This window comes from Acipenser ruthenus, chromosome 3 (genome assembly GCF_902713425.1).
Source record: "Acipenser ruthenus chromosome 3, fAciRut3.2 maternal haplotype, whole genome shotgun sequence".
NCBI classification, from domain to species: Eukaryota; Metazoa; Chordata; class Actinopteri; order Acipenseriformes; family Acipenseridae; genus Acipenser; species Acipenser ruthenus.
The window spans coordinates 78,967,758-79,039,846 of NC_081191.1; the positions used below are offsets into that span (position 1 = coordinate 78,967,758).

Here is a 72,089-nt window from a genome sequence, read left to right on the forward strand (position 1 = left end):
ATCATAAAATATGTGTTAATTTTAAAAGGAAAGTTTTAGGAGAACTCTGAAGTCTACAGAATTGGAAACTGAGTTGTTTTTCTTAAAGGAGAATATATATATATATATATATATATATATATATATATATATATATATATATATATATATATATATATATATATATGTGCCAACTTTCATATACAGCCCTTATCATTGGTCGTTTGTTTGGTCCCCGTCCTCCCCTCCCTCCACCTCTCAGCGCGTCTTGTAAGTAGGGACGGTGGCCTCTAGTGCCACTTGGCCTGCCCACTGGCTTCGTTTTCATCTAATTCATATAGTTAGTTGATTATAGTTTTGCCAGCGTAGAGGCGGTTATCAAGCTCCAATGGACAAGGTCATGGGCAAATTCAAATAAAGAATCATTTACAGTTTATCTATCAATTCAATAAATAGTTCATTTCATTCTATTGGTGGTTGTCTCCTTTCTGAGTAGTAAAATGCTTTAATTCATTTCCTTTGGTTGGTTAGGGTTTACTTTATAGACATTACAATAATTTGTTTACCTGTCAAACCTTTTCACATATCAGATTTTGGCACTACCATATCTGGGATGCATTGAAGCCCATGTAACATTGAGAATTTAATACACTAATTTACATTTCTATGCTGTTTAAATTTAATGTCAACTAAAATTAACCAATGCATTCTGTGAATTTGGGTTACACTGATTTACCCATTATAAAGCAGCATGCAATTGTTTCTTGTGGAGTAGGACATCATTTGTAGCCTGAATTCATATACAATTTATTATAAAATATAAACAATGTTGATATTATTCCTGTAAAATTCTATATGAACAGGAATATATATATATATATATATATATATATATATATATATATATATATATATATATATATATAGTAACCCGGCCGGGACTCACGGTCGTTCGTTGCCCCTTTGAAAGCAGACCCAGGACACAGAAATTGGGTTTTTAAAGCGCGATTGCGCTATTTTTAATAAACAGAACACAAACAAAAATAAACAGCTAGCTCCGTTTGGAGCGCTAACTACACAGGTAAATCCCTGACTCACTCGCAGGACGGCTAAGCCATTTACCTGTCACACAAAACACACCGGTTTCACACAGCACTTAATTATATACGACTGCTCGGAGACAGAGCACACTATCTGCCTCCTTCTACTCAGCAGCCTCGTACAGACAAGCTGCACGTCTTAAATACCCTGCACCTGACATTAATTTACAATATAATCAGGTGTGGGTGATAATTAAACAATAAACAATTAGCAAAACTTATAAAACCATATATATATATATATATATACACTGCCTTGCATAAGTATTCACCCCCCTTGGACATTTCCACATTTTGTAGTGTTACAACCTGGAATTAAAATGGATTTAATTAGGATTTTTTGTCACTGATCTACACAAAATAGTCCATAATGTCGAAGTGGGGAAAAAATCTACATATTTTTCAAAATTATTTACAAATAAAAAACTGAAAAGTCTTGATTGCATAAGTATTCACCCCCTTTGCTGTGACACCCCTAAGTAAGCTCTGGTGCAACCAATTGCCTTCAGAAGTCACATAATTAGTTGAATGGAGTCCACCTGTGTGCAATTAAAGTGTCACATGACCTCAGATTAAATAAACCTGTTTCTGGAAGGCCCCAGAGTTTGTTAGAGAGCATATCTAAACAAACAGCATCATGAAGACCAAGGAGCTATCAAAACAAGTCCGGGATAAAGTTCTGGAGAAGCACCAATCAGGGTTGGGTTATAAAAAAATATCCCAAACTTTGAACATCCCCCGGAGCACCGTTAAATCCATTATTAAAAAATGGAAAGATATGGCACAACCGCGACTCTGCCTAGAGAAGGCCGTCCACCAAAACTCAGTGACCAGGTAAGGAGGGCATTAGTCAGAGAAGCAACCAAGAGGTCAATGGTAACTCTGAAGGAGCTGGAGAGATCCACAGCTGGGAGAAACCTTCCATGGGACAACTATAACCCGGACGCTCCACAAAGCTGGGCTTTATGGAAGAGTGGCGAGAAGAAAGCCATAGCTGAAAAAAACCCATATCAAATCCTGTTTGGATTTTGCCAAAAGGCATGTGGGAGACACAGCAAACATGTGGAAAAAGGTTCTCTGGTCTGATGAGACCAAAATTGAACTTTTTGGCCTTAGCGCAAAACGCTATGTGTGGCGCAAAGCCAACACTGCTCATCACCCTGAGAACACCATCCCCACGGTGAAGCATGGTGGTGGCAGCATCATGTTATGGGGATGCTTTTCATCGGCAGGGACTGGGACACTGGTCAGGATTGAGGGCAAGATGGATGGAGCCAAATACAGGGAAATTCTAGAGGAAAACCTGTTTCAGTCTGCAAGAGACCTGGGACTGGGGCGGAGGTTCACCTTCCAGCAGGACAATGACCCTAAACACACAGCCAAAGCTACACTGGAGTGGTTTAAAAACAAGAACCTGAATGTTTTAGAATGGCCCAGTCAAAGCCCAGACCTCAATCCGATTGAGAATCTGTGGCAAGACTTGAAAATTACTGTTCACCAACGGTCCCCATCCAACTTGACAGAGCTTGAGCAATTTTGCCAAGAAGAATGGGCAAAAATTGCAGGATCCAGATGTGCAAAGCTGGTAGAGACTTACCCAAAAAGACTCACAGCTGTAATTGCTGCCAAAGGTGCTTCTACCAAGTATTGACTCAGGGGGGTGAATACTTATGCAACAAACAAATGTCTTTTTTTTTTTGTTTAATGAACTTTTGTGTCACAATAAAAAAATATTTTGCACCTTCAAAATGTTAAGTATGTTGTGTAAACCAAATGGTAAAAATCCCAATTTAATCCATTCTAATTCCAGGTTGTAACACTGCAAAATGTAGAAAAGTCCAAGGGGGGTGAATACTTATGCAAGGCAGTGTATATATATATATATATATATATATATATATATATATATATATATATATATATATATATATATATATATATATATAGTGATGATGTATATATACCAAACGTTAATTTGGAGGCTTTAGGACCCTGGGGAGTAGAAGACATGCCATATTTGTGAAGCTGAAGTTACCAGGAGGCCATCTTGGTAAAGGTCTTCTAGATTGTTTAATTAATTGGTCAATTTAGAATAATGAGGAATCAGCTGCGTCTGATGAAGTTGGGGAATAAAAATGCCACGAGGGGGAATGTTCGGGGTTGGTTGGTTAGAGTGCAGAATAGAGCTGCGTAGTGGATGCGAGTGTTTGAAAAGAAGTATTTTCCTGGTAACGAAACAAAGATACGGGTTCTGACAACGGAACTATTGGATTGTGATTCGGTTTGGTTTAACGATTGTCTTACTTTAAACAGGGGAACAGGCTTAGCCTGCCCTGTGTTAGATAGGGATAACAGCCTCCTGTTTAGTTAGTGCCCAAAGAATGGCTACGTTTTGTTTTGTGTTTTGTTTGTTTTCTGTTTTCTTTTGTTAATAAACGTACGCCACGGCGTTTAAAGAGTACGTCCAGTGTATCGTGTCTAATTAAAGGGACAGGCACTAACCTGAAAAATAACACAGACGCCGCCTGTAAAGACCTGAATACTTTACTATATATATATATATATATATATATATATATATATATATATATATATATATATATATATATATATAAATGGTATTTGCAAGTAAATACTACTAAATATTGTGCTTAGTGACTGAGTTAGCATCAAACTTTAAAAAAGAATATCTAAAATAATTCATAATTATCTAAGATAATTATGATTATGATGCCTGTGCATGATAATGCTGACAATAAAGCGTTACAATTATTTTCAGCTACATTACCTCTATAGTGATACATTAAAAAAAAAAAAAAACACCATTCTATTTTTTTTGTGAATTCTTGACTTTTAGTGACATCTGCTGGTGCAAAATGATCTGTACTGTATGAAGGTGCTTGCAACATTGATCTGTTTTAGTTCCATGGTCTTTTCTCACCTGTATCGTTCCCTATTCTAATCAACACACTCTTTCCCTCCAGACCGATTCCTACTAGGAGAGGCGGTGCTGAGTTTGCTGTCCTGCAGTCAGTCTTTTCAGGAAAGCTTCTACTCAGCAGTGAGTCATGCAACATACTCAGCAAACGACCAAAGACGATAATAGTCTCTAACTAGCAAGCTTGCTCCCCCTCCCAGAAAACAAATGTGTGTAAGAAATGTTTTGCTTTTATCACAGAGCAGTTTAAACACCTTAAGACCACTGTATTTTGCTGAAATACTGTAATGCAATAAGTCATAGGATTACAGGTGATATAAAACAAAGGGGCTGCTAATATAAGTACAGTCACTACACCAGCATTTATAGCTAGTCCAAACTAACTTCCTATTATTTATAGAGTAACATTTCTCAAGAAATAACAGTGAAATTAATTATTAAGTTTGTCTTTTATTCATAAAAGACAAACTTAATAATTCCATCTTTCCCAAGGGACGATTTCAGGAGGCAGTTATGGCAGGTTACAAAGAAAAAAAAGGATAAAGTCTGGACTTGGTTGATTTTTGGCCAGGACTGCAGAAGTCATTTGGAAAGCGGAGAACATAGGTTAGGAGTCGTTGAATCATCATAGCAGAGGACAGACCAGAGATGATTCAACGAACAGATATGTCTATTAATTGCTTATCTGTATTTCTTGAACGTATGCTGTGGATGTACAGTACAGCAGTCATGCTCGCTCCACAGGGGACTTTGTATTAATGGGTGGCTGATCTAAGAGTTTGATTAACCATGTTTTTTTTTTTTTTAATGGGTTCAATTTTACTTTGAGATGTAGGTCAGTAGGTAGCACTTTTGGGGGATTTGTTAGAAAACACAGGCTCTGCAACTGCTGAACAGTCTAAAAGAAAAACTCTACTATGGGAAAACTTGGGGTTATGTTCACACTACTGAACTATACTGTGCAAGAAGAAAATGTTCTTATTTAAGAGCTATTCCCAAATGTAGTTGCTACTGTATTTCCATTTGGGTTCAGCAGCTTGCTAACTTTTCTTTGGAGCATACTTCTTTTGTAGTAAACAGACAGTTGGGTGTTTATAGGTAATGGGGTCTTGGTTGGGTTTCACATCCCTCTGTGCTTTAAGTATAATACCATGTACACATCCAAACACCTAGGGGGATATACAATGAAACTGTTGGACAGTTTCTCTATACTACATTTTTCATTATATATATATATATATATATATATATATATATATATATATATATATATATATATATATATATAGTACAATTACCATAGTTACATTAGAATAATGAAACGGTACCTCCAGTTTTACTGTGGCTTCAACTATCTGATACAAAGATCATTATGCCACAGGGGTCACTGAATGGTCCACTTGTTTCTTTGATTTAAAATATATTTTGTGGACTTTGAAGTATTTATTTTTGTCATGTTGGCACTTGTTTTTATTATTTGCACGTTTTATTTTGGTTAATTAACTTTATTTATTATTGTTTGCAGGGGTTTTTATTTTTTATATAATATTATTTACTTTGTGGTGGTGTGTTCTGTTGAACACAATTGTTTGGTTGCTTCCTGATTGGTGTCCGGAGAGGTAAATGTAATAACCAGTATAAACTGAATGTTTAGCATCACCTAACATGATTGTCAGCAGTCTTCCTATAGGGGAACCCATAGAAAGAGGTGTCCACCAAATAAAGAACTACTATCTTCACTGGCTGCAGTGTGTGCCTATATAGACCTAACTTTGCTCTAGATATCTGAAATACGTTTTTAAGACTTTTGTCCTCACCTATTATAATATTTTATAAAATGTTTACAGAGGTCAACACAATGTAATAGAGCCTCTAAAAACAGAAAAGCATGACGTTGCCCTCCAATTCTGATTGTTCCTGACACTTTAAGCACTCTATTTTTTTTAATGATTTAGGTTTTTTCTTTCTTTTTTTAAATGTTGTCATAAACTTATCCTCGCGTTTCCTTTTATTATGGGTAACTTAAATCTCAGTGCCCTGACGCATTATGTTAACTGAGTAAACACTTAAAGCCTTGGTGTTCAATAAGTCTAGCTTCAAGACTGAAAGCAGGATAATTGATATTAGAAAGTTATGTGCAAGATGGGAATAATTCAATTAAGCTCATACAAATCTGCAAAAAAGACCAACAAATACCTTTGTGTAGAGAAGAGAAGTTACATACCGAGAATAAATGAATTATTATGACTGACAACAATGTTCACAGTAATTGATTTTTGTTGAAACAAAGGTTCTCTGTAGAGTAAACTGGAGAACAAAATGCTTAGTTAGGCTAGTGCTGCTTAACTGTTTTTTTTTCTTAATATATAATACATTACAAAAGAATATATAGTACTAAGGGAATGTGTGGAATTGATTCTCCCTATACTACTGATCAAATTAAAATTGTATTTAGATTTCAAGTACTTAAGTAGGCAACCAAAGCTTTATCTGTAGACTATGTAAAACAGTGAAACATGAAGAATATGAAAAGAGTAAACCACTTGCAAATGAGTCGGAAGTCTTGGGTGAAATGTACTAGATAAGCGCAATGCTATTTGAGACTTTTTAGGGAATGCTTTGTGGCAGCAGTTTCTGTTTGCTGTTCAAGTGTTGATGAATATGTAATTATGGGCGTTCCTGCATAAATTCTCAAAAAGGGGGCGGAGATAGTGTGCATGAGGGTTCTCAAATATTATACTTCCAATTGCATCAGTTTCTTAAGAACCTTTGAAAGCATGTTTTAAACAGTCGCAATTGTTGCTGGCATTTCCCAGTCCGCTTTTTCTCATGCGTTGCCAGTTGTGCTCAATGCATTTTTTGAGGTGAACACCCAATACCTATTTTTCCCTAAAAGCAGGGTGTACTTGCAACTTTAAAAATAAATTGCTGTGACATTTCTGGTATCCCCAACATGTTGGGAGCAATAGACTGCACATATGTGCTGCTAACCCCTCCCGCTTATTCTGAGCATCTGTATAGGAATAGGAAACATACCTATTCTAATAATGTACAGGTGTTTTGTAATTGTGCACCATTTAGCACCGCACCCCTGACTAAATTAAATAAAAACGGACAGTATACATTTGGCTTATAGGCTACTAATGATAATACAAATTAGTGGTAGAATGCAAAATTTGTTGCTGGTCCTTTTGAAATTCATATTAACGAGAATTGACTGTCCTCCTGTAAGTATCATAACTTGTCAATGCGGCACCATGATCTGTTTTATGTTAACTGTCTAGGTTGACAAGTTAATAATAATAATAATAATAATAATAATAATAATAATAATAATAATAATAATAATAATAATAATAATAAAAACCAAAAAACAATAAAATGAATACAATATTCTTTTATTCGCATTGTACACCAGTGTGCACAATGCAGCAACATGATTTATACCGGTAGCCTACAGGCTAAAGTAAAAAGAAAGTGTGCTAGGTGTTCATTTGATTTTACTACTGTACTGTATACTGGTTAGGTATACTGTGCAGATTTATATTTTTACATATTACAGATTTATCATTATCTTTAAATTGTGGGTGGAGAACTATATACAATAGATATGCCAATGAACTAACTCCATCAAATTCCAGGGGACTATATGCATTAAATGCCAGGGAACTATATAAAATAAATGCCAGGGAATATAACTATATTAATCAAATGCCAGGGTAGACAACTATATAAAAAATCCAGGGAAGTGAACACATTTCTTTATTTTTCTGTTACTGGCTAAAATACTAACACTCTGTTAGCTCCTCCTCATCTTCAGTTACATTCTCATTTTCATGGAGTTGGCCAGATATGTATTTTCCAGCTCCAAATGCAAATAGATTTGACTGTTGCTTCAGTTTCTTTGACATTTTATTAGGGTTAGTAAGAGATATTTTGAGATTTTATTTATTTTATTTTATTTTATTTTTTAATTTCCTGTACCGCCTAAGCTGATCATCTGAGCGAGTCAGGGAAACTCAATGGCCTGTAGCGCTGCAGCATTCCTGCAACACAGAGAATCTTTTTCAATCTGTGCAGTTATTTTAACCCCCCCTGCAACACCTTAGATTAGACCGACACGCAATACCCCACATATTCTAGGTCTTGCATGGTCAACAGAATGTGAATTGCTACAAATAATCTACTTGCCTGTCCAAAAGACATACAGCATACAGAAGAAAATAATATGCTTTAGATTACTCATGAGTTAAAGCTTTGTGAATGTGGCCTGATTTTAAAGTTATTACTATACTAAGACATTGGCAAAGTCTTTTACTTGTTATACCCATAATTAGAGGCTCATTTTGTGGATATAATTTAGATGCCATCAAAATGTATTGAAATTAAACAGATTTATTTAACATTGCCAGACATTCTGTTCTTATTTGGCATTCCTAGTGGCTAATTCGTATCTATTACAAAGATGTCTATACACCTGGAGATCCTTATCCAGTTGACTTGTTAAAATCTATCCCAGGCAGTATCACATAAACAAAACAGTTAATTGACCTCATTAGAATCCAAAGTATGTGACTACCCCTAACATGACATTTTGAATTGGTTCCTAGACATTACAAATTGAGATTATTTCACTGTTGGAGAACTCAACAGTCCAGTCAATGCCTGGAATGTGTTTTAGGCTGTGCCAGTCAGTCAGACAATCTACACAATTTAAGACTGAGAATGCGACGGGAACAACAATACAGTGTTTTCTTATGCAGTGTGTATACTGCATTAGTCATTATTCATTATTTTTTTGTGATATGATGTATGTTTCAGTATTTCTGAGAATGATCTGCAGATTATGTGTTTAAAAATCACTCAAACACACTACTTTACATTAGGTAACCAAATTAGGCATCCCATACATCCACCTCCTTATCTGTTATAAACTTTTTCATATGGCAACTGCATATTTCTAGTGCTATGGCAACTTCATTGGTGAAATGTAACTTTACCCTGCAACAGTGACCTAATATGATTGCCATATTGTATCCATGTTTACTTGACTTTCGGATGACTCTAACTCTTTGAAATACTGGTTTCATAAATTGTTTTAATTTCTGGTAATATTAATTTGTGTTCTGCATTTTTTTTTTTTAATTATACAGCTTTATTTATAACAGAAGGCAGTTTTTGTTGTTGTTGTTGTTGCCAATATGTTTTAACTTGCTACAATGAAACACACGGAAAGCAATTGCATTTTATGATTTACGTGTAACAGCAATTGTTAACTAATGTAATAATTCAAATCCTTTAATCAATTAAACCTGTCAGTGCTGTGCCAATTTCTTTGTTTACAAGTATCCCCGACCCCCAAATGGAATGTTTTATGGGCAATATTTGACAGTCAGCTAAGACAGTCGTTTCTCAAACAAGGAAATACACTTTGTGCTGTATTTGTAAGTAAAACACCAATAAATTGCTATTGAAGCAGACAGACAATTTTATTCTAAACTCATAGCAATACCTGGATTTAAAAATATGCTACCATGCAGAGCTAACAATAAGGTTAATTTACAGGATATATAATATTTACTTGCTGCAGCTACTTTGTAAAATAATCACTGATTGTGCCCCTGATTATTTTTTAGAATCTGGTACAGACATTGATACATCGAATGGCCACATGATGGTGCTATAAACCCTTGTTTAAACAGCAGTTAAACTGCTTTTTGTTGAAGAGAGTCTCTGAACTGTCCAACATTCTTGGTTCTAATAAACATTCCAAATGAAAAAAGAACTATATTTTATTTTGTGTAAGAAATGGTGTTCTTGAAATTGATGATTTTTACTCTGTTTATAGAAACCCAGTTTATTTAAGCTAGTTGGCAAACATTAGGCTCATATTGAAACTGAAACCCAGAAATAGGCAACTTGTTTAGTCCCTATCACCTGATTTATTTCTTGTAAAAGGTGTGTCAGTGCCAGTCAGTTATCTGTTAATATTTGATTTGAGTACATATGGGGCAGAGGTAGGGTTGTTGATCTGGAGTGATGACATTTACTGCAATACTGTTTGCTGTGTCAAGAAATAAGTAAATAACAAAGCAATGAATCCACATTTATAAATCATACAGAAATGAGTGCCAGGCCTTTTGTGTATTACTTTTTGTTAATTGGCACTAGTCTGTTTTGATAGATGTTGATTTCCTTGTGCAATAAGACAGATTTGTAGTGTTTTGTAGCTGAACATTTTTTAAAAGAGGAGTATATACAGTACAGTATATTACATGAGCCACATGCAAAATAAGCACATTGAAATCCAGAGCTGAAAGGTGTGAAACGGTTTCGTTTTGATAACAAACACTGGTAATTTAAATGTTTGTCTGTTCTTGCTTGTACATGCTTAGGTCTATAATTTTGGTTGTTGACTTGGTTTAATTGCCTTAGGGGAAAGATGGCATACGATCCAGAAAATGTAATTAAAATGGCAGTTATTTGTCCTGAATGTGACAGATGTAGAATTCTGTCTGGCCCTTATATACCACGGGTGGTGCAGCATTCGCACGTTTGAACATTATAAATGCAGAGTGCATATGTTTGTTTGTTTTTTTTTAAACAAAGTTGTCCTGCAAAGGACCAAACAATGACGTCTTTCCATTTAAAAAAAAAAAAAAAAACAGTTGCATGATTTTCTTTGTTTTTGAAGTACATTTTGAGTTTTCTGTTTTTACTGTATATCAATCAGTTTAAGAATGTCATTTGTCTTTTGCTGTGAATTAATTGGGTAATCCAACTGAGATTTATTTATATCCTTTTGTCATATTTAGAGCTTGCGGAATTCATATTTTTTGTATTTTGTATTACAAAAATGACTAAATAATAGAGAAGTAGGTTTACAATGTCAAATTGACTAAACCCGTGTACAATGATTTATATTACTCTTGACAGAATCTTGCAGTTACTTTAAGACAGAAATGTTATGTCTGCTTAACAATCTAATGTAAGTAAATAAGCAAGCAAGTAAATAAATATATAAATGAACAGTGAATGACATCTAAAGTCAATATTTTAACAGTGCATGTTTGATGTTGGTTTTAAAAGGTTTGCAGCCCCTTACTTAGATTTCAAAAAATTCTGTCATTTCAGTCAACAGTGTTGCGTCTCATACATTGTTCACAGCAGGAGATACCTCTGCTGGGGGAGCTAATGAGGCCAACATGGCAGAGTTTTCAGATTGGAACCACTTCAATACTTCATAATGAGTATTTTGAGATTCTGTTCCATTAATTCTCAGATTAGAGTAATAGGGATCTTAGACCTTTCCGGGAATGCATGCATTAATAAGCTTTGGCTACTATAAAAATAATTGAAATCTATAAAACTAGTAAGAAAAAAACTTGAAGATGAATGTAACTTTGCACCAGAGCCCTTTATATTAATTTTGGAAAATATACATTACAACATGCTTCATGTATATCTCATATAATGGAATCTAGATACATTACTATTATGTTTGTATTACTGGAAGAAAATCCAACACATTTGTGGTGGTTGCTTTTATTTTTGTAATACAAATACATTGGTGTTTCTTTTCCATCTTTAAAGCACATATGCAAAGTGTGACATTTGTTGAACCAGACAGTAACATGCCACAGCATAGTTGCTTGAAATGAATTAAACAGTTACCATTCTAATTTTCATACACACAAAGTAAGAATGTGTAATTCAAATACATTGTAATACAAAAATAATTCATATTTATTTTAAAAAAATCATTCAAGTACAATAAATTAATTATAATTTTCAATGTACAGTACACTCTATATACAAACGTATACCTTTATTTATTAAAATTATATAACAATATTAAAGCACCTATGATACAGCAGGTTTAACAGATTAATAATGAGGCAGTTGCATAACAAACAAGCAGGAAAAATGGCAGGACACTTTATATAATCCATAACTTTATTCTTTCAAAATACAGGTGAAACACAGTTCAACCTCACTGTGTTTCACCTGTATTTTTGATTGAAAACCTCAGCAGATTTTGTTTTTGTTTTTCTCTAATGATTTGATATGAAACTAGTTTCTATCAAAAGTTTACATCTAGTGTGTGTGTGTGTGTGTGTGTCTATATATATAATATATATATAATTCGTGATGGGACGAATACGACGGTTCCGAATAATATTCTTTTAAGGTCTCACTGAACCGACACATTTCCAATGAAAGCCGGTTAAACTTTTAAATCACACAATGTTGTGCTGTGTGTATAATCTCCAAAGTGCTTTCAATTAAAAACAAATTGTCGCCTTTTAATCTGTAGGCAGGTGAGTTTTGCGTGGCCGATGCAGGTCCACATTATAAACACATAAGCATGCCAATAGTATGTAACGTCTTCATGTAGCGTTTAATTTTTTTTTAAATGTTAACATTGTGATGCACTTAAATTATGTCATTAGGTTCTGCAGAGTGGTTTTGATTCAAAGAGAATTCTCATCTTTTAACTGGTCAGTTATCGTCATGTATGTTTTGCCTCATCTCAACTTAAAACTTTTAAACCTCAACATCAGTAGATTGAAGAATTGTAACAAGAGGGATTTTTTTAAAACCCTACCTGAAGACGTTACACTGTTATGCTTATGTGTTTATAATGTGGATCTGCATCAGCCACGTGGAACTCGCCTGTCTACAGATTAAAAGACAACAATTTGTTTTTAATTGAAAGCACTTTGGAGATTAATCACACAACCTAATTGTGTGATTTAAAAGTTTAACCGGCTTTCAATTGAAATGTGTCAGTTCAGTGAGACCTTAAAGGAAAATTATTCGGAACCACTGTATGTGTGTGTGTATATATATATATATATATATATATATATATATATATATATATAATTTTTTTTTTCTATGACCCTAAAAAATGCAATTCTGAAAAAATAAAAAGCCCCACATTTTCAGTTGACTTTATTTTTTCAATTTAGCTTTGTCATCACCAATGAAGACTGCTTCATATTAGTTTGAGTTTCTGTGCTTCTGGTTCCAAAGATAAGACTTTTTCAACTAAGGAAAATGTTCTGCTCACATTGCAGCAACTTGTATTTCTCAAAAATGTATTCGTACAATCTCAAGTCAGTGTAGCGGTTTCCACTAGGATCCAGCGGAAATGCCAATCAACAGAGGCAGCGTTGGCATGCAATGCAGTATGGTTGATATCAAGCAGAGAGGAGAAAGCAGAGCCCAATAGTAAAGAATTGCTTCTAAGAATTTTTTTTTTTTCGATTGTGAAATTTGCCATTTCCAATGTCTATGATTTCAATACTATAAATATATTTTCTATGTGATCTTACTGGCATAGAGGGGCTGTGAAAGAACCCCCCCCCCCCCCCTCCAGATGGAGTTCATGACCGCAAAGGCACCAATCTGAATGAAAAATGAATGTTTTATTTTTTAAATTTTATTACTACATGCCCCAGCTACTGAAAATGAACCCCCACCCCCACCCAACTTTTGAAACCAAAAAATTGAAAACCAATTAGTCTTATATTTTTATATAAAGTTCAATGAGTAGTAAATATGTACCAGTAATTTTAAATAAATACTTAGAACCATTAAGAAACAGTTCTTACACATTATTTAGGATGCTTCTAAAAAAAAAAAAAAAAAAAACATGACCCATGATTCTACGAACAGTCTGTCAGTATTCTCAGCCATCATGACAAACCCAATATGTGGTTCTGAAAAATTGTAAAATTGCATCTGAAAGCTATGCAGTCATAGAAGTAAAGTATCATGCTGTTTGGCAACATTTTAGTTTGAAGTCACTTTGTATTGTTCTGGTCCAGATCCTTGTGGAGGCGATGGTAATGGAGTTTCTGGAGTCGCTGGAATATGTAAAAAAAAGATATATAACAACTACAATAGTACTACTGCCCTTTGCCCCCATGCTTATTTCTTTAAACCTGAAGTGAGATGTATAAACTAATGCTATGTGTGTGTACTATGGGAGCTTGTCACCCAGCCTTAAAGATTTACTTGTTGGGATTTTGCTACCTTTCATTAGCTATAATATTACTTTTTCCACTCCTCCAGTCATTCATTATTTCATCTGCTTTGTTAGAGAAATGAAAATAATACCAAAGCAAATGAAAGGTGGAAAATATATTTTGAAATACTAACAAAGTGCTACTTTCTGATTCCAGTACAGTTAACATTCCCTGACAGCACTCGACCTATCTCAGAAATGACTGGTAAGTAGATTATACGCACAGAGAGACTTACAAATATGTTCCGTGAGCACTGGAGTTGGAATTGAGTTTACTAAAACAGTCTGACCAGTCAAAGGATCCTGGGCTAGATGTGGATGCACAGGGTGATGGGTGTGTATTGCGTCATTAACTGTTCCTGCAGAAACATGGAAAATATGGCATTTTGTATCATCCATCATGAAAGTATGCACAACACCTAGGCACCTATTAGACTGTATTTAATAGTGTTTTCTTTTTATGAGTAGAAGAAATAAGATACTTACCAAAAAAAAAAAACGCTATTAAATACAGTTTTGTTAAGTGCGATTAACGGGTTGTCAAAGTTTTGATTTGGTCCGGGCCCTAATTCTATAATACAGTTTAGACCGGACTATGTAAAGAATAGCATGATATCCAAATTTATCTTCCCTATCATTGCAAAATATGATACTTGCTAAATTGTAAACCAAAAACTGCATGTCAGCTAATAACTAGCACTACAAAACAGAATTAAAAAGGTAAAAGTCACCATAATTTACAGTAAAACCCCAATTATCCAAACTAATTAGCGGGAGGTCATAAAACCAAAATAATTTTTTTGATAATCTAATTATTACTCAAAATTGGGCAATACGTTGTTTTCAATCAAGAAACCTACAGTAATAATTGCATCAGTCTACTGTTTTATTGTACCAGCAATTTGTAGATGTGCTCCAGTAGTACATAAATACAAAAATTATAATTTAAGAAGTTTAGTGGGCAAAGGTTAGGCAGAAGAAAAGAAAGAAGCGTACCGCTCAGAAGCATTTCCTGAAGCAAGTTGTCAATTTTAGCCATTCCGAAGAGTTTGACAAACTGGATCTGCTCGATCATTTGCCAAGTGATGCTTTGCAGAGTTGGCAGGAGTAGAAGTAGCTCCCCGAACCTCCCTCGAGAATCATACTGCCTGTCATTGATGTAATCTTCCAAACTGATCTGCACCTGGTACCGCATGCTTTTAATCTTAGATGAATCATTCAGGCCTTTAGCTTCTGAGAAAATAAGTAATTCATCTCTAAATATGCAACATACTGTACACATGTTGTTTTATTAATGGGCTGCTGTTTTGTGCTCTCTTATCGCTTTGTTGAATTAACTTTATGCAGTGTTTTCTTTTTGAGAATTCCTTACCTGGGTCAAAGAAGACAATAGCCTTTAAAGAGGCATATTCGTTGTCGTCTATTTGATATTCCTGAAAAGGCACAACCAGTTCATCCAAAATCCTGTTTGCAACTCGGCTAATCTCAACTTCAGGACAGTTGCGCTGGATAATATAGTCATTGCCTTAAAGAAGGAAGATTAATCAGTACAATTGTATAATATACTTTTTTATGCAATTTAACTTAATCTGCAATCTTTAAGATTTAAGAAAAAAGCTATTAGCAAGTGGGAATGTCTCAAGAACACATAAGCATGGACTGTTTATTTTAGATTTCGTTATCTGGGATGAATTATAATTAGAGCCCTGTGAGATTTTTATATTATAATTTTGTATTGTATTTTTCACAAATTTTGTTTTATTTAGTTTTATCCGCTAAAAATGTTTTATTTTGTTTTATTACAGATACACATGAATAAAATAACTCAAATAAATGTATACAAATAAAAACAAAGTATACATCATGTTTTAACTATATACATATTTTTTATTAAACATTATCCACTTTTTAAAAAAAAAACTTTTTGACATAAACAGCACAGAAAAATAACTGAGTTATCATAATTTCTCATTAGCAGCAGTAACTGTAACATACGTGAAGTCCCCCACTCTTTAATTAACTGCCTATTACAGTAATACTGCCCATGCCCTCTAAAAAAAACTACAATAAGATAAAATAAAAAGATATATATTTCTACTGCTCTACTACTGTGGTGCTGTCATAATTGCACATACAGCAATCTACCCATTAAAAACACGATAGGAATTGCATGTCAATCCCATTGCATTAAAGCAGTGCTCTAGGATACAACAATCTTGGAGTTTCTCAGTATTTAAACAGCAAAGCAGATTCATTCATTCAAATCCATTCAAAACCAAAACATCATTTGCTCAAGTGCAAAGTGTGCACCACTTGAAATAAAACAAAGAATTAGTATACTAATACAAAATACGAGCAAACAAAACATATTTTCCACAAAAGGAATAAACAGGAATAAATTGCTGGTACATGTTTAATATTATGTATGTAGTTTTCAATTAATTAACCTGTGCTTGATATATGTATTTCAATTTTGTTCAGAGTCACACAAGTCTTAAAATAAAAACAGCACTAGCACTAGTTTTTACTGCAAGTTCAGATTCACACTTTAATAAAATAATTAACGAAAATGTGCAATTTCTTGCAAAATGCTACATGTAAAAGTTGTCACATTTTGCTATCAGGTTTTAATTTTGCCACCTCTACATAGAATGAAAACATACATGTATACTATTTTCTGCAATTATTATGTAAAAAAATTAAGAGGATGAGCATGTATTACCGAGAAGAAGGAGATCTTTGTAAGGGGTTGATCTCTTCACTACCCCAAGAAGTAAGTGCTCCCCAGCGTGTGCTCTCAACAGACTAACCTAAATGCAGAATACAAAAAAAATAAATAAATAAATAAATAAATAATATATCTATCTATCTATATATATATATATATATATATATATATATATATATATATATATATATATAATCTCAGGGGGAGACATACACACAACTATGTATATACTGTCTATGATATACTGTACACTTGCATTAAATGGGCCAACAAGAGGAATGACCATGGTAACAGGCTGGTTTTGAAATACATTTGAATACAAATAATAACATGAAGTCATTTCAAAACAGGTCTAGAAATATGATGTAACATTGAAGTATGAAAGCAATGTGTCTCTCTACATTAATTATAGCAGTAAAAATACATTTAAAAATATAATTTTACAAATAAGTCTAAATGTGAATTTTACAAACTTGCAAAATTGGTTTTCTTTAAAAAATGTGTTTTTAGTTTACCTACGATAGTCTGGAAAACCACACTTAATAATACAAAGACTCAATGACGGGCAATTTTGTGTTTTAGAATCAGTGACAGTTCTTTTCCCACCGCATTGTACCCTTGTTCATTATATAATGAATCAGTCAGAGTGATTCTGAAGGTGCATCATTGTCTAAAAACCACAAGGTTTGGAAATATGCAGAAAGTTACTTAGAAATTGGATGTACTGGCTAATGATAGACTGTTTATAAAAAACAAAAGTGCAGCCAGAGAAATGTATGTTTTTAAAAGTTTGTAGCGATTTCAGTAATAATTTCTTAGAAAGAGAGCAGGTAATAGGATGACCTATTTTACAAAAGGTACTGGGCATGTGTGTGTTTTCTTTGTTTTTTACTATGTTACTACCATTAGGACTTTTACTGGCACTAAGGCAGCTTATTGATGGACATGAGATCAGTTCCACTTCATTGGTTACCAGTCTTGGTGTGAGATTTGACCCTATGTTATCATTTGAGGATCATATTAAGAATGTCTGCAAAGTGTCTTTCTTCCACCTTAGGAACATTGCTAGACTTAGATCCTCATTATCTATGACTGATGCAAAAAAGCTTACACATGCCTTTATTTCATCAAGATTGGATTACTGTAATGCTCTTTTTGCAGGTATCTCCTCTAAGGTTATCAACAGGTTACAATATGTTCAAAATAGTGCTGCCCGTATTCTCACTAAGACCAAGAAACATGCGCCTATATCTCCTGTCCTTGCTTCTCTCCACTGGCTGCCAGTCAAATATAGGATTGATTTTAAGGTTTCATTACAAACTTATAAATCCTTACATTCTCAAGGCCCTGCCTGTCTTAGGGATCTCCTTCACTACCACACACCTAAACGGAAATTGAGATCTGGTAACAATGTTCTTGTGTCTGTGCCTAGGACTCGTCTGTGCCCTGTGGGTGATCGGGCTTTCTGCTCTTTAGCCCCACGCCTATGGAACACCCAGCCGGGCTATTTGAAAAATTGTGACTCAGATGATGTTTTTAAAACTAATCTTAAAACTTACTTCTTTCGATTGGCTTTCTCTAAATGATTTGTTGTTTTTACTGTTTGTCTATTGAATGTCTGTTTTTATGCTGCTTTGTGAAGTGCTTTGTAATTTTTAAATGAAAAGTGCTATATAAATAAAAAGTATTATTATTATTATTATTATTATTATTATTATTATTATTATTATTATTATTATTATTATTATTATTATTCCACTGCTGCCAGTAGCTGTACAAAAGTATTTCTTAATATAACTACTCTTCACTTTCTTTAAACTTCAAGCGAGCAAAGAAAAAAAAATTGCTAAGGTGGGGCATGATTCAAAGAAGCTTGCTAACCCCTGTTTTTACCAATTTACAAATGTATATATTTTCTTGTATATCAATAGGAGGCCTACAGTATAACATCATTGCACTGGTAATTGCCTGCTCCAGTATACTGTATACAAAACAGTCTGACAATATTTGCATAATCACAAAATAATTACTGTGTCTGTATGCTAAAAGGCACACTGTATAATAGCAATAAGAATATGCTCTTTTCTTGAATGGAGGTGTTATTTTTTTCATATTAAATAATTACCTGATCATCTAGTGGTAATTCACAAAATGCTGGAATGTATTTTGCCCATTCTACCACAACCAATAGCTGCTGCTTCATAGATTCACATACATCGCTAATACTGGCAATTTTCTTTGCTGATACATCTGTAGGTGCTCCAGGGCTGGGTACACTGATCTAAAGAGAAATGGATATTAAGTTTAAGTGAAGTTACTACTCTAAGGGCACACAAGTTAGTCCACAAGATGTTGATGTTCCCAAAGTAAAATCACAAATCAGTCATGTGGATAATTGCAACTCAAAATTACATTATTGATGCATCGGTAACGACTAATGTGCATGCAAATTAGCAACCGTCATTCTATAGAAGAGTCATTAATAACACTGTGTGTACTTTTTAAGATGCAAGTTTGCAAAATATCTGTATACAGACATTCATTATTAGTTTGGCCTTCAGTACATCTCATTTCATTTTTCTATCTTGTTTTCAAGTAAAAAATAATCTGAAATGTATAAACATAGCCATATTTTTAGTTGGCAGAGTTGTGTTAATGAAACAATTTGTCTGGTATCTAGATGGTGGCCATTTTTTTTATTTTAAAAGACCAATACACAATTAGATTTTATTCTGTCCATAACGGGTGTACATACCTGCCGAGAGAGACTTTCAGCTTGTGCCAGTGCAGTTATAGATGGTAAACTGCTGCTCTGGTATGTATTTCTTCTAGAGCTTATCCGGTCTCTTTCATTCTGTACAGCTGGACAATAAGCAAACCATTTAACTCATCAGAGCTAATCATAGCCATGAATCATTGCTTGGAAATTAAAATGTCTGTGTCTCTTTAATGCATATTCAATGAAGCGTATATTCCCTGGTGGATGAATGGTCATAACATGATGTGGTCTTAACACTAAACTAATCACAAACATTATGTGCTCCATTGAGTGTGAACTGTTTGTATTGTATTCTTTTTGACAGGAAGTCATACACTAGCATTTATAGAGGTATGTTCTCTGAAAAAACAAAAACAAAAAACAGTTGCTACCGTACTAGAAATAAACCAGTTAAAATGTAGATGCTTAAGTTGTTTCTTGTTCATTTTGCTGCATTAACAGGTATTTTACTTTTACATTATACAATTTACACTTTGAGTGAAATAGCAGTCGATATGTAACATTGTATTTGTTATATTTGTATTATTGTATTATTTGTACGTAGAAAGACAGGATAGTGAGCACACGGTCTGTACCTATAACCACCAAGCTATGGTTATGCCTCCTATAAATTCGAAATTGCATGTATAGCATAGATTATTATATGGCTTAAGAAATTCTATATAAACATATCTTACATTTGACTAATTTCACAACAGTCTAGAATAGAGACCAGTGTTTCTATACATGAAATTAACACGTATTGAACTATGTCTGAAAGTGCCAGAGCTAATGAAGAAGTGTTTTGCATTGTGTAAAAGGCAAATTGAATGGATCTGTTTTTCTCCCCAATGCATATACCAGAAACAGTGCATGTTCAGTAATTACCTTCTTTTTTCATTCCTGCATGAAAACATTTGTTAAGTCTGCAAAATCTGCATTGATTCCTCTTGTCTTTGTCAATAACACATTGTCGATTAAACCTGTTGGTTAAAGCATTATTAAGTTATTACAGTAATTGAAGCAAACATTTAGAACTTGAATAAGGACCATTTGTACCGTTTTTCAATAATATAATTGTGTTCAACTCATCATTATATTTTTGTGGATTTTCTTAAAATGAAAAAAATGTACTGACATGTATATTATTGTACCATTTTTTTAAGGCTGTTATTATTTCAATAGGACAAAGTTTAATATTTATTTTTTTCCACACAAATGTACCTGCAGGAATATACATGGCTCTTTCTAATGCTCCGTCTGAAAAAGCCCTTGCAGCCATCACAACTGGAGGCCCCGTAGTGTTTGCCTGTTGCTCTGTCTCCACAGATTGAGCAGTGTGAATTCACTCCATTCTCTGCTGTATTCATGGTTGTTGGCTCGGCTGGCAAACTGTCTGAAGATTATACATACACACACATATATATATATATATATATATATATATATATATATATATATATATATATATATATATATATATATATATATATATATATGAAAAAAGAAAAGGATATTTCAGGTACTTAAAAAGGTAGAATAATTGATTACAAATCAATTACCAGGACGTTCATTGGCTGAATACAAAAGACATATATATATATATATATATATATATATATATATATATATATATATATATATATATATATATAAAAAGAAGAAACACAACCTCAAAGCAGCTATGCTTACAACCCTGAATAAATGCATTAGCTTGGCCAATCTGCAAAAACTTAAGCCTGTCATCATAACTCTGGCTTTTAAGGTGACATGTACTGCAGCAGTAAAAAGACACCTGACAGTCGTTTTACACATTTTAAACATATAATTGGGGCTTCTATTTTTCGGTTTTTTATTAATTTAATTTCTTGGTCCTTATTTTTAGTTATTTTCGAGTTATATGTAATTTGTTTTTTGTTTTTTCGGGGCTTTCAATTTTGATATACTGTATGAAATTATTGCAACTCGACAGTACTTGCACGCACCAATTGTACCTTCTTTCCTTTGTTGTCTTCCACAACAAAATCCTTATGGTCAGATGCATATTCTTCTGGGGTTTCTGTGTATTTTTAGGCAATTTTTTTACATTTCGCCACAACTTGCAATTCTGTTTGAAATTCCAAAAGCATGTAAATACTCCTTATCAAACTGTAATATAGCAAGAACAATTATCAGTTTATCGTTTTTTTATTGGTTTAAACCGAATATCAGAAGCCCTGTATGTAAAAATTGTTAGTCTATGGTAGGTTGTGCATACCTTGAAATTTACCAAATTCATCTTAGCCAAAGGAGGCTGTGTGGTCCAGTGGTTAAAGAAAAGGGCTTGTAACCAGAAGGTCAATGGTTCAAATCCCACCTCAGCCACTGACTCATTGTGTGACCCTGAGCAAGTCACTTAACCTCCATCTTTTGGGTGCAACGTCGTTGTAAGTGACTCTGCAACTGATGTATAGTTCACACACCCTAGTCTCTGTAAGTCACCTTGGATAAAGGCGTCAGCTAAATAAACAAATAATAATAATAGCCAAACTGTAATAAAAGTGTTTTAATTTAGCTAAGACTGTTATTTAACAGATGGAAGTGGCACAGCATCTTTTTAGTGGAAGTAATGAAGACTGACACAGGCACATCACAGAACTGCTTGCTTTCATCTCGTAAGCAAACACAAATGAGTTCTTAAATGACTTGTTTTGTATACTTGCCAGCTGCTGTCACCTTCTCCCCAGCAGACTAATGAGATGCGTGTTAGACAATTATAGAACTGACAACACACATCTTTACATGGATGCAAAATGTTGTTTACACTATAAATCCTCCCTCTTGGGATAATTAAGTACCAGCTGAGTGGTCTGTCAAAAGACAAAGTTAATTTAATTTAACTAACTAATAAATACTGAATGGATAGATCAAAGAAATGAGGTCATTTAGGAATATTGCAAATGCATTTGACATTTTGTTTTCTTGCATGCTGGTACATAAAAACAGTATACAAGTTTATATGCCCATATCTAGTTTTTAATATTTTTTGGTTGTTAACATAACAAATACTTATGTTTTCATTTATTACAAAGCCAGGGCAAGGCCAGTTTTTTGGGAGGAACACAATACTTTTAAATAAAACTAGCAATAAACAACTTTATTTGAACGTACCATTTAGCAAGCTAAAATTGTACATTCTCTTCCCATAATTCAGTATGTTGTCATGCACATAATTTTTTTTGTGTGTGTGATATTAAGTAATACAACCAGAAGGGTTCCAGTCAGTTTTGGCTTGTTAAATATTGTACTGTACCATTCAGTACATCATAAGGTATTTCTGCATCACGTTTTATAAAGCCCACCTGCAACCTTCCTCCAAAGCAGAGGTGTATGATGTTGGTTTTTATAAAATAATATGGGATTTAATCTATTCTTAAAAAAACACAGGTGGTACAATGGTAAAACAGCTGTTTAATTCTGGGTTCAATTTACACCTCTTTCTATATTTTTTTCATTATCTATTTTTTCAATAAACGTCATTTCAATGCAGAAAATGCAAGCTTGAATCTCAAATTTCATACTTATCAAGACAAGATTGTAAACCCTCCTAAAAATAGCGGTACATCAAAAATGTTACAAAAGTGCACCAATGGTGTACCAGTCCCTTTTCCCCCATTATAAACATAGCCAATGTTTACACATCTACATTACAGTGATAGGTTGTAAATAAACTTCATTCTACTTCCTATCTTTATCAATGAATGCATTTGTACTTTAAAAGACGAACATTTTTTTTCCAGATACAAAAAAAATCTAGCAAACATTGCTCGGGCAGGAAATGCATTTTAAAGATCACCGGAAAAGTCCAAACATAAGGCATAAGATAGTAGTCTCTCTCTCTCTCTCTCTCTCTCTCTCTCTCTCTCTCTCTCTCTCTCTCTCTCTCTCTCTCTCTCTCTCTCTCTCTCTCTCTCTCTCTCTCTCTCTCTCTCTCTCTCTCTCTCTCTCTCGTGTGTGCTTGGACATTCTGGCCTGTGATTCTGACCCTCATCATAGGAGGAAACATCCTTACACCACCAGACAATAGTCTCCATCTGTCATGTGATTGGTTCACATCACTGTCAGTCCTGCCCCTTTCCACTCCAACAACAAGATAAAATGGCTGAATGAAAAAACTACTGAACGGTGATTCTGTGACCTAACAAAAAATAATTACAAAACAAAAACAAAAGAAAGAAAAAAAAGTGGTATGAACTTCAAAAACATTTTGTTATTTATGTTTACTTATTTACTTATGCTGTATCAGTATATTTAACAGAATAATGTAAAGCCATAACACCTATTTTGCTCCAGAAATGTTGGAGACCTTTTTGCACTGGTTATAGTATATTACTTAATTATATGTACAGTACTAAGATATTCTTGGCAAAAATGTTTATGTTTTTTTTTCATACACGAAAAACGCATAATAAAAAGCACATAAATATTTATGGATTTACAGTATATGAACCATATAAAATTCCTGCACACCTTTATGTTGAAAAACCCTTTCCTTCACTCTTTTCCATTAAAAAAACTATCCTTCACACTTGTATACCGAGAAAACCCTGTGCTTCACACCTTTCCACAGAAAACCCTCGCCTTCACATCTTTCCATTTAAAAAAACCCTGTCCTACACACGTTTCTGTTTGTGAAAACCGTGTCTTTCAGTGACCATAAGCCTCTTTCAGTTTAGTAGCACCCAAAAAAATACCCTCTTTGGATTCTAGTTCAGGACCACTGTATGAGAGATGTAGAACCACAGTTGTGTATCCTGGATCAATATTGTAATAAATAAAATAATACTAATGATTTAAAACCTATGAAAGAAGACAACATTACATGCAGCAGAACTATGGATTGTATAATGTTTTTAATTTTAAAAAGCTGTTTCCTTTCAGCCAATTTAATTAAATGTTTAAATCCTCTACACCATGGTATATAGGAGATTCTTTATAATAGAAACATTTTTACAAAAATGATTTGCTGAACATTCTTTGAAAAAAAAGCAGCTTGACAGAGATGTAAATTTGAAGGCACTAATGCTGAAGTGCCACAAGCCCTTTAAAACGTTTGGTGTATGAATTAATCATGTTATAGTTTTTTGCCAAAAATCTGTGCTGGTGGTCTGATTGTTTAATTATTCCCAATTACATAGCCTGGGTTGAGTCTGACATCTTGTGGCTGTGGGACTAAATTACAAATGGGCAGATCTTGTTCAAATCTTCTGTGAATTTATCTAGGCCCTATTTAAGACAAATATACAGATACTAAATAAACAGAATGACCTTACATCGGACGAAGAACAATAATTGTACTCAGGTAAAAATTAGCTTTTGACTGATAGGACAACAAGGATAGCTTCCAACAAGATTCAGTTTGAGCCAAATTCTCCTAACATGAGTTTATATATATATATATATATATATATATGTGTGTTTATTTTTTCCTTAACTGTGGCACAAAGAACAAACCAAGGAGTAAACTTTTCTTTAGAACCCAGCTACTAATCCAGCAACACAACAAGCAAAAAAAAAACAACAGTGCATGAAAATGAGAAATGTTGTACAAGCTGCAATGTCTATTCAAATACCTAATGTATCTTTTGTAATGACTACTTTAATTTTCTTTCAATTGTTCAAGAAAATAGTAATAACAATAAAACATGAATTTGCTGAACATTTTCCGCATCTGACACTCACCCCCTCCATAAACCACATGTACATTTTCAAACTCCAATGTGGTATAAGTTTGATCTAAAACATCGCTGTAATTTGCCAAATCCATGTTCATGAGGGATTCAGAGAGAGTCATCCTTGAAAGTAACATATGTAGCTGTTGAACACTCCCTTTTCCAGAATCATGTGAACTCTTAGGTTACTCTTTTACACAGCCTCTGTACAAAATAGCCAAGGGTTACATTTCTCCCCCGACTGTATGAATTTGTTGTGATAGAATGGGAGGAGCTCCACAAATTGTTTCTTCTTTCTGATTAAAGTTTGCTTGTTTCTGTTGTGATGTTAGGGTGTTAGTGATGTCATAGCACTGTAATACTGACTTGTAACTGTTGTTCACCACCACAGTGTGTTGAATTTACACTCAAGTTCATGTCTAATTATATGTTTGTTAATTCCTTTAATAATTATGCATTTTTAGTGTAATTTTGTACAAATCAAAAAAGCACATCTTACATAAAATGAAAACATGGCCACATTTCTGCTAACTAGTAAACATGCAAATTGTGGCCAACATGAGATGGCCTTCTTATTAAAATATGTAGCTTTTATTTAAGAGGAGGCCACTTTCTATTTGGTGATACCAAGATATTTAATAATTAAGGGGTCTGAGTGGTGTATAAAGGGGGATAATAAGCCCCAAACCCAGTTCTATTCCAAGGCTGCTGTCCCAATACCAATATTAAAGTGTGTAGCCTATGCCTTTACTACCTGTCACCCGGAATAAGCATAACCCATGGTTTAACTGGCCCATTCCTTTATGGTTTTCAAGCCGTCTTTAATCGTTATTCTACAGTCTTTAATCTATACATCTTTAAAATATATTCAAGTGAAACAAGGCTTATTGATGTATTTACAAAGAGGAAATTCATAGAACCCTTGTTCTCTTAAATTCTAAAATCTTATATCACCAATACTTACATGGCAAAACAACAATCCCTATCTTATCTCATTCACTATTAAATCTGTTCCCTTCAGTATCGAGCTACAATCTTTACCTACTTTACACACTGGGGCAAAGCATATCAGGCAATAAAATCTCATCACAAGGTTGTTTCAAACCCCATTCCAGGAAAATAACATATTCAGCAATATGTAACATAAACAGTATGGGATGCTTTATTCCATGCTGTTTATGTTACATATTGCTGAATATGTTACTTTTGACAGTACGAAGAAACTTTAATAAGCGTGTCATTCTTTTTCCTGCACACCAGGAGCTCTATTATAAAACATACCAAAATATCTAAAAAGCACAGCTGTTTTTTCATGAATTGTCAAATACTGTAACACCGCGGTTACCCATATATAGCACACAGTCAGTTTGTACTAGCAAATGCATTACAAAATATTGGCATCCAAAATGCTGAATATATAAAGTATGTCAGTTTGTTACAGCAATACTTCATGCAGCGATGTAGTTTCTTGATATTAACTGACAGCACTCAAGTGTGTGACAAGAAGGCTACTTTATACGTAATCGTATTGTGTTTTTTAATGACAAGGAAACATGGTGAAAGACTAATACCAATACAGATATTATGAAAATAGTCCTGTAAGTAAGGTCAATTTTATTTTTAAGCTAATTATGAAGAATTTTTTGTTTGCTTGTCAACTCTGAGGATCTTCTATCAAGCAGAATAGAATGTCTTTGTATTTAGGAATGTATTGTTGTCCATTTATTTTAAGTGGAAAGCCCCATTGAAAGATGGCTCAAGGATGCAACTTCTTCTGCTTGTTTGAGATCCACAGATTCTGCTCTGGGTTCCATTACCTCTGTAAATTCAAAATTAGATCAGGAACCATGACCTGAGTGTGGAAGAGAGGATGTGTTGATGATTTGAGATAACATGAGTTTTAAAAAAGCATTTACTTAAAATAATATTTTATTCTAAATAAATATCATTGAGTCGTCAAGCTAACATGTTCAACAACAACAGGAGTAAAGTGACATGTTTTGGGTTTTGCTTTTGAATCCACAGAGCGGGGATATGGTGGTAGGCCATTGTTAAGTATTGAAATAATCAGAGAATGCGTGACGGTTCAATCTTGAACTCTTCTGAGTTGGCAATGCACACAGCTTTTACACTTTACAAACGGATGCGCAACGTGACATAACACTGAGTGAGAGATGTGAAGTATGACCTGACAGCAGTAGGGGAAAGGAAAAAATAATTTGAAAATTAGCTATTTGTGTTGCTCATGCGAAGGAATTCGTTGGAGGCATGTTTGCACACGTGTGCTATTTAGGGGAATGTAAATATGCTATGCATGATCATTTTTGTTAAATACAATAACTTTGAGGTTTTGGGTTCATCTTTGTATTTTTATAACTTTCACCTGGCCCGCGCCAAGCGCTAGGGTATCGGATCAGGCCCGCCAAATGGAACAAGTTTGACACCCCTGAATTAGAGCCTGCGGGTTAATAATAAGTCTTTGGCTGTGTTCACACTGGGTCTGTTTAGAGGGTTTGGTCCGCGCTCGGAAGGATTTGGAACGTTTGATATGAAGTGTGAACAACAAAGTCCGCTTGGGAAACAAGCGGTACCGAGTCTACCTAAAGAGGTGGGCTTGGTATGGTTGGCAAATTGCTAAACCTCAGTGTGAACAACTGCTGGACTTTGCACATGGGAAACTAACTATACAAGGTAACCTGACTTGGAAGTAAACATTTTGCACATAGTTTAGTTCATATTCGGAAGAAACAAGAAGAGCAAGAAACCAAATGTCTCTGGGAACTATTAGGGTCACCAGACATTCCAGTAAAACTGGGCTTGTCACAGTTTTCAGCCATAATATTTTGTGCCGGTCAGAAACAGTAAAATGTAATTGTCCCGGTTTTGCTTCAGTGTGCTTAGCAAGTTAATAGCAGAATAATTTATTAGGTTGTGTTAGCGCTATTCAAAAATAAAATAAACAATCTTATGGATTATTTGTTTAATTATTCTGATTATGTGTATATCACATGTTTAAATGGTAACAGCTGATCTATTTATTTAATCTTGCTTTTTGTACATTTAACATTTTTTTACTATATGACCATATAAAAAAAATAATGAAATATTATGATTTGCAATAAATACACCCGATGTTTAATTTTTAAACTAAATTATATACTGTTATTTTAACAGCTTCAGAGTTGCTACGGCATCAGTGCATTGAAGGACATAAAAAAAACGTCCCTGTGTTTGCAGGTAAGTGTAAACAGCAAGAAAATTGATACATTGTTTCAAACAAAACTAATCGCACCGAGTCTGTTTGAAACAGACCCAGTGTGAATACAGCCATTGTCAGGGAGTTTGTAATTGGTGTTAAGATGGCTCTAGAAGTCTTGCTTCTTTTGGAAACTCTAAATCGGGCAGTGCAGTCAAGACTAAGTTGTTTACCTGGCATTATTTCCACCTTGGAAATTATGACAGAAAATGTGTCAGTGCTTAGGACTGATGAGAAATGTTCTACATTGTACAATGAAACCTTACAAATGTGTGCAGAGCTTGACATTGAACCACCACAACTGCCTTGTCAGTGAAGACCACCAAGCCATTACACAGCAGAAGAATACTACCGAGCACAGGTCTGTTTTCTGTTCATTGTTACCACTGTTGATGCACTGAAGAAATGTTATGACCAACAGGACATTGTGGATACAGTTAACCAATATCCAGAAACAATTGTTCAGCTAGCTATGTTACAGCAACAAGGATGGTTGCACAATTAGGTGGAAGATAACAGCAAATAAGCTGTTATCTTTAGACATTGTAGTAAGAAACATGTTCAATGAAATAGAAAAACTCTTCCAACTGCTGCTTACAGTTCCCTGCAACAATGCAGAAGCAGAAATGACTTTCTCCTGCCTTCGTGGTTTGAAGAGCTACCTGCGCAACACCATGGTGCAAGAGAGGCTGAATCATTTTGCCATTCTCCATGTTCACCAAGAAAGACTGGCCCTTCTTAATAATCGAGATAGCAGTAGAATTCATACAAAACTCTAGCGCCCATAGTGCTGTATGGGAAATTCTGAATTTACTGTGTAGGTGTATAATACCAGCAAAAAAAAGCTAATATGGCCTGATCCTGCTAAAGAAACACCAATGTTCCTTTATCCGAATTGAACTGTTCTGTTTTCTTTATTCTATTTTCCTCCTGCTTGTGGTTCTAGCACCATAAAAAGTATTGTGTTTCTTGACAATATTAAAATATAGGTGTTTTTTTTTAAAGATATTATAATATAACTTATAATATAATGTATTTTATTGAGGTAATTCATTTACAGAATGATATTTTTACTCCCAGGGTACACCCAGGGTACACTGGGGCCCCCATAGTCCTATGAAAAATGTTCTACATACAGGACATGTGCCCCCCAACATTTTAGCTGCGGTGCACCTATGACTATAGCAACCAAAAGGTTAAACACGATGCCACAGTAATGGCAACAACTGTGACACCCTGGGATCCTTCAAGAAGCTGCTTGATGAGATTCTGGGATCAATAAGCTACGAACAACCAAACAAGCAAGATGGATATAGGAGGCTGTGTGTGCCAGTGGTTAAAGAAAAGGGCTTGTAACCAGGAGGTCCCCCGGTTCAAATCCCCCCTCAGCCACTGACTCATTGTGTGACCCTGAGTAAGTCACTTAACCTCCTTGTGCTCCGTCTTTCGGGTGAGACGTAATTGTAAGTGACTCTGCAGCTGATGCATAGTTCACGCACCCTAGTCTCTGTAAGTCGCCTTGGATAAAGGCGTCTGCTAAATAAACAAAATAATAATAATAATAATGGCCTCCTCTCATTTGTAAACTCTTATGTTCTAACTATAATTTGTTTTCTGAGCTCCTTTTTTAACTGCTAAAACCTCATAAATCCTTTGAGATGTCGACTTTATATTTCTTTGGGCAAAACCTAACGGTGCTGTTCATTTTGACTTGTTATCTAATACAACCATAATGTGGTCATGTGACTTTTTTAGTTTCTGGGTGAAAGACACAATGGTTTGAGATATCAATGACTTCAGCTCTATCTACAGCATCTCTCTCTCCAGATCAAACATGGGTTGAAGCATAGGCATGTAATCATGTAATCAATGTTTGAATGCCCCAGTTTCCCCCAACTTGTCAAACTCAGGCATCTCAACAGGTATCTTTAAATATAGTAAGTTTCTGATACTCTCAACAATTTCTGCCAAAGAATGTCCCAGATAAGTTTCATCATAACTGGGAAAATAAATGTGTGATATACATACATACGGGCTGACAGAAAGGTTCTGATGCTCCCAATAACAAAAGTATAATTTATGTACAGATGCAGGTACAGGCACACCTAAAGCACTGTCACTGGTGATATGCATCTCCAGCGTTGAATAATAACTTTTCTTTCATCAAAGCATCATCAGGGAAAACGAAACTAAGCAACAGAAAACAGATAAGGAGAACCCTGTACGGTCCTCGACACCACACAGCTAATGACTTTAAGAAACGATGAAAGAATACTCCACCATTTATGGTCATGAAGTGCTGTGACAGAGCACTATAAAGTCAACATAAATGTATGCTATAAACAAGGTATGAAAGATAATGGTGATTGCCTGGATCAAATCTATTATTGATTATTGTGCAATTGCCTAGTGACAGCAATAAGGGGATTCCAATACATGGTTATAGCCTGTTACTAGTAACAGCAAGACATTTTACTTAAGAAGTAATAAAACACAGATTCAACAGGTTATTTGTAGCAGTTGTGCACATGCTTAGATATCCAGTTGTGGTGTTATTGTTGATTGATTTGAACACTTCTAATGATGTTTGTTAAGAATAGTTGTAAGTATGTTATACCCCCCTCCATAGGATTACATCTTTTTATTTTAGATTTCTGTAAATATAAAATTCAGATACTATTGTATAACTTGTGCTAAAGAATGTCCTAACCATTTCATCACAACTGGAGAAGAACATAGTTCAGTTTGAATGGCTGAATGTGTGAATGTGTTAGTTATTTTGTACAGCCAGAGAAAAATAGAGAGCGTGTGAACTTCCTTTGTCCTTTGAGCATATTTGTAATGTACCAGGTTTTTTTAACTGAGACAAGTGCAATTACACTTTTACTAAATACTAAGACCTGCTTGGACTGGCTCATCTAATTCTCACCAAGAAGTACTTAAGTAGTGTATTTTATACAAGTGAATGATAAAGTTTGGATTTGATAATAATGTTAAAATTAGGTATTCTGTCTAGGAAATATCAGCTCTGATGGCAAGTGTCAAACACGTTGTCAGCATAGGAATGTCACTGATGTGTAAAGTGAGACACAACCAAGCAGACCGAAGAAAATGGACAGCACATGCTCTGCTCTAAGACCAAGAATAATCTGTTCTTAACTCACAATTCGTAAACGGCAGACAAATAAACTGACCCAGTTCACTAGTTAACATTGTGACACAGTCTGACAAGTACAACTGGCTGGTAGCAAAATACATTTTTATTTTTGTAAATGTTTAGAAAATATTTTTAGATTCTTCCTCAGGTTTGGAATTTCAAGATATACACAGACTAAGGTATATAAAATAATGCGCAATTTTATAAAAAGTATAAACAATACATATGTGACTTAGTTTCAAGCAGCAGTCTTCAGTTTGGGACACTTTATTGTTGCCCTATCCAATTATCCAAACACTCTACCTACGTACACACACACTGCAGTTGGCTCGACAACCGTTTTACAAACGGCACTCGCTGCGGTTGTTTGTTGTATAAACAAACCACTGAACTCGGTCCATCATTACATGCCGATCGTTAAGTTTTTGTGTGACAACATGGAGGCTGTGTTTTTGTTTATGCTTTTGAAAGAAAGTACTGTACGTAGTCGATCGAGAGCTCGTCAAGCACAGCTGTGCTCTTTTCTGCAAAACCACCGCAGTGTATATATATATATATATATATATATATATATATATATATATATATATATATATATATTCGTACAACAAAATATTATATAACTGTACTATGATTAAATAAAAAAAGTATATTATATGTATGCACTATTTATTGTTATGACTTTACTATATATATATATATATATATATAGCCATGTTTATCACACAGAAATGTCTGATAAACAATGACATCATTAGTTGCACAGAAATCCACTGAGCACCAACTGCGGTTGTGTTATTTGTAATACACACACAGTTAGGGCACATTAACTAACCAAACTGAATTAATAACCGCACTCAATACTTGTTCCAAACAGGATTAACTAGTGCGGTTGTCGCTGCCTTTTGCAACCAAACTGTGTGTGTATACAAACCGTATTTAGAGCAAAAGGTGAACTCACAACCGCATTTAGCCTGTGTGTGTACGTAGCCTCTGTGTCTGGAATATTGCTTAATACAAAGGGACATCCCAGTGGCTCACCTTTAGTAGTAGAAGCAATGCCACATGGAGTGTGAGCAGAATCACAGGTTGTTTCTCCTACAGTGGTTTGGAGAAACAACTGAGACATATATCAGATTTAAATTAGAAGATTATCAAGCATTTCTTAAGAAACAAGGGAGATGAGAAGCACATGTTTTTTTTCTGGAAATAATTGGCAAAAAAAAAGCAGAATCTCAGGTTGTTTCTCCTACAGTGGTTTGGAGAAACAACTGAGACATATATCAGATTTAAATTAGAAGATTATCAAGCATTTCTTAAGAAACAAGGGAGATGAGAAGCACATGTTTTTTTTTCTGGAAATAATTGGCAAAAAAAAAAGATAAAAAAAGCTTATTAGTAAAACAGAATGACAATGCTGGAAATATTGAACTCAAAAGTGATTGATTGTTGATAATTTATTTGATACAACACATATCTTTTTGGAAATTATTACCTTTGTCCAGCTTTCCTCCCTACATAGGTTGTCGTAGTTGGGCAAAGCTGTATGAAAGCCCAGAACTACACAGTAAGCAAATAAATAAAATAAATGACAGAGATTATCTTGTATGGACGAGATAAGTTTCTCATTTCTATGACAGTATCTTGTATGTATGAGATAGCTTCTCCTTCATTTTTAATTTTTTTGTTTTCACTGTGCAGTTCAGGGCTTCCATACAGCTGCAAAGAGAGGCTGAAGATGGGATCCCTTATCACAAACCCAGAAAGCAGAAAACTGCATTAATCCCTAACTGCATGGGTTAAATTTCTGATCAATCTTTTATGTTACCATATTTCACCAGTAAGGTCTCCCAGACCAGTAGGGTGTGCTGTCATGGAAACATATATATATTGGAGGGGCATTGTTGGAGTAGGATTATCAATATGGGAACTAGAATGACATCTCCATTATTTAGTACTCTGTGCATATCTGGAGGTATTATGATTCATGCTTACAGTAAGACAAAATAAAAGTCAATGTCAATAGAGAAACTGCAGCGATTTGTAGTAGGGGGATGGTAAAACCTAGACCAAAGTGAAGTTAAAAAAGATGAGCCTTTTGATTGTATTCCTCAAAATACTTTCAAAAGTAAACAACATATCAAATTAGCTGAGATTTTTTAAAAATATATCCTATTTATTTATTTAATTCAAATGGAAATATATAAAAATACCGGTAATAGTAAAAATCGATTTATATTTGAAATTTGAATAATTAGTTTTTTTGTTTTTTTTTTCTTTTTTAAATAATGCCATACGTGTCTAAACCCCATACAAAGTCTGTAGCTGTATGTCTGTTAATGTGTCTACAGTGTGTAGGTTAATGATAGGCAACATGCAAGAATGCTGAAAATATTGAACATCATTTTGTTTATGTGTTGCAATGGTACTACTGTACTTCCTGACTATACCTTATCACTTTTACACATGGCCTAGCTCTGTGCAACCAATCTTCAAGCCATTAGCCAGAGCAATAAACTTAAAACCCCATGAGCGAACTCCAATAAAGGGATCATATTGCAGCTTGTTTATTTGGTTATGTTCCTTAATGACAGAATAAAAGACCTTTGTACCTGGTGATACCTGGAACCGCAAACACATCTCTGCCAACATAAGGATCTAAAATGCTGTTGATGCTGCTAATTCTAACTGCCTACAAACACATAGTGACTGTTTGCCACATTTATGCACTATATATATATAAATATATATAAAAGTTAATTCTAACAATAGATATTAATAGTTCATGACACTGTTACAGCTATGCATACTGGAAGAAAGGGTTATATAGTTGACATAATTTAAGCACTTAAACCCATTTTAACCACTTTAACTTTTAAGCTATTTAAATTTTGACCTTCATATGTTGATTTCACAGATTAATGATCAATGTGTTACAAATGCATTTAGCGCATGCAATAATATTTTGCAAAGAGATAAGTGGAATGAGATGGGTTCTTAAAAGAGCTATGTTTTTTCTGAACCCAAAATGAACTGGGCTATTTTATATAAGGTTACATGTAAATGTAGAGAGAAGACCCCATGTATGCAACAAATTGTATATCCACCTAGAGTTTAAAACTTCTAGTTCAGAAAGCAAACATTAACCTTGAGTTACTCAACATAGAGGAAGATTCTGGGATCCTGCCATCATTTATTACTCCAAAAGCAATGGATGTTTAGCAATACTGATATGCTATCTCTTTTATTATAAGAAACCTATATCCAAATGTGGTGCTATTTCAAACCAGGAAATAAAAATTACAAAACATAATAAAAGTGGTTTAATAAAAAAAAAAGTAAAACACCAACATATACTTACCATGTACAGTACAAGGGTGGAGTGCAGTTATACAAATGTATACAGGAGTCTTCAAAGCACAACTGTTACACTCCTTCAAAATGTCATATTCATTTTTTTTCCTATTATATCAAAGTCCCAAGATGTGATACATAACATTAAGAGACAGAGTTTGTTTTTTAAAATGATAAAGGTTTTCGATAGACACTATACTTGAGTTAGTTGCAACTAAAACGCCCGGTCTTTAGATGTAAAATAAACATGCACAGAAGGCTAATTTATGAAACGTTGTGTTCATATTTCAATAAACAAGAACTTTGAAAGATTTGTTTTGTTAAATGTGAACAGCAGGAAACTGACTTTCCTTGCATGGATATGGATACAGTCAAGGTGAGATGCTATACACTTGAACTAGTTTAATAGAGACTTCTGATGATACCACTGGTTCTGTCTGAATGTAAGTGCTGAATGCTAGTAGAACTGAATACAGCTTTTAGAATATGTAACTGGTTTCAGTCAAAACATTTAGTTGAAAATGTCACTTTTAATAATGTAGATAACAATATAAGGAGCTTGCTTTAGAATATATTTATATTATCATTACCTAGAGGCTCTGTGGATAATCAAGAATAAGGTATATAAAAAAACAATGCATGTAGAAAAAATGCTAGAAAGGATGTTTATTAAAAAAAGCTAATAAATTCAAAGGTTTAACAGTCAAAATGCTGTTTGATTTAATAAAATTGCATATGTTTCTTCTGTATTTTATTCCAAATTGTTAATATTTTTTAATGGTTTAGCATGACCTAGAGGCAAACAATTATACTATGTTTCATATGTTAACACAGCAGCAAGTTGAGGCAGGTTAAGGTATAACACATAATTATTGTCTGCTATCCAATTAAATTGCACAAAATAAACGACTGCTGATAAAATACACTAAATCTAAAAAATGTCTACAAATTGTCTGACTTAATACTTCATCTTACAACTTATTAGTAAGCATAATACAAACTGTAAGGACATGCATGCATTTTTTAAGCAAGGTTCAAACAACACTTTGGACAGTCACAAAGAGCTGTGGTCTGTGGGTGTGTGTGTGTACACTAAAATATGCTGAACTTTCTACACGTGATGGTGTCACAAAGGTAGTCAGACATATCACGTCAGTTGCATATCCGTAAAAGAATAATTTTGTGGGCAATAACAGCAATCGCTATAAACTAGAGACAATGCAGAGGTATTTAAAAAAAAAAACAATTTGACTTGTATACTAGTACAGTCGTCTAATAGGCAGCAACTTATTTGTTCAAAAACATTTTTTAATCTTACCTTTATGAAAGTGAATACGTTTCTTTTCTTCTGCTGTCATTCCTCTTAAGTTTAAACTTTAAACTATGATTTCCTACTAAATTGAATCCCTTTCTGGTATTTCTAAGTAGTGACAACGTTACCATATGGTACACAATACAACTAGACCAGCACGTTGGCAGCAGGGTTGCCTGTCATTAGATCGATTTACTAAACAAACTGAAACTTGGGTGGGGATGTTAAACAGTAACCAGCTTCAATAAAAATAAAAAATAAATAAAAAATGAGAGCTTTATCAACTCTAACTCTTAAATGTCTTAAATCAGTCAGGACCAGAATGTTTCTAAATTAATAGAGCCTAATACTAAAAATAATATATAGGTTTAACCTTTTTGATTCCCAAATTATGAAAAGGTGTGATAAAGAATGATAAAACCCAAGAGAATGGCACAAGACTGAAATGTGTTTTTCAACTTCCATATACAGTACCACTTGCGTTTATGCCTTTACATAATCAGGGCTGTATTTTTTTCGAGGAAAAAGATTGTTAATGTCAGGGTCTAAAATGGGTATTTCAAGATATTTCACGATTAAACATGCTATTAATGCAAAATAAATAAATACATAAAAAAAAACTGTGCTGTCATATTTAAAATTGAGTTATGCATTATACAGCAACATGTTTAGGTATTTAGCCGAAAGTATGTAAGTGCTTACCTGAAAAACAACTAAACTGTAGATAGAATATTGAGGAATATTTTGTCTTTTTTGCCCACCTTTTAAAGACATTGTTCCATATGCATAAAATGAACCGTCTCCTTTACCGTGCCAGTAATAATGTTTAACATGACAGTATTTCATCGGGTGATGCATAAACGCCATTTACCATCAAAAAACATCACTCATTGTGACGTTAAAATAACACGCCCTTAGAAACCAATTTTCTCATTAACATATTATTAGTTTCATTCATAAATATGTATTGTGCCGTTAATATATTATTTTGCGCACCTGTGTGTGCACCACGATTGAACGGCCAACCTTTTACCATTGCTGGTATTGGGTTGTGCTCTGGAAACAGTGCTACAGTGCCACCTTGTGGCAGAAATAAATCAGTGCGTCAAGCGCCGTTTTCAACTAAAGTTCTGTCTTGTGTCCAGTGAATTCCCACACCCTCCCACACATGGTGTCAGTAGTGGGATTCACTGGCACTGCAGAACATGGATGCCGTACAGTCTGCGGCTATGATGGACCTCCTGCTCCAAACCCTGACGGCGGCCGTGCAGGGAGGTGCCAGACCCTGAGGGGCCAACAAAGATGACAGCAGAAGATCGGCCCGAAGCCTATTTGGAAGTGTTCGATGCTATGGTGACCTCTGCTGGGTGGCCTTAGGCTCAGTGGGCTGGCTATCTCCTGCCACAATTGACGGGGGAGACGCAAGCGGCTGCCAGAACCTTGGATCCCACGGCGATGGTCGATTACCCCACGCTGAAGGCAGCCATCCTCAACCACGTGGGGGCGACTCTGGAGGGCTACCGCCACAGAATGCCATGTGCATAATCATGATCATGAATTACTTGCTAGATGTACAGGATCCAACAAACCAGCTGGTATTTAGAGTTAATTTTTTATTTATTTTAAAGCTGATCAATACTTGGAGTAGCACAGGGCTGTAAGCAGGGCAGTTCTAATTCTTGAGAGGATGTCAAACAAGTGCTGCAAAGTTTTTATATGAACATTTTATCAGCGTGGCAGTGTAGAGTAGTGGTTAGGATTCTATACTTATACCCAAAAGGTTGTGGGTTCAATTCCTGGGTGGGGTATTGCGTTGGCCATCTGTAAATAGCTTTGTATAAAAGCATCTGTTAAATTACTTAATTTTATTTTAATTTATGTGGCTATATGATTTCAGTTATGTTCCTTTTGTAGTGCTGAGAGTGCCAATGTTGAGGCTGCTTGACTTCTTCAAGAAGCTGCAAGGATATTGAGGAGAGAGTCAGAAAGCACAGCCACTGCTGGCTCAGGATCACAGACTGGTACAGACTGGTACTGGGACGTGTTCACCCAGTTCTTTCAGTGGTTTGTTTAACAACATGCAAACCTCCCTAGCTCCAATTGACCATCCACATGCAAAAATTTAGCAATTTTAATACTCACCCTCTCTTGGAAGATACCAAGTGTGGTAGATATCCCACATTCTCTGAGAGTTGGAATCAATGAGCAAGAAGTCATTCGCTTCAAGAGCTGTAAGAGCCATGCAGAGGCCAAACTTTTCAACCAACAGAAGAGTGGATGTGAAATTCACAGATGATGCTGGTGTTTTGGAAGGAGCAGTGGATTTGGGAGGGCCAATGAGGGAGTTTTTCCGACCAGTGCTTGTTTGATGGCCCAGAAAATCAACGTACTCTCTCATGCCATGCAGAGCGTAAGTGTATAAATCAATTAAATTGAATGTGCTGAAAAATAAATTATAAAAATCCTGTAGTAGATATGGTGTGCCAAATGTTCACAGTATTTATTCTTGAAAAGAAAACAGAAGGATGTGTGATGACATTAGATACAATTGTTTCTCTGGAGCTGCGCATGATGCAAAGCAAATGTAATTAACTGGCACTATTTCAGAAAATTTACTTTGAGAAGTGTTTTTCAGAAGCTGCTTTGGTAGAATGTTGTTTGCATGACAGAAACAAATATACTATACATAACAAATGCAATTATATGAAAATGCTGTTATTAACTACCCTTTCCATCGAAATCATGGGCATTACGTTACTCCATAGTCAACTATAACATGCAATCCTTCAAAATACATTTGCTTCATAAGTAATATTTCCATTTTTCTTTCTGGTAGCTTTGAAAGACAACAGCTATTTCTATGCAGGACAGTTTGAGCATAGTACATGGAGGACCATCTCCACATGTCTTCACCCCTGTAGCGTTAGGTACAGACAACATGTATGCTGTAACTGAGGATATAACAGAACCTGATATAAAATGTCAGCCGTCAGAGGTAGGAAAGTGTAGCATATGTAGACAATTGGATAGTGAAGGAAAGTACAAGGGTTTTTTTTGTTTGTTTTTTAAGCCTTGTTTTTAAACAACAAAAAGACACATTGCACTTTCCTATTCATGAATCAGTCAATTGCTGCATTTCATTTCCATACAGCTTAGCTTCCGAGATGTACTTAGCTGATAAAAACTGTTTTTATAGGCTTTTATTTTTAAACTGTATGTATCTGGGAATATAATACACTGGAAATGAAATGCAGTAATTGACTTTTGATTGATAGTTAAGTTCAATGTATGTTTTTGTTGTTTGCGTCTGTATGAAATTTGCATCTGCGCCCCAAAATATTTGTGTTTAAGCTGTTGGCTGGTCAAGGAGCACCCCTATGGCCTTTTTTAAACAAAACACTTAATGTTTCAAAGTACATTATTTGAAGAATTGCTTAAACTTGAAAAAAGGTTTTCATGAAATCATGTGTAGACTCTCATTCTTGCCTAGCTTCTCAGAATGCATCTCATTATTTGGCTTCTTCAGTTTCATTCCTTTTTTTAGTGGATGTTTGCATGTATTTAAAACAAGTAGGCTGGTTGTCTGAAAAACATCACATTTTAAAATAAAAATGCTTTGGGGCAAGACATGATCAACTGGTATGTACTTCAGCGAACAAGAACACCGTTTGAAAGGTATGCTTTTTACAAAAAATCTAATATTACAAAGAACAGTACACACCTAAAGTTGATGCTCCATAGTTACAAAAAAGTTAGTCGACTCATTCCATTCCTAAACTCAGCCAGGCAAAGCGCAGACTCAGCCTTTTAAATCCACAGCCTAGATTTATATTCATTTTCTTTAGAATATTAAATATGTTCTTAGTTAAGTTTAATAAAAGGGTTCTATGTTATTATGTAGCATGCAGATATGTATTCAATTGAAAACCAAACCAAGCTGAATCTACTTTGTCCCTATATTCTTCTGAAGAAATATCACTTATTATATGTTGTGACTAGCACCAAGCTGCATATTTATACTAATTCATACAGTATCACATTCCCGCTACCCCCCTCTGGGCTACTTAATTAAATAATTAATGTATTGAAGAAAGCCTGTGGTTTGTTTTATATATTTAAAAAAAAATCTAAGTTATTATTGAAGAGAATATTTAATATGCTATGAAAACAAACATTACATTGGGTTATGTAAATCTTTTTTTTAAGTATCTGCTGTATCCCTAATTCAGTACATTCATTATTCAAATATTTTGCACATGTTGCAAGAAGCACTCTGTTCTCTCAGTGTAATGGATTCTGTGAAGGCCCACCCTGAAACCTTTAAACCTATTTTCTGTCAATCGACAGAGAAGCTGACTGCTGATGTGCTTGAGGAGTTATTCAAAGAGCAGCGATCTGACTGTGGGAGTAACAAGTTTGAGAGAGAAAATGAAGCAGTATGTCATTGGATGGATTATCTCTTGGATGTAGAGTAAGTTTTATTTTTAATGCAATTTCAATAAGATGTTGTGTATCACATAGAACTAGCATCTCAATATAGTAGTATACATTTAAGAAGTTGTTGCTTATATGCAATTTACAACAATCGTGAACGGGTTGGGAAATGTCACTCTTAGCAGGTGTATGTCAACAAACAACTGTATAATGAATAAAATGCTTGTGTTTTATTATTATTATTATTATTATTATTGATTGCCTGACATATAGAAAAATTAATTATTTATTATTATTATTATTATTATTTATTTCTGAGCAGACGCCCTTATCCAGGGCGACTTACAATTGTTACAAGATGTCACATTATACATTATTTCACATTATACAGATATCACATTATTTTTACATACAATTACCCATTTATACAGTAGGGTTTTTACTGGAGCAATCTAGGTAAAGTACCTTGCTCAAGGGTACAACAGCAGTGTCCCCCACTGGGGATTGAACCCACAACCCTCCGGTCAAGAGTCCAGAGCCCTAACCACTACTCCACACTGCTGCCCTTACGCCAATGTTACATTTTCAGGCCGGGGGGGCTCCCGAGTGGCGCATCCAGTAAAGGCGCTCCTCGCAGGATGTGCCCTATAGCCTGGAGATCGCTGGTTCGAATCCAGGCTATGTCACAGCTGACCGTGACCGAGTGTTCCTAGGGGGCGGCGCACAATTGGCTGAGCGCTGCCCGGGTAGGGAGGGCTTAGGTCGGCAGGGGAATCCACGGCTCACCGCGCATCAGCGACCCCTGTGGCCGATAGGGCGCCTGTGGCTCTGCAGCGGAGCCGCCAGATCTGTGTTGTCCTTCGGCACTATAGGTCTAGTAGCATTGCTGTGGATCTGCAGTGCGAAAAATGACGGCTTGGAAGGAGCACGTTTCGGAGGACGCGTGTTTCAGCCTCCGTTTCCTGAGTCGGCGGGGGGGTTGCGAGCGGTGAGCCGGGGATACAGATAATAATTGGGCATGCTACTAAATTGGGGTGAAAACCGGGGTAAAAATAATTGGCGACGACTAAATTTAAAAAAAAAAAAAAAAACATTTTCAGGCCAATGTTACATTTTCAGTACTTTGTTTAAAAATACAAAACTAATATGAAGTTCCATGCAGTTAGTTACAGTACTTCTATATAAACGTTTATATGTAGTTAATTGGACTTGCTCATAAAACGGATATTATAATAACTTTATATAAGGATTAAAAAAAATATGAAGCATCAGTTAAATCTGTAGAGCGTAAACCAGTTTGTGTATACATATTTCGAAATAATCTGTGACAAGTCTTTTAGCTTAATATTTTTAAATATATTAATAACATTATTCTGCCATTGACATACAGTGCTTTCTGCCCTTCAAAATGGAGACCCAACAGCAGTGACATAATGTGAAAAAACCTCAATAGCAGTTACAAAAATGATTTCTCTATTTTATGTGTTTTTTTTTTTTTTATCGTGGGGATTTGTGGAGTTACCCAGGAGGACATCCTTGTCTTTGCCACAGGAAGTGACAGTGTACCAGCATTGGGCTTCAACCCTGCTCCAACCGTTGAATTGTTGCATGATGGTTCACGGTTTCCGCTTGCAAACACATGTTCCAACATATTAAGGGTACCATGCAGGCATTCATACGAGTCCTTCAGGGATGACATGGCCTTTGGAATTAAAAATTCCCCAGGCTTTGGATGGACATAAAACATTCCTTTGCTTACCTTACCTGTAGTGAAAGGGCACAAGTACGTTCGATCCTAAGAACAATGTTATGCATGCCCAAGTGCTACTAGAATTTGTAAGTTTGCCATTTTTGTTATCTATAATTCTTTGTACACTTAAATTTAACAAGTGAGTCACCTTTGGTTAAGAATTCTTACCTGTAGTTGCAGACATTTAGCAGATGCCTTTTATCCACAGCGACTTAAGCGATTTATCAAGCACTACAGTTCATTTTACTATAAAAACATTACAATGTAATAGTTCAATCTTAGTCAATATTAACATTTATTCAGTGCTGAAATGTTGCAAGCCTTTAAATAAAAGGCGTAGTGGGTAAAGGCACTCTGCCTGGAGTGCAAGGTGCACCAAGATAGGCCAGTGAGAGACTTGTCTCCATTCTTGCCTACACCATTGCCAGATTTGGCCTGGATTTCCCCAGAGTGCAGCTCACAATTGGTTAAGTTCCACCAGGGTTGGGAGGGGTCAGCCGGGATTTCTTTGGCCTCTCAGGAGCCTGCAGGTTTGTGGCATCAGCATTCCCTTAGCTGTATATCAACTCCTCCGAACGAAATGAAAGCTGCGGGCTGCGGGATGCGGGCTCCAGACCGGCAGAGTGGAAAATACTGCTTTCTCTCCTGGGGTTGTGGGGGAAGTTGTGTGATCCTCCAAGTTGACTAGAAATTGGCCTTTACAAACTGGGTTTTAAAAAAAAAAAGGGGAAAAATTATTATTTTTATTATAAAACTATTGTTATATTCATGTTAACACTTGCAGATGTGATCAGAGGAGAACCCTTGCTAAAACCTGAATGCACTGTATAATGCATGTTTGAAACATTCAGCTTTTTCAGGATATTGACAATGAAAAGGAGCAGTTGTGGTACGTAAAGGTCTTAAAACCTACATTTAGGCATTTCTGTTGTTTGCTACACATAATGCTTCTAAATAAAGATCAAGTCCAAAACAGCTGCTTGTCCTCAAACGGTCAATGTTGACTTGAAGGAGAGGAACCAGCATGTCCTGCAGTGAAACTGGGGACTCTGGTACTTCAACTGTGCTCTCTGATTCACGGCAAGCTCCAGGTCTTTCCCAATCAATTCTGTAGTTATCAAAATCCATATGGGTAAAACAGGGAGACAATCAATTTAAAATGTAAATTAGACATATAATGTAACCTTTATTTGTATCACTGAAGAAAAGAAAGTACCATATCAGAGTTTCAGAGGAAATGGGATTTTTGCTGCTGTAGTTTGACAGTAGCCCCTGAATCCATAGCTGTTGTGTGGATTTCATGTGCTCTGAGTATAGAGGATGTCGGTCCCACCCCCGGCAAAACATATCAAGGTGCATGTTCAGTCTTGGAATTATCACGTGTTGAGAACAAATCATGTGAATTTCATCATCTGGGTCAAGTGCCTGTATTGCCTGCAAATACTGTAAGGCAACATAATAATTGCTAGTAACTGTGTACCACACATCGCGCCATAGCCTCTCAATGCACTGGTTGTGCACACTTCGACGTGTGATATGGCTTCCTCTGTCTACAAAAAATTAGAAATAAAAACAGTTTAAAATGTGTGTTTTAACGTTGGCAAAAAATATATATACAGTGCCTTGCGAAAGTATTCGGCCCCCTTGAACTTTGCGACCTTTTGCCACATTTCAGGCTTCAAACATAAAGATATGAAACTGTAATTTTTTGTGAAGAATCAACAACAAGTGGGACACAATCATGAAGTGGAACGAAATTTATTGGATATTTCAAACTTTTTTAACAAATAAAAAACTGAAAAATTGGGCGTGCAAAATTATTCAGCCCCTTTACTTTCAGTGCAGCAAACTCTCTCCAGAAGTTCAGTGAGGATCTCTGAATGATCCAATGTTGACCTAAATGACTAATGATGATAAATAGAATCCACCTGTGTGTAATCAAGTCTCCGTATAAATGCACCTGCACTGTGATAGTCTCAGAGGTCCGTTTAAAGCGCAGAGAGCATCATGAAGAACAAGGAACACACCAGGCAGGTCCGAGATACTGTTGTGGAGAAGCTTAAAGCCGGATTTGGATACAAAAAGATTTCCCAAGCTTTAAACATCCCAAGGAGCACTGTGCAAGCGATAATATTGAAATGGAAGGAGTATCAGACCACTGCAAATCTACCAAGACCTGGCCGTCCCTCTAAACTTTTAGCTCATACAAGGAGAAGACTGATCAGAGATGCAGCCAAGAGGCCCATGATCACTCTGGATGAACTGCAGAGATCTACAGCTGAGGTGGGAGACTCTGTCCATAGGACAACAATCAGTCGTATACTGCACAAATCTGGCCTTTATGGAAGAGTGGCAAGAAGAAAGCCATTTCTTAAAGATATCCATAAAAAGTGTCGTTTACAGTTTGCCACAAGCCACCTGGGAGACACACCAAACATGTGGAAGAAGGTGCTCTGGTCAGATGAAACCAAAATCGAACTTTTTGGCAACAATGCAAAACGTTATGTTTGGCGTAAAAGCAACACAGCTCATCACCCTGAACACACCATCCCCACTGTCAAACATGGTGGTGGCAGCATCATGGTTTGGGCCTGCTTTTCTTCAGCAGGGACAGGGAAGATGGTTAAAATTGATGGGAAGATGGATGGAGCCAAATACAGGACCATTCTGGAAGAAAACCTGATGGAGTCTGCAAAAGACCTGAGACTGGGACGGAGATTTGTCTTCCAACAAGACAATGATCCAAAACATAAAGCAAAATCTACAATGGAATGGTTCACAAATAAACATATCCAGGTGTTAGAATGGCCAAGTCAAAGTCCAGACCTGAATCCAATCGAGAATCTGTGGAAAGAACTGAAAACTGCTGTTCACAAATGCTCTCCATCCAACCTCACTGAGCTCGAGCTGTTTTGCAAGGAGGAATGGGCAAAAATTTCAGTCTCTCGATGTGCAAAACTGATAGAGACATACCCCAAGCGACTTACATCTGTAATCGCAGCAAAAGGTGGCGCTACAAAGTATTAACTTAAGGGGGCTGAATAATTTTGCACGCCCAATTTTTCAGTTTTTTATTTGTTAAAAAAGTTTGAAATATCCAATAAATTTCGTTCCACTTCATGATTGTGTCCCACTTGTTGTTGATTCTTCACAAAAAATTACAGTTTCATATCTTTATGTTTGAAGCCTGAAATGTGGCAAAAGGTCGCAAAGTTCAAGGGGGCCGAATACTTTCGCAAGGCACTGTATATATTTACATATGTAGGATTCTAAATTCTGCCTGAGTATACAATTATTTTGTCATTTATTTTAATTATGAAGTACTATTGTATTATTAAATACAAGACACTAAACCATATGTAAATTCAATTAATTTAACTGAATCAATGCACTTTATTTTTCCGTTACTGTTCTGTAATGATTTACCCAACAAAATAAAATTAAACTTATGAGGGAAAAGCACCTGGTCCATGACGAGGATGCTCCAACATAAATCGAGCCACTTCAATGTTTTCAAGGCCTTTGTCACTTCGGACTCGTGATGGTAAGCCAAACTGATGTACAGCTCTAACAAAACTTTCAAAAACTGTTGAAGCTCTGTTGTTGCTGGCTTTCAGGTACACTATTTTTCTACTGTAGCCATCAATGCCGCCATGAATGACTATCCATCTATAGGCAAAATAAGATACAATGTTAACACAGAACAAGATATTTGCTTCTTTGTACAGTAGTTCCTACTTTGCCTGTGTTTCCTGTTTTTAAAATGTGCTATTATTATTATTATTATTATTATTATTATTATTATTATTATTATTATTATACACTTCTTATCACGCTTTTATCCACATTTACAATTATTAGGAAATCGGTACAATTGGATGAAGGGAGTGGAAGAATACTACTCTTTTCTAACTGTGCCATGGGATCTTTAATGGCCACAGAGAGTCAGGGCATCAGTTTAACATCTCATCCAAAACACTGGAAGATATTATTATTATTATCATTTAACACAAACTATCACAATACATTTTACTAATAGTAATATCTTGTTCTACAGTGAATGCAATGTTGAACTTCATTGAAATACAAGGTGATGCTGTGATTTACTACACACTATTAGTAATATACATTGCCTTATGCTTGTAAATACATTTTTAATGTATTGGTACTTTGTGTTCAAATTTAAAGTATGGTTTGTATTTGTGTACTTACTGAATTAACTTATGATTCCCATATGTCAGAGTGACAAAGGAGAAGCAACACTGTAGGCTTTTCGTTGGACAACGTTCATGCCAAGTCCTCGCAAAGGTGTCCCAATTGGATCGACAGTCCTCATAGTTTCTCTCATTCTGCATTGCTGTACCCTATTAAAAAATACATCAATAAATAAACAGTATAGTGTTGGTGGAGGCCTCATCCCGCAGTGCGTCAAACCATGCTATTTTACTTCTATTAAATATTTCCATACTTGGAAAGTATGTTTTTGACAGTACAGACCCAATGTTCCATTGAACACATTTTAAGTGTAATTTAGGATTATTATTATGATTATTATTATGATTATTATTAAGATTATTGTTGTTGTTGCAGACATTTAGCAGACACCTTTTTCCAAGGTTTATCAAGCAGCAAAATACAATCTACTATAAAACATTACAATGTAACAACTTCACTGTAATAAATTTAGCCACAGACAACAGTGAACATTAAAAAGTACAGAGTAAATACATACATAAAATAAAGCATGAAGAAATATGAAAGCAGATTACAGAAGTGTGGGAAAATATCTTTATGTCTACGTACACATACCTAATGGAAAACAATCAGATTTGTAAAAACATATGTCCTTTTGGGCCTGCATAATGTGTGCTAATTGTAGTAAAAATGTGTTTAGAAAAAATTATGTGCTACATATACTGTACTTACAGTAGGTTACTATGTGACTTGAGTATTGTTTGTCAGGTGTCCACTGTAAAGAAGATTTAAACGTCAATGTTGCGTCATGGATAAATTAGGTTTTTATAAGCATAATTAAAAGAAATATCTTACCTGACTCCCACACTCTTTAGAAAGCCATTCACCTTCTTGTAACCCGAATCAGGATATTATGTAATGAAGTCAGTGACCAGATGTCAAAGATCTTCATCAGATATGTCACTGTAGGTTTCCTTAACAGACAGTCCATAGTGTGTCATTCTCCTCCTGATGGTTCTCACACTTACAGGCAACAAATGTGATATTTCAGGAATGGTGAAGTCACATTTGTTTAAATTATGTTCATATAGTTTTTGTTTATTATTATTATTATTATTATTATTATTATTATTATTATTATTATTATTATTATTATTATTGTCTCAATCCTAAATTTCTAGGTGATGCAAAATAGTTGGCCATAGCTGCTGAAAAATACAGGTTCGTGTCAAATGGGATTAGTTCAAGAAGTTGTCTTTTAGTAAACAGGCAGAGAGATTGGGCTGTGATTTCAATAATCTGAAAGGTTCTTCACTTGTCATAATAACCCGTGCTTAAAATAGAACTGGATAAAAGCAATCACTTGGTAATAATTCTTAAATCTGGGGAATTATTTCCCAGAGGAAGACTTAGTGCCTGTCAAAAAGACAGACTCGTCTCTCTGATGTGAAGAGTGCATAAACATCACAATAAGTTATCCGCAGAAGTACAAAGCAAGACCAATTTACTTCATGTCTGTGAGGTCTAACATTTCATATTAACTTCTACTGAAGTCTGAAGTGCTGCATAAATTATCAATAAAGACATTTTACATAGCAATCTGCAGAATAAGAAAATAATAGAATAGAGGTCAGACTTATTTGGTACTGAATTTCATTGTCTCTATGCTCTAAGTATGGAGGATTCTTGCTTATTAAAAAAAAAAAAACTTTTCAGTCTTCATATGTCATACATATGACACAAATTCTTATGAAAAAAAAAAAAACAAAACTTTTGCCCAGATATATCAAGGTTTTATACCAAAGTGTAATTAGCCTTGTTTTGTTGTGAAAGAAAAAAATATATTAATGTCAAAAAACATAATGATGAAGGCATTACTCCCTTTTAGTAGTTTGTTACTGGTTTTATAAAAAGCGGTACATATTGTACCTTGGTGTCCAAACTGTTAATATTTGGTCATTTCTGTTATTAGCATTAACATAGATTGGCAATGTGACTTACATATCATAAATTATGAGTTGGGCAGCATTTAATCACTGATACTTTTTTATGCCCTTGGATACTATCTCTGCCATGTTTGCGTTTGAAAGGCACGCCCATAATGTAATAAACCTGATTACTGTAAAACGCTACACATCATTGCTGAGGTTTTACATCTGCTCACATTGTAATTTCTTTTGAAAAAATCTTGGCAATTGCCCTTTTGAAAAGAAATACATTTATTGCATTAGAGTGGGTTACCCTTAGACGGGATATGGGATAATTGGAGTATCTAGAACCAAGTCCTGTTCTTTAACTAATTTGTCATCACTAACATGCTGTATTTATCTTGCTCTTAATTGCATTATTACTTGTACTCTGATAATTGAAATGTATTTGCTTTCGATTGTAAGTCTCCCTGGCTAAGGGCGTCTGCTAAGAAATAAATAAATAATAATAATAATAATAGTCGCGCCATTTTACTGGTAATTGAATGGGACTCATGACAGTTCCGTGCTACGATATTTTGTTTAATTTTCATTTGTGCTTTGTTTTGGGTGACAACACTATAGCACATATGAGAGGATAGGATTGGTGTTCACAATTTGCATGAACCCTGTCGCCATCCAATCGGCTGGAACAATTGTAGTGAAAGCAGGTGAAGAATAGGTTACTGGATGTTGAATGAGGATGACACTGATAACATCTGTTACACAGCCTCCTGAGTGCTGTGCCAAGTCCCCATTGTGTAATGTAGGGAAACATGTTAGTTGTGTTTTGCCTCTGGTGGTTCAGGGTTCTGCTCTCAGTTTTCATGATGTCCTTCCATAAACCCTGTGGCTGTTTGGTAATTAAAGCAAATCAGTAAATGTACCTTTTCATTAACAGCTGTCTAATCCTGAGGTGCCCCTGGTTACAGATGATCAACCCTGCCAGAAAAAGACCACAAAAGGCTTTTGGATAAATGGTGTAAAGTACAGTATTACCACTACAGATTTTTTTTTACTTGAAACTTTAAATCTTCTGTTTATGTATTTATTTATTTATTGTAATAAAATACACCAATTTCTAACATTACCTCATTATTCTGTATGCAACAGTAAGTAATGTATCTTAGATCTTATTTCTCATCAGATGGCTTCACAATATTCAAGTTTTTATTATGTAAACACTGCCTGGAACTACATGCCATATTTTGATCAATTACATGTACCACTGTAATGATATTGTTTGCACAAATTAGGGCCAATACACAAAAACATTGCAAGTGGTATAGAGCAGATGTGGAAATGTGAAATGATCTTGCAGCAAGTCAGTGATAGAAGACATACTGAATCGGCCATCAGCAAGGCACATTTGTCACATCTGGGTCCTGGAAGGTGCCCGAAGCAGTGACATGTGTGTTTATGGTGCAAACATTAGGAATATTAGCCATGGTACTTTTGGTCAACAACAGCTATGATGGAATGAAATACGGAGAATGTAATTCAGGACAACAAACCAATTGCTATGCGGGATAATGCATCCGCAATGCCTTCTCGAAGGAAAAGGTAGACTATGAAAAGTTTCATTTTCACAATGTTAATATAAAATGATTCTTGTAATCTACATTTTCATAATATTTAATACTTACCTGATTAATATCCTATTATATATGTGTTCTCTATCATTCTCTATTGCTGTTTCTGCTTATATACTTATTTACCATGCTAACTAGCTACAGTATAGCAGCAACGAAAAATATGTTTACAGTTCTAACTCACAGTTGACACAGAAGTATGAGTTAGCAAAAAAATGAAAAATTAGGTTAAAAAAAAGCACAAGGATTTAAGACCATTAATAAAAAAGCATATACAGTATGTGTGGGTGTTTTGTTCAGATTATAACTGTGACAGACAGGGTCTAGGGAAAAAAACAGACCCTGGTCCAAGCCCTTACACCACTGGCTTGGAGTAGTCTTCTAAAACTTAAGAAAGCACACTTTATTTTTCTATGTGTAGCTGAATTTAGAAAGATCCCAGGGGCATGCCGTTTTTTTCTGCACTTGCTTTTTCTTTTATAATCAGGAAGGGAGCATCATAAAATGCCTGGACCATACCCCATAGTGGTTAGAAATATGGTTTTTCTAATTAAAAGGTTGAATGTGCTCATTGTAACACAGAATACAGCTCTTTTATAACCAATAGCTTTAGAATGGATGGGGAAACTAAACTGTACCTACCCGAAGAAAAGAAAAAAAAAAAAAAAGATTTCAAAGATACTCTTGAGCACATGCCAAGATAAACAAGGGCAGGAGCTTCTTTCACTTTCCATACCAGAATCCCAAAAGACACATTTCCACAATCTGCAAGAAAAAATACACTATTGTAAATACAAAATAAAACTAAAACAGTCATATTGGTGCATCAAATATGTATTTCAACTAGTGATGTGGAAAATTATGATTTTGATGGTCTTAGCCTTTACTCCAAGTTTGAATTATAAACATTTACATAAAACTAGTATTCCTTACTATTATTCCATAGTATAGTATTCTATACTTATTTGAAAACCATCCTTGGATAAGGCAACACTTCTGGTGGTGTACATTATTTGAACATTTTCAGAAAATCTGTGTTGCACAACTATTCTGATAACTCAGTAGTGTAGTTATCCCAAGATAATAAATAATACACTTATTTAGCACTCACTAAGGCAGGATGGAGCACACTTTTTTATAGCAACAGTGGATTCACTAGCACAATGAAGCCGAATATGTGTCGCCCCATACAGCTGCAGCCACCATCAGTTAGAATTCACATGGATCTATAGAATGGTGTCAAGGGGGAGGTCAGTTATCTCTAATGGGCAATCCTTACAGACCCCTAAACTGTCAGTTAGATGCATCAGTGAAAAGATATAATTCTACCAAAAATATGCCTTCAGTGTAGAAAAAAGTAGTCCTTCATCCTGCATATGGAATACGTCTGCTTCTTGCATTTTGTTGCATTTTTTGACAAAAACTCACAGTTTGAAAAAACCTTAATTTTTCGATAGCATGAACAGCTACTGTAAACTGATGCTCTGTAGTCTAGTCTAGTTTAGTCGTTTTGGTAGTGATGTTTTATATGTATTTCCTTCTTGTTCATCGACATTTCTCTGCACCACAATTCTCTATAGAAATGTCAGTAATGTTCTTATATATACAGTACATATCACTGTATTGTCCTTTTATTGCATGCAAGCTTTATTGTGGAAAGTAAAAAAAAAAAAAAACATCAGCTTTGTAGTATAAGCAGCGCAACTGTAACACTAAAACAAACATCAGCTTTGTAGTATAAGCAGTGCAACAGTAACACAAAAACAAACATCAGCTTTGTAGTATAAGCAGTGCAACAGTAACAAAAAAACAAACACTGATTTTCACAGACTTTTTGCTGTTTAACATGGATTCCTTCTTTTCCAGCTTAGTCCCTTAAATAGAGTTAAACATTATGCACTGTATGGGTCCACTGTATGTACGCATCAAGGTGTTCCCAGATACAGAACTAGAAAAACATTTTCCTTCCTTAATATGCAAGTCACCCATGGTGCATAATATAAAATTACCAATGTGGCTGCCAATTTTCCAGGTTCTACACATGCTTTGTACATTTAAATAATTAAACATTAGAAGGTCAAGCAACTGTGGGAAAGGTATAATATAGTAATTTAACACTTTTATGGCATTGTAAAAGCTGTTTTCTGTTTGTTTAGTTTCAGTAAAACCAGTGTTGTTGCTGCCAGGAAGCAGTTGCCATTACATTACAATGCTGAGACAAGAAAAATGCCTCATTGACAATTTCAGTGACCATCGCACTGTGACAGCAGATCAGCCCAAATTAACTGCGAGATTAATAGGGGGACCTGCTCTCAAAGGTCATTTATTATCCCCTGTATTAAGTACAATACAAATCCTGTGAAAAGAGGCCTGTAATAGAGCTGGTTTATGAGTTTTAGGGATTTTGTTAACACACAACACTTGAAATCCAATTGACAGAACATTTGAGCTTTATCTTTTTTTTTATTTGTTTTGTTTATTTCAAGTATTTGATTGATTCACTTTGTTTTACTGTAGTGTTATGTTCTGTGCCTTATATCTATTAAATGATTCATTTTCCTATAGAGGGCAGTGTTGCTACGTCAGATTTAATGGATGATCAAAATATGTATGAAGGCACTGTGTACAACATTTTAAAGATCGGGAAGCAAGCAAAGTGTTCTTATAGCCGAAGTGTTCTCCAAGACGGAGTTAGCACCAGACTCAATATGAATCAATAAATAAAAAAATATATATCTATTACTTGTCATGATGCACGTGCATCAACATATGAAATGAACTGAATAAAAGAAAAGCAATAGGCAAGTGTATGTTAATAAACTATAATAATAAAGTAACAGACAAACTAACTTTAATAAACTATCTAACTGCCAAACTAAATTAACACAACACCACTACACACATTAAAAAATGCAGCAGCAATATACAAGACATGCACATTACTTAACTGAATGGTGAAGCAACTCACCAGAATGGGAAACATCAAATTGCTCGGTGTCCTGTGTATGATTCAGGTTTTTTTCAAGAATTTCCATCTTTTTGTAGCAAGAGAAACAGCAGCGCATTTCGCCACATGTTTACATGCCATTTTGTAGCGATGAGGTCCACTCGTGGAAATGATATGATGGCGGTTCTGGAAAGATTTAATAAACCAATCAGTATGCCTTTTTTTAGTAATCACCAATTATTTTATTATTTTCTCCCAATTTGGCATATCCAAATATTTTTAGGCTCAGCTCACTGCTACCAGCCCCACACTGACTCGGGAGATGCTGCCGAAGCGTGTGCCGACTGCCGACCGCTTTTTTTCACACTGCAGACTCACCGTGCAGCCACCTCAGAGCTACAGCGTCAGAGGACAACGCAGCTCTGGGCAGCTTACAGGCAAGCCCACAGGAGCCCGGCCAGACTACAGGGGTTGCTGGTGCGTGGTGAGCCAAGGGCATCCTGGCCGACCTAAGCCCTCTCCCCCACCCCCCGGGCAGTGCTCGTCCCTCGGCCAATTGTGCGCCACGCCCTGGGGGCTCCTGTCTACGGTCGGCAATAGAATAGCCTGGACTCAAACCGGCGACCTCGAGGCTATAGGGCGCATCCTGCACTCCACTCAGAGTGCCTTTACCAGATGTGCCACTTGTGAGCCCATTGAATAAACCATTTTAATTTAAATTTGATGATGATGAGTTATCAGGTTACAAAACAGTACCGTATCCGTTGTGAATGAATCCCTATCGATGCCAAAAAGGTTCCTGTTCCTTTAGGCGGAGCATTTCCAATGGGAAAAATCTGTTTCACCACAAGGGTGTTCCCTTAGGCGGTGTTCCTATACGCGGAGACTACTATATATATATATATATATATATATATATATATATATATATATATGTTATTTGTTTATTTAGCAGACGCCTTTATCCCAGGTGACTTACAGAGACTAGGGTGTGTGAACTATGCATCAGCTGCAGAGTCACTTACAATTACGTCTCACCCGAAAGACGGAGCACATATATATATATATATATATATATATATATATATATATATATATATATATAGGGATGTCAATTAATCGCAGTTAACTTCTGCGATTAACGCGTAAATGTTTTTAGAGATTAATTATTTTAACGCGCGTTAATCGCATTGCTGTGTCTTGAGCCTTTCAGCACACCGTACTTCAATCCCAACATTGTATTGAGTGTCTGAGTGCAGTTATTGTTTAAATAGAAAGTTAGTCACTGAACCGCTTAATGGAGCAAAGCACTAAAAATGAGTGGGAGGTTTATTTATTTATTTATTTATTTATTTATTTATTTTAAACGTTCTGACGGCTCATTGGACAGAAAAACGTTTACTTTTCTACTGTTAAAGTGAGTTCCAGTATCACACTTACAGCATGATTTACAAAAGGGGCGAAATAAGAACCAGGTTGCAAAGGGATTTATAAAAACTAATTTGGGTCAGTAAGTATATGGCTTTCAAGGGGTTTAGATTAAATGAGTCGCGTATTCACTTGCTGACGCTTTTAAAATGTAATCAAGTGACGTGGTTACATTAATCAGGCTTTAAAAATAATTTTGTGACCTAGTTTTAATTTGCCCTTTTTGAAAATCATGCTGACAGTACATCTCGTCTGCTGCGTGCTGAACATGCCTTCACTTCTCAAAATAGACCAGCAGCTCTTCTGCTACAGACAACAACAATACAACAACAAATTAAACCCACCAGTTTCGACAGAAATTTAGGATCGCTGCAAGCCCACAAATCAAAAAAATCAAAACTGCTGTAGCTACATATTTATAATTTATTTTAAATTTTTTTTTAAAAATCAGTCCACAATCACATTTAATAATAGATATCCTATTTATTCTGGTTTCTGATCTCTGTATGCTGCTGATCAAGCTTGAACCGCACATTTTATTGTGTTGGTTGTATTTGTAATTTCTAAAATATTGCCCCAAGTACGGTCTCAATGGGTAAATTTACTGGTTAAATAAATACATTTTAAACAATTTTATTTACAGTCAAGGATAATAATAATAATAATAATAATAATAATAATAAAATAATAATAATAATAATAATAATAGCATCAGTAATAAAACTAATTTAAATTAGATGTAGTAATTGTATCAATTTAATATGCGATTAAAACCGAGATTAACTAAGATTCATTTTTTCAATTGTGAGATTAATCGCTTGACAGCCCTAATATATATATATATATATATATATATATATATATATAGAGGAAAGAATGTAAAATATGACAGATCCAGGTTCATTTTGAAAGGTTGCTCTGTTTTGGGGATTTATGAGATCAGATGACATGCACAGCTGGTGTTGCTAATAAAATATGTTTAGATTAGGAATGTTTCTCCAAATTAGTGCCTATTGCATATGGTGTCTGCAACTACTGTATAGAAAGCACTGGTGTCTAGAATCTGGTAGCTGATGAACTCATCTTCTAGCTTTACTATGTCTGTCTTTTTTGAGGGATGGAAACATTTCCAAGAGGGAAAGGTCATCAAAGCAGTGCTTATCACGATTTCATGACAGTCAGCAGTTTTAGCGTTTCGTCATTGACTGGCAACTTTTTGAAAACAGAACCGACAGCTTTACAGTAAAAATTTCGCACATCTCTGTAAAATGGTGATAGATACTGGTCACATTCCATGTTATCTTGCAGCTCCTCCGAGTACATAAATGTGCTTGGCATAAAATCCAGCGTGGGTGTCCTGGTATGTTTTCTGGTTTTCAGAATACTTATACAGCACGTTTACAAGATCGCTTGCTTCTCTTACCATTTCAGGTTCAACAAACCTTGCCAGTAAATCCCACTCTAGATTTAGAATTGCTGGGTGAAGTTCATGTATCATTGGTGCCTCAGATTGCATCAGAAGATTGAATTTATCAAAGATGGGAATTACACTCTGCAAAAACAAGCAGTAAAGATGTGATTGTGGGCAGGAGAACGAGTTGGTCAACATTCTCACTCTGTCATTCTTTTGGTCTTGAGAACTAAAGTAAGACTTCAAAGCTAGCCACTGTTAAAGTAATCTGTCCAGTGTCTTCCTGAACGTAACCATCGTGTGCTTACATGCTTTCAATATCTTCCACGATTCAACATTGCAGAATTCTTGAAACTGCTTTAACTCTTCCTTCCTCTTGCAGCTTTTATCAAAGTAATGAAAAACAGCTATTGTTACGTTTTCAACAGACACCGACAAGCGTCCTGTGCACAAATGTGTGCCATATGACAGGCACAGCCCAATTTCCATGCCTAAGGGTTTTGCTTTTTTTATTCTGTTGAAAACCGAATTGTGGCAACCAAGCATAATTGATGCATTATCAGATTCTCCCAGGGTATGTTATTGCTCGAAAATGTTTCCCTTATCGTTTTGAAAGTAGCTTCTGCAGTGCCTGTATTACACACCAGCATATCAAGAAAGGATACTTGCACTTTGCCTTTTTTTGGTCAAAAAACCTCACTAGTTCAACTAATTCTTTCTGCGATTCGTCACTACTGGCATCTACTGCCAATGCAAAAGGCTGCGATTTTATACATTCCAAAACGTACTCCATTGAGCATGGGGAAACAGCATTTTTAACAATGTGGCTTATTTTTGTTCAATCACACCCAAATTTTTGTGCAATTTTTGAGTCTGGAAACATGCGCTTGAAAAGCTTGTTTGAATGATCTGCAACAGCTAACAGGGCATTTTGTTCCACTAGAAATGCAGTAAATAAGCCCTCTGCATGTGTTATCTTTTAAGATTATTTGTTTATTTAGCTGATGCCTTTATCCAAGGCAACTTACAGAGACTAGGGTGTGTGAACTATGCATCAGCTGCAGAGTCACTTACTACGTCTTACCCAAAAGATGGAGCACAAGGAGGCTAAGTGACTTGCTCAGGGTCACACAGTGAGTCAGTGAATGACCTGGGATTTTAACCGGGGACCTCCTGGTTACAAGCCCTTTTCTTTAACCACTGGACCACACAGCCTTCCAGAGAAATGATTATGCTTACTTATTGCAAATTAAGTCAGTTTCTGACTAATGTTCTGAGATTTTGCAAAAAAATGCAGTGCTGTCTCAATATGTTTTATGCAGTCATTAACACTAGAAGGACCGGAGATATACTCAAACCTAGAAGCTCTGCAGCACTTTTTCTGACAGCTGTATTCAAAACATTGTAAATAGAATAACGAACGGAGAAACAGTCAGATGTAATAGTTTTTTTTTTATTTTATTGAGTACTTTACATAAACATCTGAAAAACCAAAGCATGTGTGTATTTATATATACTGTATTTATATATTGTGATAAACTTGCACCACTCACAGGTTTGTTGCCCCTTTAAAAATCAACCCAGGACACAGAAATTGATTTTCTCGTGCTGACGCGCTAATTTTTAATAAATCACAAAACAAAATAAACAAAACAAACACCTAGCTTCTCTTTGAGCACTAACTAAACAGGCAGGTCCCTGACTAACTCGCAGGACGGCTAAGCCGTTTACCTGCCAAACAGAATAAACAAAAACAGATGCAGGTTTATGCACAATACCTTTCTCTTTGTACACTTGCACACCCTCACAAGCAGGCTTCCCACACTCCAGCCTTGAGCAGACTGACTGCTCTCCTTATATACCCTGCACCTGGTCCTAATTTACAATTACCACCCAGGTGCAGGGGATAATTAAACACTAAAACAATTAACAAAAACTGATTAACAATAAAGCAAAACAATTAAACAATACAACCAAACAATTAAATTAAACAAATGTGCATTCCGCACCTGTTTTACTGCATGGAGGCTTTAACCCCCTCCCTGCTGTCTTACAATATATATATACACACACACACACACACACACACACATATGAACATTTATTTTACAAATCAAAACAAGAAAATGTAAGTAAATAAACATCTGAACAGACATCAGTTTACAACAGACATATTTATAAAACTGAAACGATAGCAATACATTTTTAACTTTTCAACAGCAATCAGTTTATTATCAGATGAGCAAAAGCTAAATAAACTTAGAAGAAAACATTTTACAGACGCGCACAGCGACAAAATGGTATTCTTTTACCATGATTCTAAGGCTGTTTACAATCAACACAGATAATGCGCTTTTCCACGCCACCTTTCTGCACAGGGCACAGCTGTTCGAAGTTTTATTTTTATCGCACTTGCCAACCTGACATTGGCGTCTCTTACGGCTCTGAGCGGGGTTGCCAGCTTTAGCTGTGGGTTTCTCTCTGTTCCAAATGCTTCTTGCAAAGTTCCTGTGCTAACTGTAAAATATATTCTCTCCTTGGTAAATTCGGCCCTGTGCATTCTTTGTAAAGTACCCAGGAGTTGATGGCTGCTAGGTTCAATACATTGTAAAAAACCTGAACAGGTCACTGTCGGGAGCCAGCTTTCATGGAATACTTCCGTGCCATCTGATCCAAACATCAATTTCATATTTTGTTGCTTTGTAAAACTCCACGGTCTCTGGTATTTATTTTCACTAGTCCCGATGCTAACTGACTGACCAAAGCAGCGTTTGTCAGAGTCCGGAGTGGGTCTTTTGTACTGTGGCTGGAGCCTTAATTACCCATTAAACAATTACCTTATTAAGGCTCCAGCCACATTCCCACGGGCTTTATTAGGATGGAGATTTAACCCCATCCCCACCAGTTACACTTCGCCAGTCTCAAACAATAAACAATAATGTTGGACGGCTTTCATCCGTCCACACACAAATACAATAAATGATGAAAACATTATAGCTAACTTGAACTCTGCAACTGTTTAAGAGCTAAAAACAAGTAAAAAAGGTCTTATTAAGTAATTGAGAACTCAGTTGGAATGAAAACCAGTAGACACAGTGGGTCCCCAGGACCAGGATTGGGAAACCCCGATATATAACCCCTTTTAAATAAAATAAAAATAAAAGTAAAGTTTATGTTAAGAGTTGCAATCTAAATAATTGGGAGTTTCTTGGGAGTGATCGGGAGGCAGGAGATCAAGCTCTAACGCCAGGAGTCTTCCGATGAAATTGGGAGACTTGGCTGGTATGGTACTGTCAAGTTACTACTAGTGTAACAGAAAAAAAACGTCCAAACATTTTGGAAAGTAGCCGAAAACAACAATTTCATACAGTATATACAAAGCAAAAGCCCCGAAAAAAAACCTATTTGCATAAAAAATTTGAAAATAGATCAAAATAAGCAAAAGCCCTACTTAATATCCTTAGCATTACATTACAGTGCATATACCTTAACAGGAAATGGTGTAATATGAAGCCAGACTTCCTGTCGTGTTTACTAAGTGTCCAGATGTTTGTTTGTTTGTTTGTTTGTGTATATAGTTGAGTATAAAATGGTAGCGCTGGTCAAAAAAACTTTTTGAAATGTTCAGGTTTTTTTGTGTGTGACACAGTTTCTCAACTTGCCACAATCCTTGGAAAATGTTATTATTATTGCTAGAATCCTTGGCGAACTGTTTTCAAGTACTGTACTTCCAGCTCCCAGAACTTCCTGCTGGCTGTGAAAGGTTAGACGCAAATTTTTCAGTAACACGTGTTTCTACATACTCCTGAAGAAGAGACTTTGAAAGTGGAACTTAAAGAATCAGGCGTTATTTACAAATCAGAGGAGTCTACAAGTAGACAGTACCGATAATATATGCAAGTTTTCAATGCTTCGTTCCATTTCTGATGGAAAAATTAAATCTTAATTCGCACAGAACAACCATTTTGAAGCAGAAACACAAGTGACACAGGCTCGCTGTTGATGTAAACACTTCCAGGTGGGTATAATATTATGACATGGTTTCATTTTGTAATCCGGTTATTTATTTTACAGTTGAGATGTTTGGTGGAAATAAAAGTGCATTTTATATTAGCTAAAAAAAATATATACATGTATATTTTTTTCTGAAAACCATTGATACCCACCAAACCCCTCACCCGTGGATCTTGCCCCACACCCTACACACACTTTTAGAAAGGCACAGGCGCCAGTGACTGCAGACGTAATGACTGCATGTCCATGCTTCATTTAGCGTTCCTATGTAGTATGTACAGAAATTTCATATGATAACGGGGTAGGGGGGGCGGAGGTCATCAAAGCCTGAAACATTTCCAAAGGGGGGCCCAGCAAAAAAAGTTTGAGAACCCCTGCTCTAGATGACAAATCCAAAGGTTATGCCAGATTGTAATTATGCCATTTTTAATAACCAGTAACAGTACAGTTAGGCAGCTAACTGATCTAAAACCAGTATGTCAATACATATTCAGTACACCACTAATAATACTGTACATATATAACCTACTGTACTTGCTAGTGTCCTAAGATGCCTTAGGGAAAATAAAACTGACATTCATCAACTTGTGGAGAATATTAGGGCTATTTTTATTCAGTTTATTTCTATTATATATTTGCAACAGGAATGTTGCTAAACCCTTATTAGTTTCCACCCTGAAGCATTAACCATTAAAGGAAGGCGGGGATGCTTTAAACTGCGGATCTACAGAAGATTATTGGCCTTTACTGTTATTTAATATGACAGGCTTAATAAAAAAAACAGGTGAAGGCTATGTTGCTATGAACCGCTTTTGGTTATGGGCCATTATTTTACGGTTTGGCATAAACATTGGGGCTCTGCAATACCGTATTATCAAGACAAAGCTGCTCTTATACCCAGATCTTTTCCACAAAGGTTCAAGTGTGAAATTCAAAGAAGCAGCAGAAATTAGATACCTTCTATAAACAGTAAGAGATGACGTGGGCACAAAATAACTGGCCCTGATGAGTATATTATTAAGTGGGGAAGTTCTATTTGTATCATAACCTTTGCTGTGTGTTCTCTACTCTAAGTAACCATGTACCTTGGATGAAATGTTACACTGCTAAATTAGCATTTTTGTATATTATTGCACAGTCAACATGATAAAATAAGTAGTGCTTTGTTTAAATATTTTGATCTATATTTGAATACATCATTTAAATGAGGAAAAGCAAAAAGTAAGTACAGTAAGTTTGATTGGTTATATATATATATATATAATTGTAACTTTTATAGTAATGCATTAAGTAAAGATACTGATCCATTTTGATTCCTTGCTTGTCAGGGCCCTTGCAAAATTAAGCATCTCCTTTCTCGAGCTCATGTAGAATTTTTTTGAATGTTGAAAACTTGTCATACATGTCATACCACTTATCCAGATAAGCAATAGCACAGAAATTCTTTAAACATATTTCTAGTACAATCACTAGCACATCTATCCTGTTTGTATGTTATCTCATTATATAATATTAATTCATTATATTACAGTTTGTATATAAAGTTGTTTTTTACCAATAGATCAAAAGCTCAGTAGTTTTTGATGATCTCATATCATACATGTACACAATAGTTTATCACAATTGAATTAAAAACTGTACACCATATACTGCATTTACATACACGCATAATTTTAGAAAAAAAAAGATTTAAAATGCTGTCTATCTACCTTATCTCCTTCACTTGAATCTTCAGGAACCAAAAATGTCTTAAGTGACTGAAAAGTGGCTTTAGATTTAATATTTGCATATATGCATATCACATCAGTTTCCTCAGTGCGCGATTGAAAAATCTTTGTTTAAATGTATCTTCAGTTCCACCCAACCAGGAGAATTATTTTCCACATTCTTCACTGTATCTTTGCATTCGTCTGCACTTCTTTGGTGGAGTTAAGCACCACGATGTCATACTGAAGTTTTGTCCCATCAGTCCTTTCTTAAAACACACACATTTTTATTTATTTTTTTAATCACAAGGCTTGATTCCCATTGAAATTGATTGTGGCATGGTTGGTGATGCAGGCATAAGGGTGGCAAATCTCATCTCAGAGACGTTGTAACAAGTAAAATGTGAAATTGAATCTGAACTACAACTATGAAACCCAGCAGAGTTAATGAACAGCGGGGAAACTCCTGTTCATCATCAAAAAAAAAAAAAAGAAAAAGAAAAACACCCCAGGCAAAATATGGGAAAAAATCGTGTTCGGTTCTTACCTGAAACTGCATTTTAGTACTTAAGGAACGATTCCATAAAATACGTAACAAGTGGCAGCCATTGGTCAAATGCAGTGGGTGTAGGGCTGGGCAGGGCTGATATAAATAGACATAGCAGATGGAGAATGAGAAAGAGAAAGAAGATTAACATAGAGGTCAGGTCACTCAGCTAGGGTTGCCATGTGTTCTGGTTTTGCCAGGATTGTTCTCTTTTTGAGGCAGCTGTTCTGGTGAATCTGTAAGTCTTCCCGGGACGTTAAAAGTCCCTGTTTTTGTCAGTTCCCTATACAGTAGAAGCCTCTGATAGAAACGTTTTTCTCTCCTTTTCTGGTATTGTGAACTATTAGGCTTCCTGTGATATTTCAGCGACTCCGAGTTGCTATGTGCGTGCGCACCAACTTGAATGTCCGTGTAAACCTATAACCAATTAACTGTGACGAACACGGTTACACTAAAGCATCACCTTGCATCTTACAACTTGCATCATAGTTCGTTATTGTATTGTTGACCATAGCAGAATTTTGACAGTTTACAGATTAATTAGCAGCTAGCTAGTAGAAAAGTGGAATGGGTGGAGAAACTGACGACAAAACAATTTCCCAGCCTGCAAAAGTCTAGGGGCTCCCGAGTGGCAAATCTGGTAAAGGCACTCCGAGTGGAGTGCAGGATGCGCCCTATAGCCTGGAGGTCGCCGGTTCGAGTCCAGGCTATTCTATTGCCGACCGTAGACGGGAGCCCCCAGGGGGCGGCGCACAATTGGCCGAGGGCCGAGCACCGTCCGGGGGGGGGTAGGGCTTAGGTCGGTCAGGATGCCCTTGGCTCACCGCGCACCAGCAACCCCTGTAGTCTGGCCGGGTGCCTGCGGGATTGCTTGTAAGCTGCCCAGACGCTGTAGCTCTGAGGTAGCTGCATGGTGAGTCTGCAGTGTGAAAGAAAGCGGTTGGATGACGGCACACGCTTCGGAGGAGAGCGTGTGTTCATTAAGCACCGCTCCCGAGTCAGCGCAGGGGTGGTAGCGGTGAGCTGAGCCTAAAAATAATTGGATATGCCAAATTGGGATGAAATAATAAAATAATTGGTGATTTACTAAATTAAAAAAAAGAAGTGTAAGCGGTTTACTTACAATCACGAATGGGGAAAAATAGAAACATTCAGAGGCTGGTTACGGCCTGTTCAAGGAGATCCATATTCAGCTACCTACGTTTTATGCCTTGCAAAAATTTTAGTGAAACACAAATGCAAATGGGCACTTGGTAATCATGAAAAGACCAAAAATCACCAGAAAAATGTTCAGTCAAAGCGTGGCAATTGCTGCCTTTATGTTAAAGAGAGATTCTACGGAGATGAAAAAATTGCTGTAGCAAAACTAACAGCTGTCTACAATGGAGTGCAGCACTGGCATAATTACCTTTCTGCTGACTGTGGAAATAAGGTTAGTTCAACGATTTTTAACGATTTGAAGATTGCTATGAAAATATCCTGTGGGAGAACAGAGTGAAGCTCTGGTGCAGAATGTTTTAGTGCCTTTTAGCCAAGAACGTTTAGCTAGAGACTTGTAAAATTCTCAGCGCTGCAGGACATGATGTTGAATGTTTGTACTCAAGGTGTACAGCGAGTTTTCATGCTCTGCAAAAAAGGTTGAAACCCTAAAGGAATTTTTTTCATTCACTTCAACACAGTACAAGGAGATACTGAGGCACGTACCTACACGTTGGCATTTCCCTGCTACCTGCTGTGCAACGGATCTTAGAGTGTTGGCCTGCATTAAAATCTTACTTTTTGTCACTTGTTGAGAATGACTGCCCACGCATTATCTGGAAGTTTATGTGCAGAGATGGGGAAGATGGCGCAGATGACAATGAAGCTAATGTTACTCTTTCCGAATGTTTCTTGTACTTTTTGAACAACCTAATGGAAGAATTTGATTCAGCAATTTGTAAGCTGGAAAGTGAGAATACTACCGTACTCGACGTAGATTCAGTGATGAATCGTCTCCGAAGTCAATTGGTCTTGCGGCATTCGGACAAGTTCTACCATAGCAAAGCTTTAGCAGGACTTTGTGTCAGAGAGCAGGCTGAATTCAGAAAACTTGTTGGCAACTTCTTTGGAAAAGCTATTGAATACTTGGAAGCCAATTACAATTTTAATGATCCAGTTTTGTCAAGGGTAGGCTGTTTGCGTCTGGATAGTGGAAGTGATCACCAATGGAGTGACATAGAAGCACTGGTGGACAAGCTACAACTGAGTACTGATTTTGCTGTACTTAAAGACGTAACCATAACCATACCTACAGATCTGACACTAGACAAAAAGTGGGCTTTCTTTTTTCGCAAGGAAACACAAGCAACTGAATTACTTAAAGTTGTTTCTTTTGTTTTCTCAGTACCTGTCAGCAATGCTTTTACAGAATGTGTCTTTAGTCACATGGAAGATATATGGTCAGATAAAAGAAACAGGTTGTCAGTTGCTTTGGTCAAGTCAGAACTTAAGTCTGTTTGAACTTTGGGAAGTTATCATGCATAGAATTTAAAATAAGGACAGAAAGATCTTCTTCGCGCTGCACAAAGGAATGACAAATATAAATGGAAACTGGGGCGAGTCAAATTCATGCACATATTACAGAATCATACATACATTTATGTGACATATTCTCTTTTTTTAACCAGATTTTCATGTTCTATTAATAACAAGTATTTGCTGTTTAATGTGAGAAGTCATTTCAGGCAATATCACTTAAATACAATTATACATTTTAAACACTCGTGCTCATTACCCACATTATATCCCGTGTACCAACTACAATACACCAACATTAACACACGCAACATACAAAATAAAACACAAAAATACACACAGGGGTGGGGCACATTGCCACACTTCTTTGTTATTTTTCTGTAAATTATGCGGTTGGACAAAGTTCAGTATTCACTTTAAGTTACATTAACGTGTGCTGCAGTATTTACACTGAATTTGTAACCTATAAACTGGACGAGTTAGACCAAAAAGACCCTACAAATCACAAAATGCTTTATAAAATGTGTTCATAAAAAACACAAGATTTAGCAAGCTGTATATAAATATATGATATAGTGTAGCATTACAAATAAAGTGAACGGATTTGCTCTGAAATAGTTACATGTCTTACATTATGAATTGTTTTCTATTATCACAGAATCGTACATTTATTTATTTTAGGAACAAGCCAGTACATCCACTTTATAGGGTAAGATGTAGTATTGCGGTGAAGCTTGCTTAATAATACACATGAGCTGTTTGACAGTGGTTACATCATAGTATTATTTTGCACGCAATGTTATTATTTATTTGTTTATTTAGCAGACGCCTTTATCCAAGACGACTTACAGAGACTAGGGTGTGTGAACTATGCATCAGCTGCAGAGTCACTTACAATTACATCTCACCCGAAAGACGGAGCACAAGGAGGTTAAGTGACTTGCTCAGGGTCACACAATGAGTCAGTGGCTGAGGTGGGATTTGAACCGGGGACCTCGTGGTTACAAGCCCTTTTCTTTAACCACTGGACCACACAGCCTCCTATGGTTCTGGTGTCCCAGTTTTTTGTACCTCGGAGTTGTAAACCCTACTGGCTCAGCTCACATGCAAATATGAACACTCAAAAGTGCAACTGCATGGGAGTTGTTCAAATACCATATTTTCCATTGCTGAGTTATTCTCTGACAAACTTAATTTCCCCCTGTCAGTGTAACATCTGTCCTCACGCTTTCCACACCAGGCAACAGGTTATTGTTTGCAGGCCTCTACATCCCACGCTAATATAAAACAAATGCCAAAATGTCAGCTCATTATGTTGACAGATCATTTGCCTGCACATGGTTGAAGTGGAGGACACTTGGTCCCTGTCTGAAGCCTTGTGGATATAAAAAGGGTGTTTCAGCACTGAGACAACTACGACCAAATCGAACTGTTTAATGTTTTGTGTGTTAAAGTATGTCTCTGTATTATCCCACTCTTGATATGAATGATACAGTATTGCCACCCAAACCGTTACAGAGATCATGAGACAAACTCTTAAAAATGTAAAGATCTGGTGTACAAATCGCGAGTTGCTATTTTTCCAGATAAAAAAAAACAATATTTAAATGCTAAGAGACAACCAATATGATGAGTTGTTTTAACAACAGCTTAAATTGCATTTGTACGAGCTAAAAGGTCTTTTACAGAACTTGTATTACTGCATCTCAAAATGCTTAACTAAAGTAGACAATCTGAAAATAATAAATGACCATTAAACATTACAAACAACACATTTCAATGGCCACATCATGGAACAATTTTACAACACACATAACTGTACTAGCTGTGTTAAAAAAAATACATTTATTAGACTGCTGTGTTTTAGAGGCTGTCGCCCGACCTACGTGCTTGGAGGTTTCAATGTGCTTTTTTAGGTTGTTCACTCCAGCATTCCCAATGTAAATGTCTTCAGAACAGACAAGACATACTGCATATTAATCTGAAAGTCTATTTTTTTTTTCTGGGAAAACTACTCATCTGAATTGTATTTGCACCTGTAATGGCGCAGTTTCTCTAAGGTTTTCGTTTATTACAGTTGGGTTTGTCAACTAGCCCCATAATTCCGGGACTGACATGTTAGGTTTTTTTAACTAGCCTCTAAACCATAAATTAATCAATTTTTAATTAGTGGGTGTGAGCGGCTTCAATAAATGTGTTGAATTGTTCAATTGTGGTGGCAATTCTATCCGTAGAGCATCATATTAAAATCGCATTACTTGAAATTTTATATGATAAACAATATCTATCAAAATAGAGCAATTCCATAGTTATAGAGAATTGTGCATTCACCTGCACTCTTTCTTGTGTGTTACGTTTCTGTTTATTCAATACTTCTTCCTGCTTCACACAGTCACAACCCAATCAGACTGTGACAAGCAGTGATGTAGTCGAGGATATATGCAGGTAAACGGCGTTTACCCACTTTTAATTTGGGCAATATAGCGTTTACCCACTTTATGTAAGGGATACATAGTTTACTAATTTCTACTCTCCTGTGATGTGCAAATCCTGGGTTAAAGACTATGGGGGACATGTATCAAGATCGATCGACCACCGCAGCTCTAAATTGGCAGAGTGTAAAGTAACGCTCTGCCACGGCACAAATTTGACCCCATCCCGAATGTAGTAACTGGCCCAACATGAATGAGACACTGCGTACATAATGAAATAGCCAGTACTGAGCTATAATTTCATCCTCAGGGAGATCAGAAAGGGTAATGTAGACCCTAAATACTCTCCCTCTGTTCCTGCGTTGTTCAGGAAGGTTAGGAGTCTGTACTCTCCGTTGTAAGAAATGCCCCTGAAAATTCACGATATAACAAATTTGACCGAAATTGTCTATTTGACTGCCTACCGTGAAAGATATTCATTTTATTTTCCTTACAGTATTTTACATTACTGTACTCTTCACCTCCCCTGTGAATGTCATACTTTTATCAAGTGGGAGCAGCGCTACAGTAGCTGGGCTCGTGTAATGAACCCTCTTAGGTTGAATATTATTACAACTGTAAAGTTTTCTCTCGTTGATCAACCAATGAGCACTGACACATAGTGAAATGTGCGGTCAATCAACATGTAGTGATTATACTGACGTTAATGGTGGCCAATAGCAAGAAACAGTACGAGGAAACAGAATGCAAGCAGCATTGTGCTGAATCAGCTGTGATGTTTGTTAAATTGTAACCGTACCGATGTAGTGTTAGAAAGTGGTACATTGTCAGAATGTGGTATGTGTACCAAAACTTGACATGTGTAATGTCAGAAAGTGATACATCTTCACATTGAAAGTGGTATGATGTTAGATTTTGCTGCAGATGCAATCAATTGTGATCTGATGGATGTTTTCCGATTGTCAAACAGAGGTACATTTACCATTAATTATACATCATAAGTCCACCACAAAGTTGCACAAGTAAAAAAATGACCCAATGTATTGCATATGATAGATATTTGCTTATTATTTTCTTAATGGTGGAAAAATATGATAAATTACATTAAAAAGATGTAAAAGACCATAGTATTTTCTTAATGATGGAAAAATATGATAATTTGCATTAACACTGATGTAAAAGACTGGAAAATATTATCAATTCAATTAAAAAACATCTAAAAGACCGAAAACAGTATAACGTACCAGATTTCAATGGCCGCTTCCCCACTTTCTTAGCGGAAGTTGTTTAGGCATGCGCAAGCAAGCGCAGTGCGCTGTGTATCACTTTTTACTGCATACCTGAAAATAACACTACACTGGTACTGTGTTGTATTTCATTGAGATTTGGAATCCCAATGAAAGTGAATGTCAGAGAGGTTCAACTTGTCATATACTGTAACTAGAATATCAGGCTGAGAGAATGGCCTGATCTCGCTATCATAAACTAACGGTCCATCTATTTTGTTCCTGTCATGGAGCTATAATAAAATGGCAGTTTATTCAAATATAAGTTTATAAAAGTCCTCAGGTCACATTTGCCTCGGATCATTGTTCCTTAATAGCTCCAATTAAGCTCTGTGTTTAAAAGCTATCGTTGATACAGTAATTACCATACCCTGTTTTGCTGCCATAGTAAATCCTATTAACATCCACCCATTAAAATGTATATTTCCACTTAATTAGCTTAGTTTCCAGTAATTACCATTTAATAAGTCCAGAGTTTATGACCAGAAGCATTCTACTTTTGCGTGCTCCATCACACTGTATACTGTACATACTGTAAATGCACCCTGTTTTCTATTTCTGGCAAAACAAAAGGTAATTACTCTTAGAATATCTAACTATTGGAAAGGTAGAAATCATAGAAAAAAATATTCTGATTAATGATTATTTTAAGTAGTTTCTTGAACGATGTATACTATTGCAACCATTAGCCATCTCTGTGAGGATCTGTTCAATTAAACTAAACACTGGCAAATCTAAATACCACAGTCTTTAGCCATCACTCTGCCATTTTACATATGTTTTTTTTTAACATATCAAAGAAATGCACTAAAGAGATGGTACAGCTATGCTACAGCTTATAAGTACAAGAAATGCCTGTTTAAGTGCTTTACACTTTTTTTACAAAGTTACCAGGATGTGATAAATGAAAAAGACATGAAAAATTATAGAAAGTGAATCTAAACAACAAGACTACATTTGTTTTTAGATAACTGGAATTTCATACCTGAAACTACAGTTGCTCTTTAAGTAAAATAAATTGCACTTCAAAGTAAACATTCATTATTGTTCTGATAGTTTACGCAGGCCTTAAAATTGCCCCGTCTGTTTCATGACACTTTTGGCAAGTTAAGGCCATGTTAGCACCCCCAAATGGCGCTCTGCCATGCACTGTGTTCCGCCGCTCATTAGCCACGCACTTTAAGGCGTGTCAAGCCTTACTTATATGCATGGGCAAATTGTAGGTGAGGCTCATTTGTAAATGGATGGCTGACTTCCGACTGACCCTGGAATGAAATGTCAAACCATCTAGTGCAGCTGATTAAAAAAAAAAACATAATTGCAACAAAGTCATTTGCAGTGAGGGGAAGATGATCATGGCTGCTACTGGTAAAAAAAAAAAAAAAAAAAAATGACTGCTAATTTTAAAATTCAGCCGTTTACCGGGACTCTCCTGATAATAGTGATACCAATGCTAGAACCGTAATCCCATGCCTTTCTGGTTACCAGGGGTGTAATAGGAAGTAGAAAGAAGACATTGTGTGTTTGCTATTCCCATAGGAACACTTTATGATCAGAGAGGTTATGGACTGGTTAGACTTCTAGCAATTAATTCATTCAGTAGCTCTGTAGTTTATATTTTTAACAGTCAGACCGTATAGTTCTAAGAAAATACACAATAAATTACTGTTTACAGCAGTGGAGAAAGATGGTGGCATTTTCACAGGTGAAAGAATTCTGCCAGTCTATAGTTTCTCTGGGTCTTATGTTTCTAAGCAGCCAAATATTTTGTTCCTGTATTTCTGTTGCTGTAGCTACTCTTTCAAGGCCAAACGCTTATTTTATTGTATATACCTGATTTTTCAGGAGAATGTTGTCTTTAGATGTGTGACCACTACCATTACAGGTTGTTTGTTTAAAAGGATTTTTACATATGGTGCACATCTGAAGTCAGTGTTTATAGAGGCTTTAACCTGGTTTAGGTTAAAGAATCAGTGCGTCTTTTTGGCAGCAAATGTAGCATAAAGGTATCATCTGAACAAATTAAAATGTCCATCTCGTTCTCAAAATCCAGAATATATTACAATGTTATACTGCATCTATACACATTTGTTAATGCAGTTGTGGGAGAAATGTGTAGTTATTATTATTATTATTATTATTATTATTATTATTATTATTATTATTATTATTATTATTTAGTCATTTAGCAGACGCTTTTATCCAAAGCAACTTACAGACTAGGGATGAGGAACTAGGGGGGTGAACAATGCATCAAAAACTGCAGCTGCAGAATCACTTACAATGTTTGCTTTACGTCTCATCTGAAGGACAGATACGAGGTGCCATGACTCTCCAAAGAAATTATTAAAATTATGATTCAAACAGTTTGACGAATGAGTAGCAATTTGATGATGACGATGACCTCCACCATCCTGTCCTTGGTAGTTGTATCCGGGTTCAGCCAGCCCACCATGTAGTCCCGGAGTCGATGCGCAATCACCTGGGGATGTTCATCGTCGGCAAAGACTTCCTCCCAGAATTTCTTTTCGATATCCCTCCGCAGTGGCCCCCACCCAATTTAGGATGGCCGCCTTAAGAGTAGGGTAGTCCATCATGGCTGTGGGGGCGGGGAGGGGAGGGGGGGGCAGGGTTCTTGCTAGCCTACTGTGCCTGGGGCCATTGGCCCGAGATAGCCATGGCTTCAAACACATACAGGTAGGCATCTGGACAGTCCTCCGCCATCATTTTTGTTGGCTGCTGCATTCTCCTGTCAGGGCCAGCAGCCTCCGCCCCTCCCTGCACTGCCGCCATCAGCTTTTGGCGTAGGGGGTCCATCATTGCGGCAAACTGGGTAGTGTTCATTCTGCTGCCTCTTGCTTAGCGATGCCATGTTTTGGCAGGGCCAGTGAATCCCAGTCTGACACCACGTGTGAGAGGGTGTGTGTGTGGTTCACTGATAACACGGGAGTCAGAAAGTGTCTTTGAGACGCCACACAGGTGCACAGGATTTAAAACAGGGTACTAGCAATGGTAAACTGGGATACCCTCAGGGTTGCTACCAGCAATGGTATCCCCTTGAGGTACTGTATGTGCAGGAATAATAGTCCATAATCCAAAGGAGAAATGAAAACAGAAAACAAAACACTGTAAATAAAACTCCTTTTCGCTCACCACTTTAATGGGCTTGCCCAGATCCCCCTCGAGGTAACACAATTAATGTTCCAGGGACAGTACTTTTCTAGTATGGGTATGTAAACAAAACCAACTTGAGTAGCTGCCTTTTTCAGCCGTCTCCGCTGCCTTGTCTTGTTCTCTACTGCCAGCTGCTGCTTTATCAGGCACAGGCTGACTTTTCTTTTACTCAGTCTGTACACTGTTGTTCTCTTTGTTTGTTCCAGCTCTCCGGCCAGAGGTTCCACTGTGTTGTATCTTGCAAGGGCTATCCAAAGGAATAGGACAGCATCATTTTTATGGGATCGACCATCCCCCCCAAGACCTGCCTCTCAACCAATCAAAGAGTTCCACACAACACACACTCGCTCAACCTCTTTGTGTC

The 72,089-nt window shown here is 35.9% G+C and overlaps 2 protein-coding genes across 4 annotated transcripts; both read right to left on the reverse strand.

The window, feature by feature from the left end:
• Positions 1–13,393: 13,393 nt before the first annotated feature.
• hnf4g (hepatocyte nuclear factor 4, gamma) lies at positions 13,394–36,453 on the reverse strand. 3 transcript variants are annotated; one of them, XM_034059102.3, is made up of 10 exons: positions 36,336–36,453; positions 20,764–20,935; positions 20,428–20,522; positions 19,537–19,643; positions 18,907–19,062; positions 16,776–16,863; positions 15,426–15,578; positions 15,050–15,286; positions 14,290–14,412; positions 13,395–13,892 (listed from the first exon to the last, which is right to left on the reverse strand). In XM_034059102.3, exons 1-10 carry the CDS (start codon positions 36,373–36,375, stop codon positions 13,819–13,821), a joined length of 1,245 nt encoding a protein of 414 aa, XP_033914993.2. In that variant the 5' UTR covers positions 36,376–36,453; the 3' UTR covers positions 13,395–13,818. The 3 variants fall into 3 exon arrangements, with proteins under 3 accessions (XP_058873238.1, XP_033914993.2, XP_058873237.1); XM_059017254.1 differs by lacking the exon at positions 36,336–36,453 and adding an exon at positions 32,705–32,779; XM_059017255.1 differs by lacking the exons at positions 15,050–15,286; positions 36,336–36,453 and having other exon boundaries at positions 13,394–13,892.
• Positions 36,454–37,516: 1,063 nt separating this feature from the next.
• LOC131731670 (uncharacterized) lies at positions 37,517–51,021 on the reverse strand. Its single transcript, XM_059020919.1, has 7 exons — positions 50,909–51,021; positions 49,562–49,616; positions 46,726–46,877; positions 45,977–46,182; positions 43,730–44,063; positions 38,472–38,770; positions 37,517–37,614 (listed from the first exon to the last, which is right to left on the reverse strand). Exons 3-7 carry the CDS (start codon positions 46,866–46,868, stop codon positions 37,517–37,519), a joined length of 1,080 nt encoding a protein of 359 aa, XP_058876902.1. The 5' UTR covers positions 46,869–46,877; positions 49,562–49,616; positions 50,909–51,021.
• Between the last annotated feature and the right edge of the window lie 21,068 nt (positions 51,022–72,089).

Bases quoted from the DNA above. Each gene is read 5' to 3' on its own strand.
- hnf4g (XM_034059102.3), bottom strand. From the start codon at position 36,375: ATGACAGCAGAAGAAAAGAAACGTATTCACTTTCATAAAG. The intron at 20,523-20,763 runs GTACATTTGTGT...TTTAACCAACAG, and splicing joins AGCCATGTATATTCCTGCAG to GTTTAATCGACAATGTGTTA. The intron at 14,413-15,049 runs GTACGCTTCTTT...ATGTTTCTGCAG, and splicing joins TCAGGAAATGCTTCTGAGCG to GAACAGTTAATGACGCAATA.
- LOC131731670 (XM_059020919.1), bottom strand. From the start codon at position 46,868: ATGCAGAATGAGAGAAACTATGAGGACTGTCGATCCAATTGGGACACC. The intron at 44,064-45,976 runs GTGCTTTTCCCT...AATTTTTTGTAG, and splicing joins GCATCCTCGTCATGGACCAG to ACAGAGGAAGCCATATCACA. The intron at 38,771-43,729 runs GTACTTTCTTTT...TTTATTTTTCAG, and splicing joins TCCTCTGAAACTCTGATATG to CACATTCAATTTAATTGATT.